The sequence below is a fragment of the Suncus etruscus genome, chromosome 13, assembly GCF_024139225.1.
Source record: "Suncus etruscus isolate mSunEtr1 chromosome 13, mSunEtr1.pri.cur, whole genome shotgun sequence".
In the NCBI taxonomy this organism is placed as follows: domain Eukaryota; kingdom Metazoa; phylum Chordata; class Mammalia; order Eulipotyphla; family Soricidae; genus Suncus; species Suncus etruscus.
In genome coordinates, this window is record NC_064860.1 from 65,352,501 (window position 1) to 65,424,589 (window position 72,089).

The 72,089-nt window shown below is 35.1% G+C and overlaps 1 non-coding gene and 1 pseudogene across 1 annotated transcript; one reads left to right on the plus strand and one right to left on the minus strand.

Annotated features, from left to right (window-relative positions):
- The first annotated feature begins 17,956 nt into the window (after positions 1-17,956).
- On the plus strand, positions 17,957-18,063 carry LOC126026820 (U6 spliceosomal RNA). Its single transcript, XR_007502035.1, has one exon. It is a non-coding gene; the product is annotated as a U6 spliceosomal RNA (small nuclear RNA).
- Positions 18,064-23,921: 5,858 nt separating this feature from the next.
- On the minus strand, positions 23,922-24,102 carry LOC126026517 (uncharacterized; annotated as a pseudogene).
- Positions 24,103-72,089: the final 47,987 nt, after the last annotated feature.

Genomic DNA, 72,089 nt, shown 5'->3' on the forward strand with positions numbered 1-72,089 from the left:
TTATTAAAAACTTACCCTGGATATTGGGAAGAAGACAAGGATGCCTATTTATTATTTGTATCTATACTGTATGAGAAACTCTTGCTTCTGTAATAATGCAAAGGAAAAGATAAAATACTTTAGAATTACAAAGAATATTTGCAAACATTGTCACTGAGAGCACAGAACTTCCAAAAGGTTTTTTGTACTTAAATAAGAAAAAAAAGAAAAAGGAAAGGAAACTCAAAACATAATAAAATAGTAAAACTTATGAACTTACTAATAAAATCACTATGCATATTTCCCTGTCAGTAAAAAGAAATAGCAAAACAAATTACAAAACGTATAATATCAATGGTTCCCAAAACTATGGAATACTTAAATATAAATTAATTTTTAAATGTGGTAAATTTATGACTAAAAAGATAGTAAAATGTGTACAATGTCTTGCATAGGCCAATGGTCTTCCATCTGGTCAACAAACACTGCTATGAAGACTTTCTGAGTATTGCTGGGTGTGGCCCCAAACCTAAATAAGCAAATAAATAAAATGTGCTATATTCTATGTGTAAAAAGACATTACATATTTCTGAGAGGGATTAAATATTATTTACCAGTGACATTAAAATGAGCTTATTATTTTATTTTAATGTTTATGAATTCTTAATTATAATATTTTAATGTTCATTGTTTAGAAAAATAAGTGTTAATAGATCTTCATTTGAACCCAAACTGAATACACAGTGAAAGCAAATTGCTAACAATTTGTTTATAGGTTATTTACTTATTGATTGTAACTTAACATTTTCAATTTTAAATATAAAAAACTATGTCATATCATCCTAGTATGCTTTTTTGTTAATCACATAAAATAATAGTTAATATAAATTTCAGCTTTAGGCAATATTTCTCTTGGCCTTATATAAATGAACACATATGCTATTAAAACAAAGTATTTGAAAATATTAAATTTCTATTTATTAAAACTTTATAAAAATAATTAAAACCATATGTTTCACATAAGTTTTTAGTTTAGCCATTTAAAAATATAAATTAGAAATATATTATCATTGATTAGACTCATTACTGAACATTATTGTAAAGATATTTTTTTAATTATAGAGATAATGTGATTGACAGTAAACCTTACATTTAAACATGAGTTATCAGAAATCTGACATTGAAATGTATATACGTTTATATGATGCTTTTATTCTTTTTTTTTTTTTTTTTTGGTTTTTGGGCCACACCCGGTGACGCTCAGGGGTTACTCCTGGCTATGCGCTCAGAAGTCGCTCCTGGCTTGGGGGACCATATGGGACGCCGGGGGATCGAACCGCGGTCCATCTCCTAGGCTAGCGCAGGTAAGGCAGGCACCTTACCTCGAGCGCCACCGCCCGGCCCCAGATGCTTTTATTCTAAGATTGGCTCTTCTCTAATACTGCACCAATTTATATTTATACCACCTAGACTTAACTAATACAATCTGAATTAAAAGTAAAATGTCAGGACATACAACAGTTCTAATTTTCATTAACATTAAATTGGTTTTATTTTTAAATTTTATTCTAGATATATTAAAATATACAATTTATTATGATATATTTGATTAACTCAATATAATATATAATATTAGGTTAATGAACTTTGTTTCTTTTCTTCTTTTTTTTTTACACCAAATCTGACAGTGTTTAGGGCTTACTACTGGCTCTGGGATAGTTACTCTTAGTGAGACCTGAGGGAGAGTATGTGATGTTCAGATTCGAACCCTAGCCAGCCATTCACAAACAAATGCCCTACTTGCTGTTGTACTTCTCTCATGATATTCAACAATTTATAGCATTGTGCTGCTTTTATTTATCTCTTCATGTAATATGCAGGCAAAAAACAAATTATTAAGTGAAAGTTGTAAACATAATGCCATTTCTCTCTTAAATGCATTGATACGTTTGTTTTTTGTTTTTCAATTTTGGGCCTCATTTGGTGGTGCTCTATAGAAGAAATTATTCCTGACAGGCTCAGGGGAAGCATATGTTATGCCAGGAATCAAGCCTAGGTCAACTGTGCTTTGCAATATTTACAATGACATGTAATACATGATGCATGTTATTACATGTTGCAATAGTTGCATGTTATTCTATATTGGAACAATATAAATAATTTACTCTCCAATAAATTTACCCAATTATTTTAGCACCAATAATCAGAATTATGTGATTTGTCAATGGTCAGAAATTAAGCCAGAGATATAAAATATGTAGTCAGACATTTGGGCATCTCAATATGTTTATCTAAAAGTCAGAGATAAAGGACAGTGGTAACTACTTACCAGTGTTAAGTCTGCAGTCACCCTAAATTGCATTTCTGGCACCACTAACATTCACCAAGCAACACTGGAGAACAGAACTGGTTGCACACTCCAACACTGGGTGTCATTTTAAACCAAAAGCAAATTAATTAATTTATCTAGGGGAAGAAGTATTTAAATTATTCATTATTCCAAAGGTCAATGTATTTTTGGGCTGTTCATGCTACTAAGATCTTTATATTGTTTTAAAAACAAGCAGATATGTCACTAAACTTAATAAATACATATTATGAACAAAATTTATATGCCTAAATATAAAAATAATTTTAATGATAAATCATATTGTTAGGTTACTCATGCAAAGATATATTGCCTCCAAATTTTACTATGTGAGTTAACTTGTCTCTGTGCTTACTTTATATACTCATAAATAACCTTCTGGTATTTACAAATGTAGATATAGGTTAAGTAAACAAGTTATTTTTATTATATTATAATTAACAAACATTTATAGACATAATTATTTATCACCTAATATGAATATCAGGAATTTCAAATTACAGTCATGAAAACTAGTCATGTCAGCAAGAAGAAAATATGTCTGCTTCAAGAAATTTGCAGATTGGCAATAATCTTTTCTACTCAGCTCTGTTTTGATCTGTGTAAAAGTATCAATCTATTTTATAGATTGAGAACAATAAAATAATAAATACAAAAAAAGCTTTATTATTATTATCATCTCTCCAAACCTTACCTTCTCCTAAGGTTATTGAGTAGTAGATATTGAGAAATAAAATATAGGTCTTTCAATATGTGAAACCCAACATTTATCAAGTGGGTCTAATGCATCAATCACAATGTTGGGCATGTTTATTGACTGTAAAAATCTATTTTAGTTTCACAACTAAGCTTGGTGGTGTATGCTATTTCTCTGTATATTTTGTGCAGAGGTAAAAGACAAAGAGTCAAAAATGTGGTGAATTTATTTCAATATCTCTTTATTTCTTTTTTTATTTAAACATTTTTTATTGTGACCAATGTGAATCACAAGTCTTTTACAGTTATATTTAAGATATATAGTGACAGTGAATTAGGGCCATTCCCATCACCAGTGTTGTCCTCCCTCCTTCCCTGTTCTCAGCATGCATCCCATACTTCCTGCTTTCTTCTTAAGCAAATTACCATTTGATCAAGCAATCTTCATCCTTAAGTCCATCTCATACCTGTTTGACTGAATAGCACTGATTCTAATATCAATTTCTGACTTCTTGAGTCATGAGGAGAAATTGACTAGCATCTGAAAAATATATACTTACTAATAGCAGAGAGTACAAGAATGAATGTTTTAGTTTTATCTTTGTATTCTATTATCTGAATATTAAAATTATCTTCAGTCACCAGTTGATGTCCAAAAATAAAACTGTAAGCATGATGGACTTTGAAGATAAAAGTATCTGAATGTTACTAATTACGTTAGAAATTAATATTAATTAATAATAATGTTATATACTTATTTCATTACATATGTTAAGATCAATCTTATGAGCAATATGAATGGCAATGGATTACTTTGAAACTATAACCAAAAAACCTACAATTAGATTGAAATCATTTTGTTCTCCTAAAGTTTACTATATTAGCACAAGATATGAAACAAGCTCCCTTCTTCCTCTGTTTATGAAACTTACTATATATCTTGAGATATTTAGAGATGCTCTCTGAATTCTGTGTGATCTTCTTGCCAAGAAAGTCACTCTTTTCTATTTAGTTGTTCTGTGGTTTTTGCAGGATATAAATAAACATCTAGGTATCTTGGAGGAATGCTTGTAAGAAACATCTAAATGATACTCAAATGTAATTTTCCAAGAAAGCAATAAAATTTTAAAAGCCCAACTTAAGATGTACAAAACTATATTGTTACATTAGTCTTCCAATAAAAATTTTTCAAGATGATTGTATCTCCTTCCTCTAGATCAATATCTTTTTTAACATTTTTAAATCTACAAACCAGCAATTTTCCTTCACACCAGTATGCCAAGCAGGAGCAGTATGGCTCTCAGCCATTATATGTTAGTTGACATCAGCTAGTGGATTACCAAACTTTCTTTCCTCCACTACCTTCTTGGTGTCTTGAACATAAATTATCAGCTCTAATATCAAGGAAAGGTTTTCTTTTAAAATATAAAAATTTGTCTTAAGATTTTTGAATTGATGGGGCCAGAGTGATAGCACATAGTAGTAGGGTGTTTGCCTTTCACATAGCTGACCCAGAAGAAATTCAAGCATCCCTTATGGTCCCCCAAGCCAGGAGTGATTACTGAGTGCAGAACCAGGAGTAACCCCTGAGTGCCACCTGGTGTTGTCCCAAAACAAAACAAAACAAAAAATAACAAAAACCCCAAAACCAAAACAAACAAAAAAACAAAAAAGACTGTTGAATTGAAAATACAAAGCTATACTTAAAAATATAATTTAAGGTAAGAGTTAACTCTAAGTCCAATTTCAGAGGGGAGAACTCACAACACTTGTACTCAAAAATGGTCTTAAAAATGTTCAGAGGACCATACTGTTGTTAATATCAAACACAGGAGCTTCCCATGTGAAGCATGTTTAGTATGTTCTCAGACTACTGAGCTATCTCTGACCCAGTGTCAGCCATTTTTAAAAAGTAAAATAGAATATAAATCAAGAATCCTTTCTAAATTATATTTTGGTGGATAGAGAATTTGAGGTCATAACTAGATGTGTCTGATAATCAATCAGCATTCAACCCCATGCAAGACTAGAATCAATAAACACCTTTACTGTCTCCCAGGCCCACTGCCTACATTTTCATCTAGGTTCAAGGAGTCCTTTACTCAATCAAATAAGCATGATGAGACCCAAAGTTAAATTATGTTTTACTATAATCTAATAGTTCTTTCTAGTGGTATTTAAAAAATATATATCACAATTACAATAATGTAAAAATATATAATGTAATATATCTAAATGCCTGAGGCATACTATAAACTAAATGGTTGAGGGGTATTAGAAGAGCAATCTATAATATATCTCCTTAGCACACAGTTAATTTGAATTAAAGTCATTGAAAACCACAGATATAACAAAGGTCTTTGTTTCTCCTATCTGGCTAAAAATATAACATTTTCCTCCTTTCATAAAATAAATTTATATTAAACCTCTCTTCTTTTTTTGGTTTTTGGGCCACACAAGATGATGCTCAGGGGTTACTCCTGGCTTTACACTCAGAAACCAATCCTGGCTTGGGGGATCATATGGGATCTCTGGGGTTGAATTGAGGTCCATCCTAGGTCAGCTGAGTCCAAGGCAAATGACCTACCACTGTGCAACCGCTCCGGCATCTCTCTTATTTATAAAAATGTTGTTGTTAAACAAATTGACTAATGGCCAAACTAACTCTGCTTATTTGAATGTGTGCAGGGTGTTTGGACAACATCAAGCAGTGCTCAGGTAATATTCTTAGTTCTGTGCTTAGGGGTCACTCCTGAGAGTGCTCAGGAGTAAGCTTTACCAGGCATAGAACCAGGACCAATCACATTCAAATGAAGTACCTTAATCTTGGTGCTCTCCCTGGATGTGTTAAACAAATACTTATCAGCACAGCAAGACAATTCATATTTATATTTCCTTTCATTATTTTATAAAACATGACTCCCTCAACTAGAATACAAAAATGTTTTTTCCTTTGCTGTAAGATAATATATAAGCTTCAATCATTTGGGAACCTCCTGGAGATTCATTTCTTCCTGAAGCTCTTATGCAAAAAGATAAAATTAAAACATTGTCTTGCTAATCTGTCTTATTATTATTATTATTTGTTGTTATTGTTGTTGTTTTGGGGGTGAGCTGTCTTGGAACCCAAAACAACTTCCTTTTTGCGGGGATTGGTTTTTGGGTCACACCCGGCAGCTCTCAGGGGTTCTTCCTGGCTCTATGCTAAGGATTCGCTCCTGGCAGGCTCGGGGAATCATATGGGATGCCGGGATTCAAACCACCGTCCTTCTGCATGAAAGGCAAATGCGCTACCTCCATGCTATCTCTCCGGCCCACATAACCTTTTTCAAATGTTTCTCATCCTAAAATTATATGGTTCTAAAGGTGGAAAATTATATCATCAATTGGATAAAGCCAAAGGCAAATTAAATTCTTACATTGAAAGTAGTTAGGTTTGTAATTGATTCAAGGTTGGTCATTGGACTTCTCACGGAATGCAAAATTGAGATGTCATCTCCTTTATTATTACTCCTTTGTAATTACAGTTCAAAGAGGTCCTAAAATAGGTTATTCCTGGGTACTAAAATAAAAGAAACTTTTCTCTTTTTCTTTTTCTTTTATCTTTTTTTCCATGTCTATTTATTTATTTATTTAAACACCTTGATTACATACATGATTGTGTTTGGGTTTCAGTCATGTAAAGAACACCACCCATCACCAGTGCAACATTCCCATCAAATGTCCCAAATCTACCTCCTCCCCACCCAAACCCCGACTGTACTCTAGACAGGTTTTCTATTTCCCTCGTACATTCTCATTATTAGGATAGTTCAAAACGTAGTTATTTCTCTAACTAAACTCATCACTGTTTGTGGTGAGGTCCATGAGGTGAACTGGAACTTCCAGCTCTTTTCTCTTTTGTGTCTGAAAGTTATTATTGCAAGAATGTCTTTCATTTTCTTAAAACCCATAGATGAGTGAGACCATTCTGCGTCTTTTTCTCTCTCTCTGATTTATTTCACTCAGCATAATAGATTCCATGTAACATTCATGTATAGGAAAATTTCATGACTTCATCTCTCCTGACAGCTGCATAATATTCCATTGTGTATATGTACCACTGTTTCTTTAGCCATTCATCTGTTAAAGGGTATCTTGGCTGTTTCCAGAGTCTTGCTATAGTAAATAGTGCTGCAATGAATATAGGTGTAAGGAAAGGATTTTTGTATAGTATTTTTGTGTTCCTAGGGTATATTCCTAGGACTGGTATAGCTGGGTCGTATGGGAGTTTGATTTCCAGTTTTTGGAGGAATCTCCATATCGCTTTCCATAAAGGTTGAACTAGACGGCATTCCCACCAGCAGTGGATAAGAGTTTCTTTCTCTCCACATCCCCACCAACACTGCTTGTTCTCATTCTTTGTGATGTGTGTCAGTCTCTGGGGTGTGAGGTGGTACCTCATAGTTGTTTTGATTTGCATCGCCCTGATGATTAGTAATGTGGCACATTTTTTCATGTGTCTTTTGGCCATTAGTATTTCTTCTTTGTCAAAGTGTCTGTCCATTTCTTCTCCCCATTTTTTGATGGAATTAGATATTTTTTTCTTGTAAAGTTCTGTCTGTGCCTTGTATATTTTGGAGATTAGCCCCTAATCTGATGGGTATTGGATGAATAGTTTCTCCCACTCAGTGGGTGGCTCTTGTATCCTGGGTGCTATTTCTTTTGAAGTGCAGAAGCTTCTCAGTTTAATATATTCCCATCTGTTAATATCTGCTTCCACTTGCTTGGAGAGTGCAGTTTTCTCTTTGAAGATGCCTTTAGTCTCAATGTCCTGGAGTGTTTTACCTACATGTTGTTCTATGTATCTTATGGTTTTAGGTCTGATATCGAGGTCTTTCATCCATTTGGATTTAACCTTTGTACATGATATTACCTGGGGTGGTCTAAGTTCAATTTTTTACAAGTGGTTAGCCAGTTGTGCCAACACCAATGTTGAAGAAGCTTTCTTTGCTCCTTTTAGGATTTCTTGCTCCTTTATCAAAAATTAGGTGATTGAATGTCTGGAGAACTTCCCTGAGTATTCAAGCGTATTCCACTGATCTACCTGTCTTTATTCCAATACCATGCTGTTTTGATAACTATTGCTTTGTAGTAAAGTTTAAAGTTGGGGAAAGTAATTCCTCCCATATTCTTTTTCCCAATGATTGCTTAAGCTACTCTAGGGTGTTTATTGTTCCAAATGAATTTCAAAAATGCCTGATCTGCTTCTTTGACGAATGTCATGGGTATCTTTAGAGGGATGTCATTAAATCTGTACAATGCTTTGGGGATTATTGCCATTTTAATGATGTTCATCCTGCCAATCCTTGACCAGGATATGTGCTTCCATTTCTTTGTGTCCTCTCTTATTTCTTGGAGCAGAGTTTTATAGTTTTCTTTGTATAGGTCCTTCACATTTTTAGTCAAGTTGATTCCCAGATATTTGAGTTTGTGTGGCACTATTGTGAGTTGGGTTGTTTTCTTAATGTACATTTCTTCCTTATTACTATTGATATATAGAAAGGCAATTGATTTTTTGTGTTAATTTTGTAGCCTGCCACCTTGCTATATGAGTCTATTGTTTCTAGAAGCTTTTTCATAGAGACTTTAGGGTTTTCTAGGTAAAGTATCATGTCATCTGCAAATAGCGAGAGCTTGACTTCTTCCTTTCGTATCTGGATTCCCTTGATATCTTTTTCTTGCCTAATCGCTATAGCAAGTACTTCCAGTGCTATGTTGAATAGGAGTGGTGAGAGAGGACAGCCTTGTCTTGTGCCAGAATTTAGAGGAAAGGCTTTCAGTTTTTCTCCGTTGAGGACAATATTTGCCACTGGCTTGTGGTAGATGGCCTTAACTTTATTAAGAAAGGTTCCTTCCATTCCCATCTTGCTGAGAGTTTTGATCAAGAATGGGTGTTGGACTTTATCAAATGCTTTCTCTGCATCTATTGATATGATCATGTGATTTCTATTTTTCTTGTTGTTGATGTTGTGTATTATGTTGATAGATTTACGGATGTTAAACAAGCCTTGCATTCCTGGGATGAAACCTACTTGATTGTAGTGGATGATCTTCTTAATGAGGCATTGAATCCTCTTTGCCAGGATTTTGTTGAGGATCTTTGCATCTGCATTCATCAGCGATATTGTTCTGTAATTTTCTTTTTTAGTAGCATCTCTGTCTGGTTTAGGTATCAAGGTGATGTTGGCTTCATAAAATATATTTGGAAATGTTCCTGTTTTTTCGATTTCATGAGTCTTGCTAGGATTGGTAGAAGTTTCTCTTGAAAGGTTTGAAAGAATTTATTAGTAAATCCATCTGGGCCTGGACTTTTGTTTCTGGGCAGAGATTTGATTACTGTCTTAATTTCCTTACTAGTGATGGGTGTGTTTAGATATGCTACATTCTCTTCATTCAACCGTGGAAGATTATGAGTCCAAAATTTTATCTATTTCTTCCAGGTTTCATTTTTAGTGGCAAAGGTTTACTCAAAGTAGTTTCTGATTACCCTTTGGATCTCTACCATATCAGTAGTGATCTCTCCTTTTTCATTCCTAATACAAGTTATCAAGTTTCTCTCTCTCTTTGTTAGTTTTGCCAGTGGTCTATCAATCTTTTTTTTATTTTTTCAAAGAACAAACTTCTGCTTTCGTTGATCTTTTGGATTGTTTTTCGGGTTTCCACTTCATCAATTTCTGCTCTCACCTTCATTATTTCCTTCTGTCTCCCTATTTTGGGGTCCTTTTGTTGAGTACTTTCTAGTTCTATGAGTTGCGTCATTAAGCTATTCAGGTATGTCCCTTCTTCTTTCCTGATGTGTGCTTGCAAAGCTATAAATTTTCCTCTCAGTACTGCTTTTGCTGTGTCCCATAGGTTCTGATAGTTTTTGTCTCCATTGTCATTTGTTTTCAGGAAGGTTTTGATTTTCTCTTTGATTTCATCTCGGACCCACTGGTTATTCAGTATGAGGTTGTTTAACTTCCAGGTATTAAAGTTTTTCTTCTGTGTCCCTTTGTAGTTCACATATAATTTCAGGGCTTTGTGGTCAGCGAAGGTAGCCTGCAAAATTTCTTTTCTCTTATATTATGGAGGTATATTTTATGTGCTAGCATGCAGTCTATCCTGGAGAATGTCCCATGTACATTAGAGAAGAATGTGTATCCAGGATTCTGGAAGTGGGGTGTCCTGTATATATCTACTAGGCCTGTTTCTTCCATTTCTCTGTTCAGGTCTAGTATATTCTTGTTGGGTTTTAGTCTGGTTGATGTGTCAAGTATTGACAATGCCATATTGTGGTCTCCCACAATTATTGTGTTGTTATTAATATTATTTTTCAGATTTGTCAACAATTTTATTAAATATTTTGCTGGCCCCTCATTCATGCATATATGTTTAAGAGAGTGATTTCTTCCTGCTGTACATATCCCTTAATTAATACAAATTGTCCTTACAACTTTCCTAAGTATAAAGTTTGCATCATCTAATATTAATATGGTCACTCCAGCATTTTTATGGGTGTTGTTTGCTTGGATGATTTTCCTCCAGCCTTTTATTTTTAGTCTATGTTTATTCTGACTATTCAGTTGAGTTTCTTGTAGGCAGCAGAAGGTTGATTGAGTTTTTTTTGATCCATTTAGTTACTCTGTGTCTCTTAACTGGTGCATTTAGTCCATTGATATTGAGAGAAAGAATTATCTTGGGAGTTAGTGCCATCTCTATATTGGAGTTTGGTGTGTCTATTGGTTAGTCTTGTCTTAAAGTAGGCTGTTCAGTTTTCTTTTAAGAATGGTTTTGAGTCTGTAAAGTTTCTGAGATGTTGTTTGTCTATGAAACCATGTATTGTTCCTTCAAACCTGAAAGTGAGTTTTTCTGGGTTCAGTATTCTAGGTGAAGCATTTATTTCATTGAGTTTTGTCACTATGTCCCACCACTGCCTTCTGGCCTTGAGTGTTTCTGGTGACAGGTCTGCAGTAAATCTCAAGGATGTTCCCTTGAATGCAATTTCTCATTTTGATCTTGCTGCTTTCAGAATTCTCTCTCTATCTGTGGGATTCGTCATTATGACTAGGATGTGTCTTGGGGTGTCTTTTCTGGGGTCTCTTTTAGTTGGTACTCTTCGGGCATGCAGGATTTGATAGCATGTAGTCTTTAGCTCTGGTAGTTTCTCTTTAATGATGTTCTTGACCGTTGATTCTTCCTGAGATTTTCTTTCTGGGTCTGTGGGACTTCAATGATTCTTAAGTTGTTTATGTTGAGCTTATCATAGACTTCTCTTTTCATCTGTTCCCATTCTTTGAGTAATTTTTTCATTGTTTGATCATTTGCTTTAAGGCTTTCTTTTTTTTCCAATTTCTTCTGCTGTATGGAATTGTTATTCATCTCATCTTCCAGTGTACTAATTCTATCCTCAGCTGCTGTTAACCCATGGGAAAGCTCAACCATGTTTTTCTTTAATTCATCTACTGTGTTTTTCAGACCTGTTATTTGACCTGAAATTTCAGTTTGGAGTTTTCTGATTTCTATCTTTATATTCTCTTGATTCTTATTAGTATTCTCTTCTATACTTTGTTTGAGTTCTTTGAACATCTTCCATATTGTGACTCTAAACTCCTTATCTGAGAGACTGACTAGTTGGTTGGTCAGGTTCAACTCATCGTGTTGCCATCGTCATTCTCTATGTCTGGCGCTGGCCTGCGTTGTTTCCCCATTGTCACACTTGTATTGTGGGTTTTTCTACGTGTTGTGGTTGTATTCATTGGCTAAATGATGTGCACAGCCAGGAAGCAAAGCGGAGCGGCTGTGCTCCTCTGGTTCCACCCTTTCTGGGCATGTAAGCTCACCTCCAGGGAAGGCGAGCCATCCGCAGATGAGCCACACACAGTGTGAAATCAGGCCGAAAATGGAGCACAGCACAGAGGACAGGCAGAGAGGGGTGCTGGCATCTGAGTTCCTTTTTATGTGTTTGATTAGCACACCCCTCAATTGATCCCAGATGCAAAGAGTTCATAAAGTGAAATAAGGTGATAATTAGATAAAATATTCTCACTTATATTATCAATCAGTAATTTGGAATATTTTGCCTATACTTTCTGGATAAATGATAAAATATTTCTATTGATAGGTACAAATAAACATCATCATTTAAAAAAGCATTTGGAATATTTATTTTGAGAAGTGGGATGAAGAATTTGGGCCCATACCTGATAGTGCTCAGGACTAATTCCTCTCTGCTTAATAATTAGACAGATGAAGCACTACACTGATATTTATTTGATCTCTTGTTTTGGTTCATGACATTTACGAGCAGTAGACTTCTCAAGAATAAGTCATCAAGTTTAAGTGCAGTAACTTAATAGCTATGTACTAAAAATGAATGCAACTTCCCCTCTACTATTCAAAATTGAGACAATGCTTGAATTTTTTATATGCTCCATGATGGCATAATGTGACCAGAGATTATATTTAGAAGTATACTTATTTTCATAAGCCATAGTAATAGAAAAAGTGATAGGATGTTTGCCTTGCAATGTGAACAACACAATATAGATCTCCAGCACGACCAGGTGTCATCACTGCGGTCAGAACCAGGAGTTAAATCTTCAGCATCTTAATCATTGTATCTTTATGGGTTTTGTCTATGTAACTCCCATGAACTCCAAGTCTATAGATTATCTGAAAGATTGCTGTACTCAAAAGCAAATAATGCATCAATTTGGAAGTTTTCAGTGCATTATTCCTTGGAAGTTTGCATGGTACTATATGTAAGACTCTTGTGAAGGGGTAAGCAGCCGACCCAGGACCTAAGGTCATTGGTTCAAATCCCGGCGTCCCATATGGTCCCCCGTGCTTGCCAGGAGCTACTTCTGAGCAGATAGCCAGGAGTAACCTCTGAGCGCCGCCGGGTGTGGCCCAAAAACCAAAAACAAATAAATAAATAAAAAGACTCTTGTGAAGTTCATTGGATAAAGCTACAAAGAAACCACCATTTAACTATTCTTGATTATATTTGGTTCTTAACTATTTTTGCTTTACTTATTCTGGCTTCTATTGTACATTCCAAAGTGTTAATACTTTGAACTTTTTCTTATTTTTTGAAAACTCAAAGCACATATACTACTTTGGTGACATCAATATTTTTTCTAATTATTTCGACTTTAGAAGTAAATTAAAATGGTTTGCTAGTAACCTTCATTTGCCTTCATTTTGTAGAATTTCAAATTTTATAGCACAATAACATGAGCAATAACTTGCTTTCCGAAAAGCAAAATCCTTATGGTTAGTAATTTAATAATACTTGTACAAAAAACATAATTAAAACATGTTGTTGACACACATAAAAACACAGTAAGTACTGGCCAAATGATAAGTAAGTGCACACTACTGATTATAAAACTCACAAGAAGCATCCTTTCTCCTTGGTGAACCACCTACATCTTGTATTATTAGTGGTAATAACAGTTGCAATAAACTTTCAGCGAAACTCCAGTTGTGCAGCTGAAAAACACTGCTTAGTGAAGGCACTGTCTTCACACAACTTTTATAAAACTCAGCGCCACCTCGCCAGCCCCAAAACCCTAAGTAAAATATGTATTTTAATTACATGAAGCTACAAAATTATTTCAATGTTTGCCAAATATTCTGTTTAATATTCCCATTTCCACAAAATACTATTATATTTAGATTTTATTATTAAATTTATCTTACATAATGTAATTTTGTGGGAACTCCCCAGCAGCCATTAGATCTCTCCTGGCAATACCTGAGGACTTGTAAGGCCTGGCTATATTAAAGCATAGAGTATGGCACTATTTGGGTTCCCTGCTGCTCGGGAGTTTATTGATATTTTTATCTGGCAGGGTTCAAGGGAACCATTAAGTGACAGTGACTAGATTCTGGTTCCTGAACAAGTAATTTGTGCTTTCCAACTCTTTGTACTATTTCCCCAATTATATGATTTACATTTTTAAGATTACTATAGTGTAGGAGCAAAAAATTATTGAAATTATTCTATTAAATTTTATGACAACTCCACAATATATTGAGATTAAGTCTCATCGTAGTCATTTAAATACAGTTCCGAGAAGGTAAATTAATATACTAATGAACAAGTAGATGGTACAAAATATGGGTCTACATTAATATACTTGTCAGTAAATGTTCTTCTTTTTTAGAATTAAGGTGTATTCAACAGGAAAGTTACGTTGAACACAGTTATACATTTATTTCCAAAATCTCAATTCAGTTTGAATTAATTGCCAGAGTAAAGATATATAGTTCAATATAAATATTCTGGCATAGATAGATATATGATAATTCTTTTGGGAATGGGAAGTAGTCTTTATTATAGGACTTTAATGAACTGGTAAAAATGATTTTAAATTTTAGGCACCACTATTAAAGAATATTTTTATATTCAAAATAATTCAAAGCATCTGTGAAAACTATATTAATATTCTCTTATATAAGGGTAATGGTATAATAGTACAGAGGGGAGGGTGCTTTCCTTGCATGTTCCATCCTTGTTCCATGTTCAACCCTTGTTCCACCTCCCATGTGGTCACAAGAGTCTACCAGGAGTAAATATTGAGTGCAGAGCCAGTAGCAACCCCTGAGCATTATGGGTGTGGTCCCAAAACCAAACTTAATAACAATTAGTAATGATAACTTGTTAGTTAAAATTCTTTTTTCTCTATGCTTATATAAGGGTGAATGCCAATTTTTGTTAGTATTATTATAATTTGATTTTGTAACAGCATTAACTTTCTGGACTGGGCTTATAGAACTTCTCTGAGAAATTACTAACCATTGTATATTAACAACAGTTTCAGCAAGTACTGTGAGGTATCATATTGACTAGATGTGCGTTTAAGCTCATTCTACTTCAAACCTCCAACCACCTGCTTTTTCCTAGAGGGTTTGAAAGGAACATTAGTCTAACTAACTGAGCCCTGAAAGGTACACTGGGAAAGGTAGAGTAAATAAATCTTAACAAATCAGTGAAAACAAAACAAAACAAAACTTTTCTTTGGATAAAGTGGTGATAGATGTTTGCATAAGAATAAATGATCTTTTCACATTTAATCCCAGGGGTGAGGTATGAATGGAGTTTCGGAACTATCAGAGTCATTCGAACATATTTAAGGCTCTTAAAGAAATCAGGAAAGTCAGCCCAAAATATGCCTCCTTGATATAAGAATTAATTTGATCTAAAGGTCTTTGAGTTCCTGGAATCCTTTTCTTACTCCCAAAAGAACTCAGTTGTCATAAATCTCCTTCGGATCAACTCCAATTTTCTTTTACTGAGAAGACTCATCCACACCCAGATACAAATATCATCTTTCCATATATTCTTTTAAGAGTCCAATTAATTTTCTAAAAGCCTTTCCTTTTAAGTCATGTTCTTCACAACCTTTCCTTTGAATTACTTAGACTATAGATTTCAAATTCTAACCAAGCTGTAGTCACTTATCCTTTATTTCACCATGTACACAGGATAAGCAATTTAATTCCCTCTTCTTTAACATATATGGTTTTATTAGTTTAATTTACAGACTCTATGCTCAAAAACTATGTGAGATAAGGAAAAGAGAAAAATATATCTTTCTTATACTTTCTGTATAGTATTCCCCACCTTATCCTTAGACTTAATTTTCAAGTTTTAGTTATTCATGGCTAACTGCTATCTAAAAATAATAAGTACATTAAGATATGTAAAGGAACAGTGAAAATATCAAACTTTTGTAACATAGGTTTGGTTTTCTTTTTGGTGTTTTTTTTTTGTGGGGGGGGCACACCCAGTGACGCTCAGGGGTTACTCCTGGCTATGAGCTCAGAAATCACTCCTGCTTGGGGGACCAACCATATGGGACACCGAGGGATTGAACCACAGTCCGTCCTAGGCTAGCACGGGCAAGGCAAGATGCCTTACCCCTTGCGCCACAGCTCTAGCCCCTGTAACATAGGTTTTTATAAGTTTGAATTTTGTCATTATCCATTTTTTCTCCTCTTAATTTATAAATAAAAGTTTAATCTAGATATATGTATAGGAAAATTATAGTGTATATAAAGGAATTGGTGCTAGACAGTCTTAGAAATGCTAGAATAGATCCCCACAGATAAGGGGAAGAGTAATACACTTATCATGTTAGCAAAGTGTATTACCCTTCCCCTTATCTGTGGGGATATATTCTAGCATTCTTAAGACTGTCTAGCATCAAATCCTTTATATACACTATAATTTTATGGCTGAAACCAAATTACGAACATGTTTGTAAGCATTGTGCCTAAATAAAGAGATTATTTTAAAAATATTATTCTTCAATTATTTATGAGTTCTACACAGTTCAGTATTATAACCCTGAAGCCTACATATACCATTAAATGTGGTTCATTTACCACGAAGGACAGCACCCATGAGAGGCAAGTAGAAATGAGTAAAACGACTAGCACACAGTCATTAAAATTTTTTTAAACTTTATTGATTGATTGATTGACTGGTTTTGGGGCCACACCTCGTAGTGGTCAGGGATTTCTTCTGGCTCTGCACTCAGAAATCAACCCTGGCAGGCTGGGGAATCATATAGGATGCCAGGAATCAAACCAGTTCCCTCCCAGGTCACCCTATTGTTGTGCTAAATCTCCAGCCCTAAAACTTTTGTTATTATTAATATTGTAAGTACTATTTCTATGAAAGCAAACAATAAAATGTTATAGGTGCTAGGTAGTTAGTTCAGTGGTTAGACACCCATGCCTTGCTTAGACCAAATCCCCTATTCCATTCTAGCACTAAATCAACTGCCAGCACTCCCAGCTACGATTCTGGAGGTCCTGAGCATGCTATGACTCTGATAGTCTCCAGCATGTGATCCAAGCATCACAGCATCACCAGGTTGAAACATCCAACCTAGCTTGTAGTGCAGCCAGAACTGAAACCAGAGTTCCCTAAAAACTGCTTGGGAAGTCCCAAAATTACTAAATCTATTTTGGGGGGGGGGGGTCACATCCAGCAAAGCTCAGAGGTTACTCCTGGCTCTACTCTCAGAAATTGTTCCTGGCAGGCTCCGGGGACCATATGGGATGCTGGGATTCTAATCACCATCCTTATGCATCGAGGCAAATGTACTACCTCCATGCTATCTCTCCGGCCCCTACTAAATATATTTTTAATTACATTTTTTCAAAGTCTCTATAATCAGAGACTGCACAGGTAGAATCCTGTCTTTTTTTCTGTGTTACCTGGGGTAACTTATTTTACATCTAAGCCACTTTTATTTATGAAACAAAGCTTACATATTTGTTTGCATGTTTCGCATAAAGTTTTGGAAAATTTAAATTATGGACAACAAAGAGATTCTCAGTTGCTAGTCAGTTTTGCTAAATGTTACTTTTCACAGGCTAAATATAGTTTAGTGTGCTTCTGTATTGTAGATTCAGTCAGTTAAACTACAGTGACAAATGTAAAAAGGACAAATAGCCAAGATCATATGTAACTAGTTCCCTCCTGGGATCAAATAAGTTAATCATATTTTTTAATTGTAAAAAAAATTGGGAAAGTAAAATATATGAAATTTGGGGGATATTAATCCCACATGAGTTATATATTATAGGCTTCATTGGGGGTATAGTATTCTTTAGGGACCAACAAGCCAGTTGGATTAAAATGAAAGTTCTTTTTTTAGTAAAAGAAAATAAATCATCTGAATGTGGTTTTTACAGGAGTGAGGAAAATTGATTTGAGTTGTACTAAGGAAAGGAAACGAAATTTACAACCATAAAAAAGAGTGAAAAATCAAAAACTGCATAAGAAAATCAAGAATTTTAAATAGTTCATAATTCAAGTTCCCTCACATCACTCCACACAGAACAAACTGTGACTAAGATAATACTTTCTTCATGCTCATTTCAGCAACACATACATTAAAATTGAAATGATAGAGAAAAGATTAGCATGGCCCCTGTGTAAAGATGACATGCAAATTTGTGAAGCATTTCATATTTTTAAGAAAAAATAAAACAAAAAGTTTTAATAAAAATAATGCTTTTTCTTCTTACTTTTTCTTTTTCTTATTCTCTATATTTGTTTCATTGTTCCTCTTGTCTCTGTTCTATCTTTATCTCTGTTTCTGTCTCTGTCTCTCTCTCTCACACACACAAACACAAAAACAAACACACAAACTCACATACCCACTCCTATGTTTCTAATTGTGTCTTCCACCTTTGGATTCACTCATTGTTTAATTTTAGAAACATACACATGACTGATTATGCTTCTACTGGATGCCTTTTGTTTATGTTCAAATAATATATTTCTATTTATTAATATAGTGCTGTGAAATGCTGGATATTTTATTTTCACACATGCATAGTTTCTTTTAATCAGATCTCAGTAGACTCAGAGGTAAAAATATTTGAAGGAAAAAACCTGTATATTTATGTGTTGCCCTTTCAAAAAGTGTCCACAACCTAAATTATGCTGCTGTCAATTGCTCTTTATTTTCCCCAATAGGAACTAACTGCTGTCTAATAGAATTATGCAGTATTAATACAAGGCAAAATATAAGTGATTTAGTGTACTTTCATTGTAATTGTAACAATGTAACATAACATAATAAAGTTTTTTTAAATATTTTCTTAGTATGGAACTGACTTATAGACAGAACATGATAGAGAACTGAGAAATAAAAGCACATATATTTTATTAAATTAACTTCAACATGAACTAAAGAATAGACAATAGGACATAAAAGTAATTTCAATAAACAATGCTAGAAAATGTTAACATTCAAAAAGAATGAAATAGGTTTTTATACTATGAGAAAAAAAACTGACTCAAAATGTATTGAAGTTTTAAATATTACATCTAACGCTGTAAAACTCCAAAGAAAACAGAAAAAAATTTCTAGACATTAACTTTGGCTATGATTTATTAGCTATGACACCAAATACAGAAATAACAAGAGCAAATATAAACAAACAGAACTATGTCAAACTAAAGCAAATGCATAGCTATGTGAAAAATTGAATAAACATGAAAAGGCAGCCAACCAAATATTTGTAATACAGATAATAAGTGATTAATATATATATAATATACAAAAAACTCATACTTTTTAAATGCAAAAAAAACGTTTTTAAAAAATGGATGAGAAACTTAAATAACATTTTCTCAGAACAAATCTATTTGGAGGTTAAAGTGATTTTATAGCAAAAATAGTGCTTGCCTTGCACAGGGTCAACCCAGTATTTAATTCCCTGTACCCTATATGGTCCCCCTCTCCCTCCAGGAATGATCCCTAAGTAAAGAATCAGAAGTAAACTTGACCAGTGCCAAGTGTGGACCAAAAACCAAAGTAGGGAAATATTCAATTGTCAAATACATTATGTAAAGATGTTTATATAGAGGCGGAAAATTATGCCACCCTAAAATCTATCTTTGGGATGTTGTTAATTTCCCAGGAAGAACCCTGAAGATAAAGGTTACATTTGAAAGAGATATTTCTGTGTAAACATCTCCCTGAGGGCCATCGCCTATTGAGCTTCTAATGACTGAAGAACTGAATGAAGCACTCACAACTAAATCTGCATAGCCTTGTTTCACTGAAGCTCTCTGATTAAGCTCTAACTGGTAAGTCTTTCTTTCCAAAGATTTCTGTGTTAGGTAAACTATTTAAAGAAGACCACATGGTGACTCAATCAGTCTTTCGTGTCTCTCCCAGGTGTACTAAAGGTAAACATGCTATTTATAAGTTCTTTCTTACATTTTATTCTTATCAATCTGTCTGCTACAAGTTTGAAATTTTTTGTTGTTGCTGTTTCCTCTGAGAGAGTGTGGGAGGGTGCAGGCTTATTTACTTAGTAACCTAGTATTCAACATCACAAATCTTCAAGTAAATGTAAGTCAAAACTATTATCTCTCACACATGATAAGATGGTTATTGTTGTATAAATGATAATAAGTATTGGTGAGGAGATGGAGAAAGTGAAATCCTGTATAAAAGTGCTAAAGGATTCAGCAACTTTGGATACTATTACAAAGAGTCCTCAAAAAACATTAAAATAGAGCAACCCTATCATACTTAATCAGAATTTTAATTAGATATATATATTTCTGTGTTGATTAAACCACTAAGTAAATTCACCAAAATACATAAATCATAAATGTCCCTTGTCATATGAATAAGGTAAATGTGATCTATTCATACAACAGAATTTTATAAAGCCTTAAAATTAAGGAAAATCTGACATATGTGACAACACAGAAAAATCTGGAGGGTATTTACTTAAATGAAATAAACCAGTCACAGAACTATTGCACCATTGCTCGTGTATGAGGTATTTTAAACAGTCAGACTCATAGAAACAGATGGTAGAATGGCAGTTTTCAGGAGCTTGGGGAGTGAAAAATAAAAGAAAAGGAAGTTCAATGGGAATAATAATTGTGAACTAGAGGGGTGTCATTACATAGTTCAGGCCTGAACTTAGGAAAACAATATGAAGACCAGGCCTGTCCATTGTCCATGATATTAAAAAAATTACTACTTGAGATATAGGATGGACAACCTAATTTTGCAATTCAGTGCTCATTCATACTAGATTCCATATACACTGCTCATTATGACAATGTCTTGATAAAATACTTCAATTTACCCAAGTTCTTATCTACTAGGAAAAAGAACTCATAAATTTTATAAATAGTGCATCTCATACACTTAAACAATTGTCATGAGGACTCAACTTAGACCCCATGAGATTAGACATCAACCATCCAACCAGATCCCTGGATATCAACCTTAGAACTGACACAGTTCCCTTCACCAGCACCAGGAATCAAACTCCCGCTGGGCAAGTCCCTAATATCTCTCTGGTTCCAACTTGAACTAGGCTGGGCTCAGATGATACCCTGATAATGAGGAAACAGTAACAACTTGATCTAAGGTCAGGTTTCCCAGTCTTAGAACTGACACAGTTCCCTGCACCTGCATCAGGAATCAAACTTCCCCTGAAGGAGTCCCTAATATCACTCTCATTTAACTTGTGCCAAACTAGAAATATATGACATAGTAGCAGTTGTAATCAAAAAGGAAATCAATAAATTGAAATATTTTGTGAAGATATTGTCTTATTGAGAACTATATTTGAAGTCTAATATGATTGAAATTAGATAGAAATTGTGAAAGTATGGTGTCTAACCTATATCTCCAAGAACTACCATGGACAAAGAAGTTGAGAAGTTATTTTATACATTAAAAAAATTAAGGCACTGGGGCTGAAGCAGTGTCTCAAGCAGTAGGGCATTTGTCTTGCATATGCTAACCTAGGACAGACCACAGTTTGATCCCCTGGTGTCCCATGTGGTCGCCCAAGCCAGGAGCGATTTCTGAAGGCATAGCCAGTGTTGAAAGGGACCAAGAAAGGCTAGGGCCCTATGAAGGCCCAAGGTCCAGGAATGCCCAGGATCTGGGGATGCCCAGGGTCTAGGAAAGCCCACCACCTAATTAGAGACCATGAACCTTCAGAGCTATAAACAGCAATGTAGGTTTATTTCTCCAGAACTCTGGGGTGTCACTGCAAGGCTGGTATTCGGTTTGCAGTGAGACCCCAAGCATCCAAATTCACAAATATTTAAGGAAATTCATATGATATTGAGAACACAGGTCAAAGCATTTCATAGGTTTATACAATTTAAATCATCCAATGATTTTTTACAGAAAAAGGTGCAGTTTTCTGTCTGTTCAGCTCCTTCATGACATCATTTACCCCCAACTCCTAGACCGATGGCATGTAGAGATATGGGCTGGGCCTTCCTAATCTAGATTTTATCCTTATTCTTTACCTATTGTGCCATCTATGTGTTATTCGATTTTTTTAGTGGCTGTGTGCAATTATTTCTCCCTAATCTTCAAGGGCCATCTGCTATTTCTCAGTGCTTCCTTCTTGAGGGGACCTAGGTGTCCCCATGTTGGAATGTAGGATGGTCAATTTGGTTCTACCTCCCTCCTGTTCCTCCAAGGTGTCTCTATGATGGAATGCAAGATGTCCTTGCATTTTAATATCCTTATGGTTTACAGCCTGGTTCCAGGAATCAATTCAGGTTAGCCTAGATCCAGGAATCAGCTGTCTCTTCGGGCTAGTCTTTCTAACTTTGAAATTGCAGCCTGCAACTAATTTCTAAAAGCAAACTAAAAACAGAAGCCAATAGTGAAGTCAATTCTACTGCAATCATCCCATTACTAAGAAATCACCATTCCTATTAAAAACTATGGTGAAACGTTATAAAATTACCTAAGAACACACTATGTCAAAAATGTCCATTCCTTTTTTTTCCTTATTCTATACCTATTTTTTAAAAAAAAAAAAAAAAAAAGTCCATTCCAATACCAGGAGTAACCCTTGAGCATTGATGGGTGTGGCCCAAAAAGCAAAAAAAAAAAAAAAAATTAAAGCACTGAGACATAATGATAGTGATCACTGCAGTGGGATTCTCTGACTTCCAAATGTATTCTGCACCTGTTCTGTGTATAAAAATATTAGAACATTATTGTAAGCCTCACTGTTATAAGTAATGAGAAGTTGATTGAAGAGCTTTTCAATCTAAGCAGCTGATTCCAATGTTGCAGGGATTTTGCAGTCTAAAAGAGTAAGTCTTTGCTTCTCCTCTTTCAATTCATTTGTTTCTTCCTCACTATAACCTGAAATCTACAGTATTCAGACTTTCTATCATTTAGATTATTGTGTTTCTTTGTGGAGTTATTCTAAATACCACATATGAGTGATATCATTCTGTATTATACTTCTTCCAGGTTACTTCATTTAACATAATAGTTTTAGTTTATCCAAGTTGCTGCAAATTACATGATTTTTTTTTTACTGCTATGTAGTATTCCATTGTGTATATGTACCAGATCTTCATGATCCATTCATCTGTTGTTGGACAACTAGGTTGATTCCAAGTCTTAGATATTGTACTGAGTGCTGCAATGAATAGTCTTTGATGAATGTCTTTCTATTCTGGGGATAGATATCTGAGAGAAGGATTGCTTGAAGTAAAGTGGCAGCATAGAACTCAGCATTTACTTAATGATTAGGACTGTTGTCTGAAAATGTGAGTAGTTGAGCTGGATGATGACTAGAAAGATTATCATCAGTGCCAAGGATTATTGACCTCTCCCAACGATTAGTTGACTATCCAGATTCTAACCTTGAAAGAAAACCTCAAGTTGGAGAGATAACACAGCAATAGGGTGTTTTCCTTGCACTCTGCCAACACAGGAAGGATGGTAGTTTGAATCCCAGCATCCCATAAGGTCCCCTGAGCCTGCCAGGATTGATTTTTGAGCGCAGAGTCAGGAGTAACCCCTGAGCACCTCCGGGTGTGATCCTCCCTAAAAAAAGAAAGAGGACCCCTTGCAAATAAGCATAAGCGATAAAACTAATTGATATGCAAAAGCAGTTTCAAATGATGTATATGAACTTACTTTAATCCTTGTTTCTCAGAAGCAAAAAAATGTAGAGTCTGAGAAGTTAACACAGCACAGAAGGTAAAGTACTTATGCAGTTCCAGAAAACCACCAGATTTAACCTATATCTTCTTCCTACTGAAAAAAATCTCCCCAGTGATGAGCAAAATCCTTGGACTTTTGTTTCATTTATTATTGTTTGTTTTTGATCCTTACTCAGTGATACTTCAGGTTTATTCTTGTCTCCATATTTATGGGTTATTCCTGGCAGGAACCACATGAGTTGTCCAGATTCCAAGTCAGGCAGCTGACCTTGAAATCAACTCAGCCACATGAAATGCATGAGCCCTATCTGCTCTACTATCTTTCCAGTTCCTCTGTTATCATTTTTTGGTCCCCTTAGGGTGTTCACCATTCCTGAAACAATATTAGTTGATGAGTGGAACAGATGCAGCAAGCCCCTATTCATTTACCAGTGCTCAACACAATTTAACATATTATTACTAGATAGATAACCATTTGATATTAAACCTAAAAGAACTAATACTGCACTTGATCTTACCCAAAAGGCCAAGAAACAATCCTACATCATATTTTATATAAATTATTGACAACTTCTTCTTGGTGAATCAGATCCTATAACTGCATCTTTGTAACAGATCTAAGTTTTTTGATAGTTCCAAAATAGTGACAGAAAAAATGTTCTAAAAGAGTAATTAAATGACTTTCTATAGCTAAAAGGCATCTATATATTAAAATTATGATAAAAAGAACAGTGTTTAAGAATACAGTGATAGTACAGCAAGTAGGGTATTGTCTTGCATATGTTTGACCCAGGTTAATCCCCACTGACCATTACCAGGAGTGATCCAGAAGACAGACTGGAATAAGTTATGGGCACAACTAGGTGTGACCCCAAAACCAAACCAAACCCAAAAACTCTATTTCTGTATATTCCCTGTATCTCAACCTCACTTATTCCAAATTCAATAATAATTATTATTACTGCAAACCTAAGAAGAGGTAAAATTGGGTAAATTTTAAAAATCTGAGTCATCTACCATAGTGTCTAGATAAAGCCCAAGTTAAAGTCATTGGACATTTAATAATGTAATAAAGAGTTGGGAAATCTTGTAGAATAATTAGGCATGTACAGAATTATTTAATTCACTCTGGATTCTACTGAGGCTGGCCATATAAAAATAATTAGCCAGTTTTTGAGCAGGGGAGCTAAAAGTTGAACAAAAATAAAAGCTGATCAAGGTTTGTTCTGAGCCCAGCACTCAAAAGATCACCCCTTTTTTTTTCTTAAAATTTTTGGGCCACACCTGGGCACACTCAGAGGTTACTCTTAGCTCTGCAATCAGAAATTGATCCTGGCTGGCAAGGGGACCATATGGGATGCCAGGGATCAAATTTATGTTGACTTCCTTTAAGGCAAATGCCCTATTGCTGTGCTATTTCTTCTGCCCCACAAGAGATCACTTCTGAGCAGTGCTAAGAGAATCAGTTGAAGTGGTACCAGGGATTAAATCAAGGTCAGTCTCACATAAGGCCTGAGCCTTAACACCAGTTCTCTCTCACCAGAATTAATTAATTCTGAACAGAGCAAACCTGGGATGTTCATCCAGTGTTAATATACCTACTGAAAATAAGGGAAGAATTGCACATAGAAAAGAAGGAAATATCTCATCTTTACTCATAGAGTTAAGCAAAAATTCTTAGGTAGCCAATATATGCTGTAAAAGCTGTATTAAATTATCATGTTTTTTATAACATAGTGCCACAAAAATTAGAGAGCTTGAGCAATAAAAATTTATTCTTAATATAAGTTACTTTAAAGATCATGAATAACTTACATGAGCATAATACATGTGTTTACACATAAGAAGAAGCAAAGTTATTATAAAAGTATAAAAAGAAAAAAAAAGAATAAAAAGAGGGATCTGAGCAATAGCACAGCAATGTGGCATTTGCCTTGCACATGGCCTACCTGGGATGGTCCCTGGTTTAATCATTTGTATCCCATATGGTTCCCCTAGCCTGCCAGGAGTTATTTCTGAGTTTAAAGTCAGGAGTAACACCTGAACACCACCTGGTGTGTCCCTAAAACAAAAAAGCAAGAGACAACAGCAAAAAAGCATAAAAAGAAAAAAAGAAGAAATTAAAAAAGGATACAGCATCAAAAATTTGTGAAAATTATTGTATCGTAATGAGGTCAATAAGTCATTGGGAGGAGGTTTAGTAAGCTCTTATTGCTAGTTGAATAATCTGTGATATCTTTCTTCTTAATATTAGGCAGGGTCAGATACACATTAGTGTCTAAATTGGTGTGTTTCTATGGGGATGTCAGTATTAAAAAATTGAAGTTGTTACATGGCCTCTAAACTGGCCATGTTACTTTAGTGGTGCATGCTTTAAGCTGCCAGGTTTTCCTAAAGTATGAGATGGCAAAAAAGGCTTGATAATGTCAGCTCTAGTACTGTCATACCTAGAATTTTTGTCAGATTGGTGTCTCTTCAGAGAGCATAGATGAATGGGGAAGGAGAGCTAGTGAAGAGGTGATTCTCGGCGACCGACTGCACAGCAGGTGTGGCTTCAGCAGGGTGGGGACTTGGATTGCCCTTTCCTCTGAAAATTGTTTAGCTTTCAGCTGTGGGGAAAGAATATACATAATTTTTTATGGTTTGTTTACATCTCTTTGGACAACCGAGTCTGTGAAGTTGGCAAAAAAATTCACTTTTTGAAATTGTGAAGTCTAGGTATTTAAAACAAAGAGGTCATCACTGGATAAAAAAGGATCTCCACCATTACTTTTACTCAACTTCTTGTGTTCTGCTCTCGAAGTTTGACTTATTCTTTAACTTACACAAGCATATTTCTCTCTTTTCCTATATTAAAGTTCCCCAGAGTGAACAATATTTCTCTTGCCTATGTAGCTTGGAAAAAATCAGGAGAGTAAGCTAATTATCAGTACAGTGAGGGTGTGCTCTTAATGAAGAAGGAATTTCAGAGTGTCACTGAGTGAAATTTTTTTCTTCTACAAATAGAGTACTAGGAAAAGTACATTTGGGAACCTTATCTATTCATATGACATTTTTTTTCTCCTTCTCTTCCATCTTGTTTAAATGACCAAATTTTAGATTCAGTTTATTATGAAATTTTCTATAATTAAAGAATTAAGAGCATTGGCATTTCATTAAATAAATACCAGGTATGAGAAAAATCAATCGTTAAAGATAATAAGGCCTATGCCATCCAGAGTCCAGAGGGTTCAAAGGATCTCTGGCTTCCTGAAAGAATAAGGTTTTGGGAGCTAGAAGAAAAAGCCAGAAATAGAAGGGCCAGTTTGGCAAAGGGAGGTTGGAGATCAGGACTGAGACCACCTAGGTCCCTAAGTAGTAGTAATAGTGGTAGGGTCTGTGGTTTCCATGACAATGGTGTCCCCTACCAGTCCTCTGGCCCACTGTAACCTCAGTGACTGCTGATGTCACTGACTCTATATAAGTAGGGCCTGCATGCTCTAGGATCATTTGCCATAGGCAAATACCAGAGTGGTATAGGGTATTTGAAGTTTTCTGGATAGGCCTGTTCATGATTTTTACTCAAACTTCCTTGTACAAGATAAGAACACAGGAAGAGTTTCTGGGGATTTAGTAGCAGGCCAATATCTACGATGGAAACACCAGAGAAGCACAAAGATTGGGTTTGAAAGTAGGGTAGGTAATTACTTTTTTCAAAGATTCAAGGGGCAGGATTGAGGACTTAAGGGAGAGCCAATTTCAACTCAAGTGCAGAGACTATTTGGGTGTTGTGGCTGAGTCTGAGAGAAAACCCCCACATGCAATGCTGCTAAAGAACTGGATGTTTCTTTGGAATTTCAGCTCTGCAGAACACAATCCACAGATGCATGTAGGGGTCCATTTTGTTGAGATGCTCAGAACAGAGGATATGAATTTCGGAGAACCTCTCAGCACAGGGGGCCAGGGTTCTCCCTGAGGAAGTACATGGATCAGAATCTTGTTTTAGGAGTTTCCTTGACAGGGCTCTGCTGGCACCGAGAGTCTGGGCCTCACTCTGAGGAGAATCAAAGGTTTTAGGATCGTTGTAATTAAGCCAGGAAGAGACCTGACCCTGAATTCATTGAAGTGTCCCTGTGCTACTCGGATGAGGCTTCTCTGAGTAGCCCAGAGGCCTCCCCTCACTCTTTCTTTTCTTCTCAGCAATGCAAGGCAGAAAGTAGAAGATGCCAAACACCCAGGGGTAACAGCCGCTTTCTGAGTCCTCCAAGGGGACCCTCCTCTCCAGCCATCATGAACCCTGGTTCATGAACATCGTGACAGGCCATGAACTCTGAGGATGTCAGTATAGACACTTCCCCTAGAGAACGTGGCCTGGAGAGGAGCGGCTAGTGGGAGAAAAGGTAGATCCTGAGAGACTTTGGAGAGTCCCGTGGGCCAAACCTAGGGCATGAGGGGTGGTCTGGGCAGTTGCCGCTGCCCTCCAGTAGGGCGTGTGGGAGGCAGGAAATTTGTACCTAAACTTGGCCACATTCCCTGAGAGTGAATGAGGGGTGGTCCCCTGAGGAAATTGTGTCCTTGGGACTCCCTGGATGAGTTTGGGGACCCTGAAGATGGTTGAACAGGCCCTTGCCAGAAGCAGGTGACTCTGTGGGTGACCGTTGGTTGAGGGGACACTGGGGGTTCAGAGCTGACCAGGGTCACCCCTGGACCCTTGGGGAGAAAGAAGCTCTGCTGCCGCCCCCTGATGTGGGAAAACATTTTTTTGAAAGATGCAGGAGAGGAGCCCTCGTGGAGGACCATACAAACTAGGTGACTATTCTCTTGCAACAATTCAGGGCTTGGGGCTGCCTGCCCTGCACAGGTGGGGGAGCCATGGCAATGGGGTGCAGAGGCCTTGGGGCAGTTGGGGGTACTGGGACGTTATGGGACAGTTGGGGGTACTGGGACGTTATGGGACAGTTGGGGGTACTGGAATGTTATGGGGCAGTTTGGGGTACTGGAATGTTATGGGGCAGTTTGGGGTGCTGGGACGTTATGGGGCATTTTGGGGTGCTGGGACATTATGGAGAAGTTGGGATACTGTGCCCTCATGAACCCGAGGCTGGGAGGGAGATGGAGCAGGATTTCTGGGGCCCCTCCCCCAGACAGGCCCCGGGGTCCTTTCTTTTCCCCTCCTTCTCTGTGTCCTCTGCAGAATCATGGGCTGACCAGAGCCCACCACCGGATCACCGACAGAACCTCAGTTACGGCCTCTTTTCTTGGGAGGCCACTTCCCCCCATGTCCTCATGCCCAGGATGCTCTTCTCAAGGCTCAGGCCCTGGCCAGCCCCTCTCATAGGACAGGATCACCTCTTCTCAAGCCGCCTTTGATCCTGGACAAGCCCTCTGTGAAAAATGTTGTCCCACAGGATCCAAGCATGTCAAAGAGGCGCCCAACCCCCTTGACCCAACCCCACCCAGGCCTTGGGACAGCCAGGGACAGGACTTAGTCTCCCAACCGTCCCATCCCGGGACCCAGTGAGAAACTGTGCCCATGAAAGGAATCTCTCAGGCTGACTCCCTTTCTTCCAAGGCAACAACAGATTCATCAGGTTTATGCGGCGACTTTCCTGCCAGAAATGGGAAGAATCCAAAATCAGCAGTAAGCTCACTGCTGCCTATCCAATGACCAGAGTTAGATACAACCCAGAACCAACTATGCCTATTGCTTCCAGTTATAGGAAGGAGATATTTTGAAAGTTTTCAGTGTAGACTTCAAATCCCTTACCTGTATTCCAGGGTGCTGCCCTCGACCTGCACCTCTGTTCTAGGAAAAAAACTTCCCCGGATTAATCTGCATTAAAAATATCATTCCCTAAACTTCAGCATATGGATTAGCAGGGGTGAGTGACCAGTAACCCCTCGATTCCCAGAACTTGAATGCAGATATATTTCTTGAATAATACCAACTTTGGTTCAAGACAACAAAAACATTGTTTTTATGTACCTTTCTATATACAAATAAAGATAAAATGTGATATTCTGACGTATTACACTGGTACATTATAACGCTTTTTTTTTGAAAATTCATTTGTATCAATATTTTATATTGTACTTTTCCCTCTGCCTTTTAATATTTTTAGTTCAATTCATTAATGTATTATCCATAAGCAAAATAAATAATCTGCACATGGAGAATAGAAGAATAACAGTTTTCTGAATACTTCAATATTAAACAATACATTTACTTTCATCAATGTTAAAGATTATGATCAATGTATTTCAGAGAAACATTGCACTAAATCCTGATTTTTAACAAATAAGGCTCAAAGAAAAATACTAAATTTTACCTCTAGAGGGCCGGAGAGATAGCATGGAGGTAAGGCATTTGCCTTTCATGCAGGGGGTCATCGGTTCGAATCCCGGCGCCCCATATGGTCCCCCGTGCCTGCCAGGAGCAATTTCTGAGCCTGGAGCCAGGAATAACTCCTGAGCACTGCCGGGTGTGACCCAAAAACCACAAAAAAAAAAAAATTTTACCTCTAGAATCTTTAAACACACACACGTCTTTGTTAAGTAGAGAAACTAAATAGGAAATTTAGAAACAATGTAAAAAGCCAGTGAAACAAAATATGTTTCTGAAAGGGCAATAAAATTGGCAAACATGACGAGAGAAAAAGGAAATAGAGAAATGAGAACAATTATTCTCAGAAATAAATGAAACTGGTAGGGGCTGGAGCAGTGGAGCAGCGAAGAGGGTGTTTGCTTAGCACGCGTTGACTTAGGACAGACCTGGGTTCAATCCCCTGGTATCCCATATGGTCCCTCAAGCCAGGAGCGATTTCTGAGCACTAGGAGTAACCCCTGAGTGTCACAGAGTGTAGCTCAAAAACAAAAAATAAAATTGGTATTCTATAGATCTTCCCTCAAACATGATCATAGGACTATGAGGAGCTATAGTGACACTAAATTCAAATAGATTAATGAAGAAAGCCTCTTTCTAACAAAAATTTCACTGAAAAATATTAATTGAAGCATTTGAAAATAATAAATAGCTTTTATCTAATTATCATTTTCTTCCACTGAAACATTTTGTACAGAACCTTGGTTATTTTTTTCTGTATCTTAAATGTACAGCGCATTCATTGAATACTCTTCTTCACCATATTTACCCTGCTTTTCATTGCCATCAATATAATTTCTCATATATCATATAGGTAGCATCTCTCAGCACCGTATACAACATTGTGAATGGTTTGAACCTATATTTTCAGGATCAGCATATAGAAAATTCTAACATTAAGGAGAGGTTAGAATTAAAATCAAAATGTGGTTCAGATTGTTCCCACAGTAAGATAGCTTCACAGTTGATTGTGCTTTGCAGACACTCAGCTCATTAGGCTTTCATCAACAGCATTACATGGGCCCCTTAGAACCTCGTGGTCTGATCCAAAGCACTGTGTTTCGAGTCCATGCACCTCCAGATGTGGTCTGAAAGCATAAAAAATTAAGGTAAATTTTATTACTTTTTTTTTTGGTTTTTCGGGCCACACCCGTTTGATGCTCAGGGGTTACTCCTGGCTACGAGCTCAGAAATTGCCCCTGGCTTGGGGGGAACCATATGGGACGCCGGAGGATCGAACCGTGGTCCTTTCCTTGGCTAGCGCTTGCAAGGCAGACACCTTACCTCTAGTGCCACCTCGCCGGCCCCTTTTTTTATTAATTTAAGATTGATATTTGTAATAAGAAAAATTGCAACAGTAAGCTGATGATGTTTATTAGAATATTTTTGTTTTTGTTTTTTTGGGGGCCACACCTAGTGGTGCTTAGGGGTTACTCCTTGCTCCGCCCACAGAAATTGCTCAGAAATGGCTCAGGGGACCATATGTGATGCTGGTAATCAAACCTGTGTCAGTCCTGGGTCAGCCGCATGCAAGGCAAATGTACTACCACTGTGATACTGCTCCAGCTCCTGTTAGGTATGGACCATAAATGTTTACTCTAGATATTAAGAAAAGGAAAGCCAGAAAGTTCAAATAGAGGGTTTAGTGAATTATATTGAACAATAAAATAATTATTTTAATGAATTATTGTATAATAACTTAATAAATGATGTAGAAGAATGAGAAGTTTTACCAGCATGTAAGATTATTGAATTAATGAATCCACTAATGATAATTGATTATGGCTGGTTTTAACCTGTGACCTCAAGAGAAATGATCAAAGGTGAAAAACTCAAGGAAATTTTGCCATTCAAAGATAAAATTGAATGGCATCATTTCAAACATTTTTTTAGTGCAAATGAGAGGAAATTGTACTACAGAAGCAGTGAAGCAGTGAAGTAAAGGGATTGGGCAGGTGTGGGTCTGGATAAGAATTTATAAATGTTATAATATAGGGGCTCCTCACACCCTAACACTTGTCATGGGGACTCAACTTAGCACATGAGATTGGACATCAACTGTCCAATCCTGGATCTCAACCTTAGAACTGACACAATTCCCTGCACCAGTACCAGAAACAAAACTACCCCTGGGGAAGTCCCAAACACCACTCTGGCACCAACTTGTGCCAGGCTAGGTGCATAAGACATCCTGAAGACGAGAAAACAGCTACAACCTGATCTAATGACAGGTTCCCCAATCTCACCACCTAACAATGAGATGAAATCAGAAGATACACTTGCCCTTGACCTGTGCAAAAACCAAGATCATTAATTACAGAAGGCTGACTGCAACAACCATGATGAGAAGAACTTCTGGAATCATAAAGGCTCTATCCTAGACTTTGTCTTAGGACCTGTGTGAAAACCAAGATCTCTAATTACAGAAGACTGACCTTGACAACCACAACTGAGAAGAACATTTCCTGGTACCATAAAAAAAATTCTCAGGATTCAATAATGAGGATGGCGGTAGCCTATAGTTGATCCCAATACAATCCCAGTGTGCTTCAAGGATGGAGAAGCTCTGTATCTCTTAGGACAATAAAATTTTCCTTTCTAATTTTCCCAATTACTGTGCCTATTCAAAGCAACTAATAACAAAAAACCTTGCAACACCAGCCCCCTCCGATTTTTTTTTTGTGATCTTTGACAATTTTTTTAACTTTTATATATATTTTTTATTTTGACCAACATTAATTAGTCTTCCACAGTTATTTTTAAGGTGAAAGTGACAATGAGTTATGGCCATTCCCACAACCAGTATTGTCCTCCCTTCATCCCTGTTCCCAGCATGCATCCCATACCTCTACCCTTTGCAACCTGGACTGCTAGTGTAGCAGGTCTCTTTAGTATATAACGTGATGTAGATTGGGTATCTTGATGCTGTTTTTGATGACTTTGGTTTCAGTGTTTGGGTTTGATCATTTTTTATTTCCACTCAGAGGTTACACTACTGTTTGTTCCTGGTACTAACCACTTTTTCATCCCATTCCCCTCTGTTTTTGAGGCAAAACAAGATGATTTAAACCCTGTAGTTCTGTTGGAGAAAAGGAAAAAAAAGGATGCTGCTAGGGTCTGTCTGGGAGCTATCAATATGAATTTAAAAGGAGAAAAGGGAAAAAGAAAGAAAAAGAAAAGTAAGAGAAAAAGAAAGAAACCAGTTTTTTCCACTTTTAAAGTATATTGTCATGGGAATGACTATAGGCCAGAAAGACTCATTGAAGAACCCCAAGGTCCTTTTCTTTTTTTTTTTTTTTGGTTTTTGGGCCACACCCGGTGACGCTCAGGGGTTACTCCTGGCTATGTGCTCAGCAGTCGCTCCTGGCTTGGGGGACCATATGGGATGCCTGGGGATCGAACCGCGGTCCGTCCTAGGCTAGCGAAGGTAAGGCAGGCACCTTACCTTTAGCACCACTGCCCAGCCCCCCAAGGTCCCTTTCTGATGCAGGAAATGTTCTCCTCAGTTGTGGGTTGAAATAGTGTAAATTCTGTGCTTACCCCATGCTCAGAGTTTAAAGTCTCTGACTTATGGTCCCTAAGAGCTCTAAGTCCCTTTGACTTATTGGTCCTCAGCTCTGAATCAATACATTTAGCCTTTGATGTAGTCCCATTTATTCAGATTTGATTATAGTCCTTGCTATTGGCATTCTAACATTGAAGAATACTTTGAAGTCTAAGTCTTAGAATGTTCTTCCTATGCTTTCCTCAGTGAACTTTATGGATTGAGGTCTAATCCAAGGTCTTTGATCCTTTGAATTGACTTCTGTGTAAAGTGTGTGACATGGATTAATCTTTAATTTCTTACATGTGGTTATCCAATTGTATCAACACCATTTGTTCAAGACACTGTCTTTATTCCATTTCATGTTCTTGGCTTCTTTCTCAAAGATTAATTGACCATATACCTGGGGGTTTGACACTGGATATCTATTTTGACCCATTGGCCCATCTGTCTTTGTTCCAATACCATGCTGTTTTGATCACTATGGGTTTCCAGTACAGCTTCAAGTTAGATAATGCCTAACTTGTTTCTTGTTTTTCAATATGGTTTTGACTATCTTAGGTCTTTTAGGTTCCACAAACCTTTATAATTGATTGTTCTAAGTCCTTGAAGAGTGTTGTATGAATTAGGAAAGGGATTGCTTTGATTCTATATAGTAATTTAGGTAAGATTATCATTTTGATAATAAACTAAAAAGTTTTTGTATAGCAAAAGAAATGCAGACTAAAACTAAAAGATTGTTTAACTGAGTAGGAGAAAATATTTGTGCTCAACACATTAGATAAAGTTTTGATATCTGGGATATACAAAGTACTCACAAAGGTTAATCCCACAAAAACCTAAAATCCCCATCAAATAATGGGGAGAGGAAATTAATAGACACTTCTCTGAGAAAGACAGAGATAACCAACAGACACACAAAATGTATCGTCACTTTTCATTAGGAAAATTCAAATCAAGTAAATAATGAAATATTATCTTATACCGGTGAGGATGGTACACATCAAAAATAATGGAAACTATTTGTGTTGGCAGGGATGTGGTGAGAAAGGAACCCTCATCCATCGCTGGTGGAAATGCTACCTGGTCCAATTCTTATGAAAAAGAGTTTGGAGGTTCTTTGTAAATTGCAAATTGATCTGCCATATGATTCAGCAATCCCTTTTGGGTCTATTCTCAGGACAGATAAAGACTGATCGAAAAGAATATATTCACACCAGCATTCAACACGGCATTTAGTACATTAGCTAAGAGGCAGAATAAATCTAGTTGTCCAATAATAGACAAGTGGGCCATAAGGGTTCATATATACAAAGGAATACTACATAGCTAAAAGGAATAATGCAATCACTTATTTTGCTCTAACACAGATGAAACTGGAAGATATAATGTTAGTAGTGTAAGCCAGAAGATATATCACTTACATGAGATATTTAGAATTATGACATGAATAAATGCAATGGCTTAAATGGGAGTTGTCATGTAATACCCTTGACACCAGAATATTCATTGGAGAAAGAAAGAAATTGAGTGGAGGAGAAGAAACACAAATATAAAACAATACATCCAGGGGTCAAGTGGTCCCAGTTGCATTGGTATTGTTAAAAAGATAGAACTAAATATCCAAGCCAAAGTCAACATAAACAAAATCGTGAGACTCAATCTTTAATAACCAAAATTAAAAATAGGCCCATTATGCTGGCAGGCTGGTAGGTAGAATATGGTGGCATGGGAATGAGTCTGGGAATATTGATGGAGGAAAGGTTAACACTAGTGGTGAGACTGGCCCTGAAACATTGTATGCCTGAAACTCAATTCAAACACAACTTTGTAAATCACAATGGTTTCCATAAAATAAACTTTTATTTTATTTTATTAAATATTTTATTTTATTTATTAAAAACAAAATAAATCTATCCTACTACTCTTCTCTCTTGTGTCCTCTATTCTGAGCGGCAGCCAGCTACCTAACACGGAGATTCTACCAAGATGGCATTAAGTCCATTTGACTTGCAGGCCCTCAGTGCTGAATCTTTTTTTTTTTTTTTTTTTTTTGGTTTTTGGGCCACACCCGTTTGACGCTCAGGGATTACTCCTGGCTATGCGCTCAGAAATCGCCCCTGGCTTGGGGGACCATATGGGACACTGGGGGATCGAACCGCGGTCCGTCCTACGCTAGCGCTTGCAAGGCAGACACCTTACCTCTAGCGCCACCTTCCCAGCCCTCAGTGCTGAATCTTAATAAACCTCTCTCTTCCCTCTTCACTCTGTGTCCTCTGTACTGTGTGGTGACTGGCCACCTAACAATAAAGCATGGTGAGTATATCTGAAAGATTTGTTTTGTAGAATAATGTCTATAGTTACTAATATCTATTTAAAGTTTTTAAAAGAGTAAATCATGGGGACTGGAGAGATAGCATGGAGGTAAGGCATTTGCCTTTCATGCAGAAGGTCATGGGTTCAAATCCTGGCATCTTATCCCAGAACCTGCCAGTAGTGATTTCTGAGCATAAAGCCAGGAGTAACTTCTGAGCACCACCAGGTGTGACCCAAAAACAAACAAACAAAAACAAACAAAAAGTAAATAATGTCATAGATCTTATCAAATATTCTCACTAAAAAAAGTAAAAAAAAAAAAGAAATATGAGAGAAACAGATAAGAGAAAATTAGAAGTAATGAATACTTATTATTTGCTTTTGATAATGGTTTCAAAGGCAAATGCAGAACTCCAAAGCCATCAAGTTATATACTTTAGTGTCAGGATTTTCTTGTATATCAATGATATCTCAATAACAACAAAGGATTTTTAAATACTATTTTTAAAGACTTTTTAAATTTTTTTTTTCAAATCTAAGAAATGCTTTGCTTTATAGAAGAATTCTTTGTGCTTCAATTCTTCTAGTGATCTATGGCTTCACTGCTGCCCCCTCAAATTGTGTGACATTGGCTTGAGAACTATTTAGGCTACAGGAAATCAAGATTCTGAAAAGTCAGGAAATGCTTTTACCTCTCCCTACCACAAATTATTTAGTTACAAAATATGTACTGGGGAGATAAAAAAATACAGAAATAAAGGATGTTTTTAATTTAAAAAGTATCTGTAGGGCAATGCAAACATCTAATTACTGAATATCAGCTCTTACTGTCTCGTGAATTTCATTCCCTCCTTTAAAGTCTCAGAAGCAGGTTAAGCAATTTCTTTACTTTAGGGCATGATCTATATTACCTGTCTTTGTATATCTTATCTTTGGGGTTCAGTATATAAAACCAGGTAAACAAGCCATAATATAATATGCACACAGAAGGAGCATTCCAGGTCCACCTAGGTTCTTCTACTGAGTGGGTTATTAAACTGAGATTGTTTATGTAAAGAAAGAATTTACATGGCAACTAAATTCTTAAAACAATTTTCAGGGAGATCACAAATACTTATGCTGTGATAAGAGACCTGTAATAAAAAGAGGGTTAAGAATTGGGGCTTTTGAAGTAATGATAAAAGGGTGACTTGATTTTTTTTTACCTTTAAAATAAACAAGGTGTGTATTTTGAGAAATATCCCCCAAACTACATCCTTCTAGAGTATAAGTCAGGCAGTAGTAATATTTCTTATAATTAGGAAAACAATAGGATTGAAATGGCTCAAGAGTTTCTTATAGGCCTCTATAGGTTCTCCATGGTTTTTAAAATTCACTTTCTTGGCATCATAGAAATAACTCGAAGGAAAGAGCAAATATGTCTAATTCATCTAGGTAACACATGATCCCTCAATCACCAAGCCAAGCAACAGCCCTTAAGTACTGCTAGGTTTGGTCCCCAAACTCTCAAAAATTATTAATAACAATTATTTGTCTTATTAATGTTAATAATAAAATATTCTTTTTTTTTTGTTTTTTGGGCCACACACGTTTGAAGCTCAGGGGTTACTCCTGGCTAAGTGCTCAGAAATTGCCCCTGGCAATGGGATGTTGGGGGATCGAACGGCGGTCCTTCCTTGGCTAGCACTTGCAAGGCAGACACCTTACCTCTAGCGCCATCTCGCCAGCCCCATAAAATATTCTTATTCTCCCCTTCCTTACACCTATATTCATTGCAGCACTATTTACCATAGCAAGACTCTGGAAACAACCAAGATGCCCTTCAACAGACGAATGGCTAAAGAAATTGTGGTACATATACACAATGGAATATTATGCAGCTGTCAGGAGAGATGAAGTCATGAAATTTTCCTATACATGGATGTACACAGAATCTATTATGCTGAGTGAAATAAGTCAGAGAGAGAGAGAAAAACGCAGAATGGTCTCATCTATGGGTTTTAAGAAAAATGAAAGACATTCTTGCAATAATAAATTTCAAACACAAAAGAGAAAAGAGCTGAAAGTTCCAGCTCACCTCAGAAAGCTCACCACAAAGAGTGATGAGTTTAGTTAGAGAAATAACTACATTTTGAACTGTCCTAATATTGAGAATGTATGAGGGAAATGGAGAGCCTGTTTAGAGTACAGGCGGGGGTTGGGTGGGGAGGAGGGAGATATGGGACATTGGTGATGGAAATGTTGCAGTGGTGATGGGTGTTGTTCCTTACATGACTGAAACCCAAACACAATAATGTATGTAATCAAGGTGTTCAAATAAAAAATATTCTTATTCTATATTAATAATTATATTAAGAATATATAGAAAGCATAAAATGAATGTAGATGTATGCATATATATAAGTATACCATACAAATGTACACTTATCTATATACATACACATATATATAAAATTGTATCAATGCATTTAAAATTAAATAAATCATCAAATTCTTCCTTTATTTGTTTGCTTTTTGTTTGGGGCCAAATCCAAATGTGCTCATTGGTTATACCTGGCTCTGCACTCAAGAATTATTTCTGACAGTGTTGGGGGACTATATGTGATGCCTGAGATCAAACCCAGGTTGGTCACGTGCAAGACAAATGCTCTATCTGTTGTGTTATTGCTCTGACCCAAATCATTCCCTTCTTAACTAAAAATAAAATGTGAAAAATTATAGCCTAACTATATTACTTAAGATTCTGTGCACTGAGAATTGAATAGGAGCATGGTTTTAGAAATGATTTTACAATGAAAAACTGAGTATTTAAATATCTGTTTAAGATGACCTCTATTTGAATTATATAATTCTCTAAATTTGGTAGAAATATAACTGCAACCATTTTATTTTAGTAAATAACAAATCTAGGTCTGGAGACTGGGGCCTCTGACTCAAATTGGTGAAACATTAATTATCTAAATGTATAATCAGACTCATAAAGAAAAAAATGGAAATGGAAATGACAGGAGATCTAAAATTTATACTTCACCATGAACTAAACAAAGGGAAAAGAATTTTTTTTATCTTATTTTGTTTTGCTTCTGGTCACTTTCAGCTGTACTCAAGGCTTATTCCTCTCTTACTCTGTATTCAGGGATTACTCCTGGCAGATTTTGGGGGACCAGAAGGGGCGCTGGAGACTGAAGCTTAGTGAGCTGAGTCTAAGGCAAGTGCACTACCATTTTATTATTGCTTTGGTCTTGGATTTTGGTTCCTGTGTGAACAAATAAAGTTTGAAAGAGGGAAGCAGAAGTGAAAAAATGTTGTCCAATTACATAGATTAAAAAAAAACTCAAGTGAGGGGCCTGAGAGAGTAAAGACAGTACCTGGAGCAGTTTGGGGTAAACACTATATAAACCAGGTTGGATTCCTGAATCCATGAATAAGGTCCCTGCATGCACCTGGTCCCTGCATTTCCCCTCTTGGTATACGTACATTTCTACTTTCATGCTGGGTTGGGTACTGGGGCTCTCTCTATCTTTGGAGAAGTTTGTATTCTCTCTTGAGCATGTTACTCCCTCCATTTCTTATCCTCATCCTCCTCTTCCTCAAAAATTTCAAAAACAAACAAACAAACAAACAAAAACCCTGTTTTAACTTCCCTGCTCATTTCTCTCCTATGAGAGAAGGCCATGAACCTTTGAAAGATTTGGGTAATATCTCCTTTCCTGCAAAGAATAATTTCTCACTTCAAACTGAGTCCACTACTTCCCCACAAGAAATCAGGTAGCAAGGATCAACTCCCATGCTGGATGGACCAAGTGGATTTTAGATGCAATTCAGTGGCCACCTAGTGAACTGGCAGGACTTGAGTACCATGCTGTGTAGGGGTTCATCACAGACTTTATCATTCCTAGATGTCCCCCCATGGTCAGGTGGTGGAGCAAAGAGAGAGAAAGCTGCTGATTCCCTTCTCCAGATGCACCTCCATACTTCACATAATTCAACTGGGGACCTCTACTGGTATCCTTGCTATGAAATCTGTCTCTCTGTGTCCACAAGACTGTCGAGTCGTGTTATAATAAAAATCAAAAGCTACATTGGATCAAATTTTCTACAAAATTTCTTAATAAGTTCTAAGTGTTCTATTACATGTTAAATGAAAATAATGTGGGAGAAAATGAGTCATTTCTTCATAAAACTTTTGTAAGTAGAATGATGTTAAGTATTTAGAATCAGAGAAGCTCATTTTTGCTTTTAGTTTTATTATGTATTGAAACTTATAGATAAATCACAGCTTTAATCAAATATCTCAGAACTGGAAAAAATAGTGCTATGCTTGGAAATCACATCTTGAAAACTGCACTAGGGAATATTTCCAGAATCATGATATAAGTGCAAGTCATATAAAGAAAGGTATTGTTATTACAAAGATTGTTACCACATAATAGAGTTTATTTTATTATTTGTTTAAATAAATATTCTAAAAAATCTGTACGTATTAGTTGAATTAATTCTCTGAGTAGTGGGGCAAAAACAAATAAAGGACTTTTATTAGTCTTGAAAGTTTAATATTTTGAATTGTGCAAGAGAGCAAATCTCTGTTTGACTTTTTGGCTAACGTGTATTTTATGAGAGAACTGGGCTTGGAAGACTGAGGGGAGGTTAACTTTGAAAAACTCTGTATCAGTTATCTCCCATACTGTACTAACCTTACCCACCTTATCTTTATTCTCTGGAGAAGGCAGGATTTAAATGTTTATCTTTGTTTCTAGTGCCTCTCTTTGTAACCTCTCAAATGAATCTTCCTTTTACTCTTCCCCAGTCTTTATTTCTGATAAGGTTTTTCAACCAATCTCTTAAGTCACATGGGCAAGTTATTAAATCCTATTTAGTACCTTCCATGTATACAGAAGTTATTTATGTGTTTATTGTTTGTCTGTTTGTTTTTAACTTTTCCTCTTATCAGTCTGCCTGATGTTTATTTGATTTTTTTCTCCAGCTTCTGAAGAATGCAGACCAGCTTGAAATGATTTCCTTCACACTCTGACAAATGCCAACTGGCAGGACATCAGTTTAAAGAGTATCAATTTATGAGAAAATTGGAGCTGATATAATTTGATATTTCAGAATAAATCATATAGCATATCAAATGAATTAAGAGCAAATAATTTCTTAGATTTTTTTCAAAACCAGTCAAAATGCTCAAAATCTAAATGATAAGTATTTATATCCTAAGGAAAATATCTAAATTTATAATTTTGTTCTTCTGGTTAATTACAAAATTTATCTTAATTTCCAGTCCAAAAAAACCCACAATAAAAATACTAAAAAATGGTCTTATATGAAAATATTCTACATTCAGTACATTTATATGTACTTTCTTAAAAGTAAAGCATCTTCCTCTGGGTTTATTGGTGGAAGGAGGTTGACACTGGTGGTGGGAATGGCCCTGACTACTGTATATCTTAAATTCAATTATGAAGAACTCTGTAAATCACAATGGTTTCAATAAAATATATTTTAAAAATAATAAAATAAATTAAAATAAAAAATGTAAAACATTCTTCTTAGTCTTTATGTGTTTATGTAGCTATTTTAATTGAATAGCATTTGTGGAGTGGTTGAAAGCACAGAATCTGAAGTCAGTCCATGCAGACTCAAATCACTTGTTAGATATGCAGCTTTTGTCATTGTAATCTTTTTGTAGCTCAGATTTATTACCTATAGAATGAGGAACAAATAGTTCCAGTACCAAAAATATTAATACCAATAAACATTGTTTCATTTATGCAAAATATTAACATGTAATATATATTATTATTTGTATTATTTTAACTAGGTTTTATCTTTGTATATTCTCCCATGCTGTTCAATAACCCCACTGACCTAAATAGCGCAGATCAAACTTTGTCTTTTCTATCTTACATTTTTTATTTTATTAATCAAAAGCTAAAGCGTCTTTCTCCTTAATTATAGGATAGATCCCTAGCAAACATTCTACCAATGATTTGAATATATGAAATCATTTAAGGTTCACATTTTTGCAGGCACATTATTGCCTCTATTCTACAAAATACAAGAGATGCTCAAAAAACTTAAAAATTTGGCTCATGAAAGGGAGTGTAAATGTATGTTGCTAAAATTTCAATCCTAATCTTATCATACAAAAAAGTTCTTGTAATTAAGCATAACAGTACTGATAATGAAATCAAAATCAAAATCTGGCTGAAGAGAGTATAAGATTAGTTATAAAATAAGAGGAAACTTACATGGGCAAAGACATATGGGGGCAAAAATAAATTCTCTGATTTCCTCTGATTTCTTAGCTGAGACTCCTATAATGGAAAAGTACAAGGTTATTAATGTAAGTAGCCAGTGAGAGGAACAAGAAAAATAATAATAAATAATGTTTTAAAGTGACAGAATTTAGGCATAAATACCATAAATATTTAGGCATAAATTCATAATAAAAAAGGAAAATACAGATGTGTTAGGGAAGATTTAATGTAGTTTAGAAAAAAAATTGTGTGATAAAAAGAGAAGGTAGGATGTCAGATAGGTGATAAGAAGAAGAGTTAAGAACACAAATCAGAAGAGGAAGTTCATGACAAAGATTCTTTTTTTTTTTTTTTTTTTGGTCACACCCTGCAGCACTCAGGGGTTACTCCTGGCTATATGCTCAGAAATCGCCTCAGGCAGGCTCGGGGGACCATGTGGGATGCCGGGATTTGAATCACCGTCCTGCATGAAAGGCAAACGCCTTACCTACATGCTATCTCTCTGGCTCCGACAAAGATTCTTGATTTCTTGTCTCCTCACTGTAAGTTAATACTTCATTTTGAAAATTACAAAGAGAATTTTTTAAAACAAGTGCTTTTGTATTATCTACTTTATAAACATGTTATTATTTTTTAAGTTACTACATTTTACAATACTTTATTTACACTTTTTTTTTTTTCAAAATACATCCATCCAGAATGCCTGTTCCCCTCCACCAACATATCTTGGTAACTCACCAGAAAAATCTTAGATTTTCAGTACCAGAGGCAACCTTATATATGCTCATTATAGTGCTTGGGGACCTGCAGGTGACACTTTGGAGCACTTGCAGTGCCAGAAATTGACTCTCTATTGAGTACATACAAAATATATGGCTTAATCTTTGTGCTATTTCCCTGACCCCCACATTTCTATATTCTTTATTTTGTTTTGTTTATTTGCTAAAAGAGTTCTTATGACTTATATAAAGTCACTATTTGGCTTCACTGCAGCTAAACTGACTTTACAGATCACATTCACTTGCATATACAACTTCTTTTCAATATATATTAATTTTTCTTCCAAAATTGACTTTTCAACAACAGAGAACAGATGTTTCTTTACTTTTTTCCCCACATAGTGCCTCCATGAAATAATAGAGAAAGATCTTAGGGGGGAAAAAAGAGAAATCATTTCTATTTTTGACTTGTGTCTTTCTGAATTGTTGAATAAAGTATCAATGAGAATAATGTTAAGTTGTTATAGGACCAATATCATTCAGGGTAAAAAGAAGTGAAAAAATTATGAAGAATATTTATGAGAATATTTAATTTATTCTTTTTACTGGAATGCTTTTAGCTGGCAATGCCAAGCTTTTTTCTTGATACCACACACACACACACACACACACACACACACACACACACACACACACACACACACACACCAGGAAATGCCTCAATAAGAGGATAATAGTTCTTTCTATTGTCTTCCCCTTATTTATAAAACAATCAAATACAAAAACTTTAGTTTAAAAAGTGGCCTAAGTAGAGTATATAAAGAAGAGAGGTAATTTTTAGCTGTGACTTGGCTTTGTTTAGTAAGGAGATGGTTGTCAGGATGCAGATGGTCCTGCAGCTCAAAAACAAATTACAGTTTTGGATTATAATTTTATACACCTGTAGTCTTCTATGCGTGGTTTAGAGATTGAAGAATAAAAAAGAAAGAATGGATTTACCTGTAATTCTCCCTTTATTCCTCAAGTGAGAAAATGTCAAGATTCTGTTGAACCCAGGGAAATGGTTCTGTTTAATCTTTATGTATATTTTACTCTCTCTCAGTGATTTGTGAGTGGGTGTATATGTGTGTGCATATGTGTGTGTGTGCATTTTACAAGATGATCAAAAAATTTTCAAAAAGACTTTACAGGGGAAAAAATGACTAGATGGGGCTTGGACTGAACAGGATTAGTAAAGCAGGTAAACATACTTGTCTTGCATACAGCTGATCTGGGTTTGATTCCTGATAAGTCATATTCCTTGAGCTCATTTACAAGTGGTCAATGAGAAAAGAGCTAGGAGTAAGTCCAGAGCACAGTGGGGTGTGGCCCCCAAAAAGGAAGCCTTTACAGAATTGGAGAAATAGGATGCTATTAAAACACTTGCCTGACAAGTAGCTCATTGCAATTTGATCCCTGAAATTATTAGTGATCACCTGAGCAGAGAGATATGTACAGCTCCTGAGTAAGGCTGCATTTGACCTCAAAACAGAAACAAAATTTAAGACTACAAAAAATGAACTTGCATCAAATGGAATGAAATAATGATGTCATAATTTTTAGTGCTAAATCTTACCCTGGGTATTTTTAATAAAAGTACCATCTTGGGGCTGGTGAGGTGGCGCTAGAGGTAAGGTGTCAGCCTTGCAAGCGCTAGCCAAGGAAGGACCGATCCCCCGGCATCCCATATGGTCCCCCCAAGCCAGGTGTAATTTTTGAGTGCTTAGCCAGGAGTAACCCCTAAGCATCAAATGGGTGTGGCCAGAAAACACCAACAACAAAAAAGTACCACCTCTACCTCATATTATCTCATATATTATTGAACTAATAATAGAATTTGACTTATATATTGCTAATGGTTGTGCTTTACAGAAATTTTCAAGTGAGGAAAAGAATTTAAAACTAGAGCATAAGGTTATCTCATTTACTTTTGAAAAGATAATAGGAGAGAAATAGATATTTATAATAGGAAATTTTTGAGTTAGTATACTACTATCTTTGAGGTGAATTTACACAGGCAAGACTAGGGTTCAGAGAGGTGAAATTTTGGAATGATAATTTTTGAATTATGTAATTTTTTTCCTTATGTTAAAAATCCGTTTTATATGGTGTGCATTTACTTTACTTCTTATACTACCATTCCATTCAACCACTCCCAATTCTTGAGGAAAATGCCATGTGGCAGCATATTCTATTGAAATAGAAGGTTGCAGAGTTAAGTAAATAGAGAGAAATGAGCATGGATTTCTAACCTGTATATTCACTAGAAAATTTAAAAAAATCTTCAAGAGATTATAAACAACAGAGAAGTTTGTTATAAGCTTAGAAATATCAGGAAGAATCTCAGAAATAAAATGACCTCTACTTACCAAATATACTAGAAAAATATTTACTTTGAACACAGGAAAATGGTAATGGCAAGGATAAATTTCTAAAAATAAGTAATTGGTAATTCAATATAACTATCATAAGTTTTATTCATTAAAATATTCTCAAATAATACCTTTGGTTTAAAAATGACAGACTGAAAATGCAACTTTTCAAATAGATTGATTTTCAGTAGGTTAATCTTAGGAGTTTATTAGCTAGGTCAATAAAGAACAAGTGGCTAGATATGTGGCATATTCAGGAATTGGATTCATGCTCTTGTGCTTACTCAAAATATAGAGTGTCAGCATTGCCACCATTTTAGTATTGTGACTTGTCATATGACAAGAAAATCATATGCTTTCAACTTGCTGGTGAATGAACATTTGAGCCATGTAAATATATTTTTCATTTGAGCCTCATGTTTCTTTATATTTCAAATATTGTGTTGAAAAGGTTTTGTTGCTCTTGATATAGGCACCATAGATCTGATTCAGGAAAAGAAAAGATAAATCATACATCTGTGTCAATTTGTATTTTAAGGACACAACAGAGCTCTAAAAGCCTTCTATATTTAAAAGAAATTGAGTATCCATTGTGTGAGTGCTGCACTGTCCTTGCTCGTAGTGTAGTTTTGGGGAAAAAGATGAAAAAAATAAGGCCTGTACAAGGTACCCTATCTTAAGTATGTTAATTAAATTTTTAAAGATTCAAATAATTTTTCTCTCTTTTTCAATGTACAGGTATCATGGTAGTTATTTATAAGACATATTTTTGAGACAAGTTATTTATTTTAAGAACTGTTCATCTAATGTAAGAAAGATATGGAAAACTTGAATACTAATATGACCTGGAAATAAAATATAATGAAAATTAGTCGTGACTCAAACTTAAAAAGTAGAAAATTGGCTTTATTGTGCTTCCTTATCATTTTTATATACATCATACTAGGAAATCATTCTTCTATGTCTCAATACTAAAAGGAAACTAAAGGAATAATAGGTAAGGCAGCCAGTATATTGAACATCATCTATGTACTGAACACTATATTAGTATTTTCACTTCTCCTTTGACCTTAAAATGCCACACACATCTTGTAACTGAAATACAGCCTCTCTATGGAGGTTCTTAATTGCTTTGGGGACACAAAACTCTAGCAGGAAATAGGCTAATGTGCACAGCACATTTCTTTCTCAAAGAATCTAAAAACTACCCTTGAGAATGAGAATAGTAAATAAAAAAAGAAATTAAAATTATATCTCCTAAATTTTTTTATGGACACTGAAAAGCCCTATATAGAGTTAAGAGGAGATTATGCTAGCTTGACTAGTCTGATTCAGGGAGCAGATAATTTATCACCTGGTCATTGAATGATGATTGAGACTGTTGGGTGGAGTTGTAGAATTTATTTTTTTTTAATTGTTTTAGTTTGGGGGGTGGGTCACTGTGTTCAAGGCTTACTCTTAACTCTGTGCTGAGTTTACTGCAGAAATGGCTTGAGGAACAACATCTAGTGCTGGGGATCAAAGTTGAGGAGACTGTATGCAAGCCAGTTACCTTTTTGTCTGTACTATATCTCTGGCTTCCTAGTGATTCATTTTAAGAATGGTAATTGCAAAAGTTGAGGGTAGACTAAGAGGCCAAGAATACTTAACAGATTCCTAAAAGTTTTGAAGAAAATATCTACACTTATTCTCTCTTGTTTGTGCATATAATTCTTTTATATTAATTTTATATAAATGACAATATATTAAAATATTGTTGTATTAAATAAAATATGAAGTCAAATAATCTGCAATATTAAGAGTCTTTAAAAATAAAAAATAATAAATTTTCAAAATAATTTAATCACAAGTAACATAACAATATTATGGGCATCAATTAAGATGATAAGACTCAGGACTCCTAATTCTTTGTGACTGAGCACACAGTTTGAGTTTTGTTTATATTGATTACAGTATGAGTATAGAACAATTTGAGCCAGAAAGTTGACACGTGCAACTTTGGGGAAAATAAAATACTTCTAGTACAGATGCTTAGTAAAAGCTATTTTAACATTTGGGGGGAGTATTTGTTTACTTTGCAAATAATATGGGGTTATGCCACAGGGGAATGAAAGTTAAGACTGAAAAAGACTTTAAAGATTGAATTAACTTTTTGTTCCAGAGTGATTAACTTTCTTCCCTATTATTTACTTGCCTGTCTATAAGTCAATAAATATATTGATCTTAGCAATTTTCTTCTGTAAAAATACCTAATAATTTTTTCAAGGAAATTAGATAAATTCCATTCTATGATGTAATTAAACTTGCTACAGTTTGCCAGAGTCTAGATCATTGAATTTAAACATCAGCTCTTCTCATTCTTTATGAGGAATTCTCATTTATGCAAATTACATATTATTCATTTTTTTCATATCTCATATGGAATGGCACATAAGGATTTTCAGCAAATTTTTTCTCTTTTTTTTTTTTGGTTTTGGATCACACCTGGCAGCACTCGAGGGTTACCCGTGGCTCTACGCTCAGAAATCGGTCCTGGCAGGCTTAGGGGACCATATGAAATGCAGGGATTCGAACCAGTGACGACCTGCATGAAAGACAAATGTCTTACCTCCATGCTATCTCTCCGACCCCAAATTTTCCCAAATTTTAATCACATTACTAAATCAAATTTTATGTTGAAATAGGATTCAATACTTCATTAAGAAGATCATCCACTATGATCAAGTAGGTTTCTTCCCAGGAATGCAAGGATGGTTAACATCCGTAAGTCTATCAACATAATACACAACATCAACAACAAGAAAAATAAAAACCACATGATCATATAAATAGATGCAGAGAAAGCATTTGATAAGGTCCAACACCCATTCTTGATCAAAACTCTCAGCAAGATGGGAATGGAAGGAACCTTTCTCAATATAGTGAAGGCCATCTACCACAAGCCAGTGGCAAATATTATCCTCAATGGAGAAAAACTAAAAGCCTTCCCTCTAAATTCTGGCACAAGACAAGGCTGTCCTCTCTCACCACTCCTATTCAACATAGCACTGGAAGTACTTGCTATAGCGATTAGGCAAGAAAAAGATATCAAGGGAATCCAGATAGGAAAGGAAGAAGTCAAGCTCTCACTGTTTGCAGATGACATGATGCTCTACTTAGAAAACCCTAAAGACTCTACCAAAAAGCTTCTAGAAACAATAGACTCATATAGCAAGGTGGCAGGCTACAAAATCAACACACAAAAATCAATGGCCTTTCTATACACCAATAGTAATAAGGAAGAAATGGACATTAAGAAAAAAACCCAACTCACAATAGTGCCACACAAACTCAAATATCTGGGAATCAACTTGACTAAAAATGTGAAGGACCTATACAAAGAAAACTATAAAACTCTGCTCCAAGAAATAAGAGAGGACACGCGGAAATGGAAACACATACCCTGCTCATGGATTGGCAGGATTAACATCATCAAAATGGCAATACTCCCCAAGGCATTATACAGATTCAACGCTATCCCTCTAAAGATATCCATGACATTCTTCAAAGAAGTGGATCAGGCACTTTTGAAATTTGTTTGGAACAATAAACACCCTAGAATAGCTAAAGCAATCATTTGGAAAAAGAATATAGGAGGAATTACTTTCCCCAACTTTAAACTTTACTACAAAGCAATAGTTATCAAAACAGCATGGTATTGGAATAAGGACAGACCTTCAGATCAGTGGAATAGGCTCGAATACTCAGAAAATGTTCCCCAGACATACAGTCACCTAATTTTTGATAAAGGAGCAGGAAATCCTAAATGGAGCAAGGAAAGCCTCTTCAACAAGTGGTGTTGGCACAACTGGCTAGCCACTTGCAAAAAATTAAACTTAGACCCCCAGCTAACATCATGTACGAAAGTAAAATCCAAATGGATTAAAGACCTCGATATCAGACCCCAAATCATAAGATATATAGAACAACACATAGGCAAAACTCTCCAGGACATTGAGACTACAGTCATCTTCAAGGAGGAAACTGTACTCTCCAAGCAAGTGAAAGCAGAGATTAACAGATGGGAATATATTAAGTTGAGAAGCTTCTGCACCTCAAAGGAAATATTGCCCAGGATACAAGAGCCACCCACTGAGTAGGAGAAACTATTCACCCAATACCCATCAGATAGGGGGCTAATCTCTAAAATATACAAGGCACTGACAGAAATTTACAAGAAAAAAACATCTAATCCCATCAAAAAATGGGGAGAAGAAATGAACAGACACTTTGACAAAGAAGAAATACAAATGGCCAAAAGACACATGAAGAAATGCTCCACATCACTAATCATCAGCGAGATGCAAATCAAAACAACAATGAGATACCACCTCACACCACAGAGAATTGCACACATCACAAAGAATGAGAACAAACAGTGTTGGCGGGGATGTGGAGAGAAAGGAACCCTTATCCACTGCTGGTGGGAATGCCGTCTAGTTCAACCTTTATGGAAAGCAATATGGAGATTCCTCCAAAAACTGGAAATCAAACTCCCATGCGATCCAGCTATACCACTCCTAGGAATATACCCTAAGAACACAAAAATACAATACAAAAATCCCTTCCTTACACTTATATTCATTGCAGCACTATTTACCATAGCGAGACTCTGGAAACAACCAAGATGCCCTTCAACAGACGAATGGCTAAAGAAACTGTGGTACATATACACAATGGAATATTATGCAGCTGTCAGGAGAGATGAAGTCATGAAATTTTCCTATACATGGATGTACACAGAATCTATTATGCTGAGTGAAATAAGTCAGAGAGAGAGAGAAAAATGCAGAATGGTCCCACTCATCTATGGGTTTTAAGAAAAATGAAAGACATTCTTGCAATAATAAATTTCAGACACAAAAGAGAAAAGAGCTGGAAGTTCCAGCTCACCTCAGGAAGCTCACCACAAAGAGTGATGAGTTTAGTTAGAGAAATAACTACATTTTGAACTGTCCTAATATTGAGAATGTATGTGGGAAATGCAGAGCCTGTTTAAAGTACAGGCAGGGGTCGGGTGGGGAGGAGGGAGATTTGGGACATGGGTGATGGGAATGTTGCACTGGTGATGGGTGGTGTTCCTTTTATGACTGAAACCCAAACACAATCATGTATGTAATCAAGGTGTTTAAATTAAAAAAAAAGAAACTGTTACTAAACTTTTGCTGAATCATAAACATAATCATAAACATCTTTTTTTTTAATTTCATAATTAAAGTGGCAGGTGTTATATAATATAAAATTAACTATACATGAACATATACTTAGGTATGCTTCCTCATGTGAAATGCCTGCAAAAGTATACTTAAATATAAAAATAATGTATTAAGATATTAATTGATGAGATATTTAAATATTTTTAAGAAAAAGCTAAACACTTGGAAAAGTAGCAACAGTGAAGTAAAGAATATCTCATTGTGTAAGGGCAAGGATAACTGAAAATAGGAATTGTTAAGGTCTCAATATGGAAAAATTACCTCTGATATACTTCTTTTTCATATTATTTTGACATTCATACATAATACCATAATGCTCATCCTAAAACAAATGGAATTAGATATCTGGGCAGAAATATGACAGTCTAAAGCAAAAATGTCTTTCTTTATTTTGCTATTCAGGAATCTCTCTGAATATTATCTGGTACTATATATAACCATTCTTTCAGGAATTTGACAACAGTTGCCCTTTTGCATATGTATTTAACCAAGATGTCTATTGACCGTATTCATCAATAAATAAGCAAAAAAGAAACACAAGATTTAAAATAAAGCATGCAATATAATTCTGAAGTATTCACCAATAATTTACTCAGGAAAAACACTCAGGGTATGTTCAGAATTTTAACTTCAATACCTTCAAAGATCATGAGGCACTTTTCAAAGTATTGAAAAAAATATTTTTTTGCTTAAGATTTAATATACAGGGGCCGGAGAGATAGCATGGAGGTAAAGTGCTTGCCTTGCATGCAGAAGGTCAGTGGTTCAAATCCCGGCATCACATATGGTCACCGGAGCCTGCCAGGAGCGATTTCTGAGCGTGGAGCTAGGAATGACCCCTAAGCGCTGCTGGGTGTGACCCAAAAACCAAAAAAAAAAAAAAAAAAAAAAAAAGATTTAATATGCAGCCAGACTATCAGTAGAGAATAAAACAGAACCAAGAAATTCTTAAATACTCACATGCTAGAAAGTTAACAATAAGGATGACTAATTTCAGAAGAGGTGCCAGCCAAACCCATAAAATTACCAAGTACAACAGTCTTCAGGATGAAAATTGGTGCCTTTACAGGAGGGTGTAGATGGAATCTCTGGCTGAAGAAACCCCAGCACTGATCTCCAAACTCCCCCTTCTCTACATATAAAAGTCCCAGCTTCATTGCTTTAGAGGTAGCTATAGGACACTTCCACATTCCACAATACTGACACCACAGAAGGAACACACAAAATTATATAGAAAAGTAGTATAGAAGTCGCTGAAGCTTAAGAAGCAGAAACTATAGCATAGGTGCTACTAGAACAGCAGTTAAGTAAATTTCTCAGAGAATGGCTTCAGTAAAACCACTATGAGAATAACAATTTTTCCATTTTATTTTACTGAAATATTTTTGTGATCTTTCAATTTGCCATTTTGTTTTAACAGCAATGTAAAATAGTTTGTGCTGCTAAGGAGGCAGGCCAGAAACTGGGAAGAGTGGTGGAGCGAAGGTCATACTGGTGGTGGGATTAATGTTGGAACACTGAATGCCCCAAACCACTGCATTATATACAACCTTGTAAAACCACAGTGTTTAAATAAAGTTAAAATAAAGAAGAAAATTTACCACTCAGCTTATACAGTTAAATATCTGACTAAGCAAGGTCATAAAACACAAGAAAGAAAAATATAGGCAGAAACCAAACAAACATGGAGTGTAATAAAGAAAATCCCTTACTCTCTGTCCTTACTATCTTCTGTAGTAATCTATCTCCTCTCCTGACTATAAATTCTGCTGATCTACAACTACCATAGTCCCAGAAGAAGATGCAGAATCAATGCCTTTCATTGACTCTCCATTAGCTTACCTTTATGTTCTGACCCTGGAGGCTATTCACCTTGGCTTCCTATATTTCCCTGTAAGGTCCAACTGACCAACCCTTGCCAGTGTTTGATGGAGGTTATTTAAAGTGGGGTACCTCAAAAGCAGTGTCTCCCATGGGTGGGGCTATGAGCAGGGAGACACTGGAATTATTCAGAGGGCTTGGTAGAAGGTGTAGTTGTCGTGCTTTGTATTTGTTCACTTAAGGGATGGAAATTTCCAGGGGCTGCTGAGTATTTGATTTTTTTTTTTCTTAAATGGGGCAAGAGGTAAAAATAATTCAGGACCTTAGCTAAAACTCGGTGAGATTATTGAGAAAAAGTCTCTTTAATTTTATTTTATTTTAAGGCATTGCATATTATTTATATTCCTTATTAGTATAAATGCATTTTAATATATGCATTAAATAAATGATCATTATGAAAAAAAGAGTTGGGACCAGAGCAAAAGTACAGCTAGAATGGCTCTTGCCTTGAACATGACCTATCTGTGTTCTATTCTTGAAATCCCATATGGTCCCTGAAGCCAGGAGTGATTTTTTGACTGCAGAATCAGGAGTAACTGCAAAAATAAGCAAACAAATAAGAGAAAACTTTCATTAGTTTTGAGATCATCTCCTTTGGAATGAACTTTCAAATATTGGATTAAAAGTACAAAGTTGGTGTTATTTACAAGCCTCATCAAGACCTGGTAAAATGTTATTATTTTGTTCATAAATAAATCATAAAGTCATAAATTTGTTCTTATCTGCCTTTTTTCCTCTCTCCCTCAATGTTCTTAAATGGAAGGACATAGTGTTTATCATAATTTTTATACCAATCTTTCTCAAAATAGCATAAACTTTTCGAATGCTGGAAAACTGCCAAAGCTTCCCTCCATAAACTGCAGTGGTTTGTACAGTCAAGGAAATCACAAATATATAAATAAAAAAAGACATTGGTAAGAAAGATATTTCAGTGCTACTGGGGGGGTGAAGGGATTAACCAATAATAAAAACCCATCTTTCATTTCCTTTTTCGTATTCCAAGAAGCTATATAAACAAAACACAAGATAATTTTTTTTATCAGGAATCTGGATCTATAGAGTAAGCACAGGAGAATATGTTGTTTGAATTATCCAGAGACAAATAAAAACAGTATTAAAATGTAAAATTCAAAATCAATCATTCAACATTCAGTTGATAAAATAAATAAGCAATGGGGAGTTAGAGCACAGAAACAGAATCAATGCTATTAAAATGCAAAAGAAATCTGCAATAAACCCTGGGGTCTAGTTAGACCCTTAAATAAATCTGTTGTTCATTTGGATCCTGGTCAGATAATTCTAGAAGAAGGAAGGGTCTGTGAGTCCTGAAAGGAGCAGAGAAAGAGTAAAGGTCAGAACCTTTCAAGCCTGGGGGAATTACCCTATTCCATTTGATGCTCTATTTATAATGTGGAAATGTCAACTCCATGTTTTTAGGCAAAGCTGAATGTGCTTCTTGCATTTGCATTCAACGAATACTGGCATGATGGCATTGGTAGATGGTAGCATCAATTTCATTTTAATTCTAAATTCAGAGGAGTCAAGATGAATGCATACTTTATGAAGGGAGGCTTTATTTTCAAGTTAAATATTCATGATATTTGTCAGTTCAGTGTGAATTGAGGACACTAATCTCATATCAGAAGTCTTGTACAGAAACTGAACTGATAAGAGAACATCTTTCTCCCTAGCACAAGAATATTCCACTCTCATTGTTTAGTTTCCCCATGTATACAAATGGCATTAATTTTATTTGAGACTGTCAAAACAATTATTGGACTTTCAAACTATGGATCAGATAGTCAAGATAGTTTATTCTAGTTTGTCATATAATAGATATGTATGGAGATATGTACTAGTAACTTTTTTGTTTTGTTTGTTTTGGTTTGGTTTTTGGGCCACACCCAGTGACACTCAGGGGTTACTCCTGGCTATGCGCTTAGAAATCGCTCCTGGTTTGGGGGGCGATATGGAACACAGAGGGATCAAACTGTAGTCCATCCTAGGTCAGCCACATGCAAGGCAAATGCCCTACCACTGTGCCACTGCTCAGGTCCTTGTACTAGTAACATTTTTTTTTAAAGTTCAAGGCTTTGTTTTTGTTTGTTTGTCTGTTTGTTTGTTTTTTGGTTTAGAGGCCACACCTAGTGGTGCTCAAGATTTACTCCTGGCTCTATTCTTAGAGATCACTACTGGTAGACACGGAGAAGCATATAAAGTGTCAGGAATTAAACTGGGTCAGACACTTGCAAAATAAGCACCTTACCCACTGTGCTCTCATCCAAGAAATACGTGTTAGGAACTGTTTAGAAGAATAAATTACTCTCAAAGAGTTTAAGATCAATAGTTGTTGCATGCAGAAGGATGGCGGTTCAAATGCCTGCATTCCATATGGTCTCCTAAGCCTGCCAGAAGCAATTTCTGAGCACAGAACCAGGAGTAACCCCTGAGTGTCACCGGGTGTGACCCAAAAACCAAAAAAAAAAAAAAAATCAATAGTTGCAAATTACATCTATTTTAAACTTAAACTATACTAGTCAACTAACTCTTATACTATAATTTATGAACTCAAGGATTAGATCTATATCAGGAAGTATGGCTAAGAGGGAGAATTGAGAGATAGTACAGCAGATGAAGAGCTTTCTTTATATTCAGCCAACCTAGATTTAATCCCCACCAGGAATGATCTGAGTCCAAAGTTAGAAGTAAACCCTGAACACTGCAAGATATAGTTCCAAAACAGAAAAGAAAAACATAGCAAAAACAAAATAAAGTATGATTAAGAAGTTATAATTTTTTTATTCAGGCAATTCTAGAGAATTCTAGCCTAGATTAAGCAGTCAAACTCAAAGAGCATCACTGTTCTTAGATAATTATATTTAGAGAAGTTTTCAGCATTAGTCATTTATAGGTCAATAACACTTATTTGTTTGTCCCTAAATTTTTGGTCTTGATCTCTGGCTCTCTGGATATTAGTGGAAATCTTTTCTTTCTTTTCTTTTTTTTTAATCTTTTCTTTTTTGAACTTCAAAATGTTTACTAACTTTCCTGGAATCAAGTTTACCTGAGAGATTTCAATAAATTTTGAAGCTAACAGACAGTTGTAATTTTAATCCCATTCAGTCAGAAAACTATTGTGTTTCTATTTTGCTTCTCCACTATACATACACACACACACACACACACACACATATATATATATATATATATATATATATCAATTCACACAATTGCACACACATTCAGACACACAAACCCATAGATGAACCCCAACACACACACACACACACACACACACACTTCACAGGCTAGAAAGTTTGCTAAATACTTAGTGAATTCACTTTTCTTTGATTTGTTCAACTATACATGCATTAAAGAGACCTGAAAATATTTTCAGAAAGCCCAGTTTTCATCTCCAGCATCAAGGATGTGGCCCCCAAACAAACAAAAACAAACAAACAAACCAAAAATTTTACTGGGTTCCTGTTCATTCTAGAAATACTTTGGTCCTCAAAAGTGAGTTCCTAGACTCTCTTTAGAGCAGAAGATTATCCTATGAGACTTCATCTAGGTTTGTGTCCAGTCAGTAGATAAATGGAATTTCAAATCCTTTATTTGTGTGTATGTTGGGACAGGGGTTAGGAGGTGTGTGTGTGGTGGTGGTTGTGGGGTTGCCAAGTGGTGATCAGAAGATGAGGAGTGGATCTCCCAGCAATATATGACTAATCAAGTCAGTGATTTAATGTCAGGGTCAGAGAATGTGATACAGTTTGGGCTCTTCAGGTCCATGAATTATGAAAGCAACTAGCCAGTGCTTGGAGTCCTCAAGGATTTCATGCAGTAAGGTACTTGGGAATCATGCAGCGTTGGAGGTGAAAATAGGGTCAGACTTTTGAAAGACATGCTTCCTGTATCCTATACTCTCTGGAACCAAAATGAATATTTTTATAAAAAATAACATCAGTGCCCACCAAAAGTGTTTGATTTTAAAATTTTTATTGTGTACTTGCATATTTGTTTGCAGATAAATAAAATCAATTTTTATGCTAAATTGAATTTCATTGCAAAGCTACCTGTCTCTGGGAATTCCTTTCACAATTTTCAGAAATTTTATTATTGTTTTATCTGTTTTATCATATCACATAATTTAAGTATCAGGGGGTTCATATCTTTCTTTTAAGAAATTCATCATAAATGAAAGTTGCCATTTTTTTTCTGTTTGACTCTTTGTACTGAAAAGTAGTGTCTAATTTTACTCTCCTTAATTTAAACTAACTTTAGTTGCTTGATCAACAAAATATAGTGAGGTAGTTTTTTCTGTAATTTTCACGGCTTGATCCTTCTGCCAAATCCTCTTGAGATACTCCCTGTTGAGAAGCCAGGAATTATAAAATTTCTGACCTCAAAAGAAAGGAAAATATAACTTTTATGAAACTGGCAATATTTTTGAGGAGGTCAAAACCAGTCAGATAGGTATCTGTCAACATGAAGAGTGGAAGGAAGATGCCCCTTCCTCCCTGACCCTAAAGTAATACATGCATATAGAATTTATATTGGGTCTCCAACTCTATATTCTCCAACCTGGAGAAAATCAAATGACACAATAATAATCAGAATCAAATATTAAGATTTAAAAATATTCTATTTATATTCAGGTTGTCTTAATTTCATGAAGCAGTTATCATAAATATGGTGGCAGAAAATAAAAGAAATTTGCATCTGACATCTTTTGAGGGTGTAAATTTAAAAGAAGTGTCAATGAGATGAAATCAAGGGTCAGTAGGATCATACTATTTTCAGGCTTTAAAGAAAAATATAGTCCTTACCTCTCCCCACTTTAGATGGTAGCCAACAATCTTTGAAATCTGATCATTTGACTCCAATTTTGTACACTGCTTCCGTCTTTATTCTGTCTTCTACAAGAAGTCTCCCTAAGTCCTCCTCAAAAAATCCATGTCATTTCTTTCAGACCCCACTCATATAATCCAGGATAATTCTCACATCACAAAGTATTACTTTAATCATACCTTTTGCTATATGTTAATATTAATTCAGGTCCAGATAATTAAGACCTGATATTTTGAGTAGTGATTTTATTTTTCAGTTTGGGAGCAATACTCTGATGTCTTAGTTGCTACTCATCTTTCTGTGATCCAGAGTTTCTAGCAGAAGTGTTTGGGGACCATGCAGAACCAGGAATTGAAACAGACATCCAACATGCAAAGCATATGCTCAGTCTGTTGAGTTATCATTCAGTTCCTAATATTTTTCTTTTCCTTCTTCTTCTTTTTTGGTCTTTGGGTCACAACTTGCGGTGCTCAGGGGATACTCCTGGCTCTGCTCTCAGAAATCTCCCCTGGCTCGGGGGATCATAGGGGATACTGGGAATTGAACCCAGATATGTCCTGGGTCTGCTGCATGCAAGGCAAATGCCCTATCATTGTTCTATCTCTCCGCCGCCCACTCAGTATTATTCAATCTACCACTAAATGTATTATATATTTCATTCTTTCTTACATAATTCATTAAAAATAAAATTAAAAAACAGTAACCCTTCCTTTTTTGTAATCTAAGATTGACAAATGTCTTTATCTCCCTATACCTCCCTGTACTTCTTTCAATTCTCTTTTCTTTCACAGATTTTCTCACACAAATTTTGGTATTCACAAATCATTACAAGCAATATCTTTATATGTTATCTTTATTTTGAGTATACCAGTCTTTTTTTTTTTTCTTATCATTGTTTGGCTCTCAAGAAAACATGATACCCATCGGGGGAACTGAATCTTGGTTGTCCTCTCAAATAGTCATTGATAGTTTTCCTACCCTAAAACCAAAAGGCTGGAAGTAATATAAATAGATTTCTTGGTTTTTTTTAAAATATACTTTTAAACCATTCTCCATCTATTTTAGCTATAATGTTTATTTAGATGTCATAACAGATCACCCAACTAAACTATTTTTGTTACCATCTGACATTTATTTTTCTTTATTTATCTAACATATGATAATTCTTGATTATTTTACACAAAGCATAAGTAACAAAAATAATATGTATACAAGAGAATATATATTGTTTTGGATTGATAGTAACCATACACAATTAATATCATAAACTGTGTTTCTTAATAACTGAAATATCTCCACATTTGCAAGTTAATAAATTCAAGTATCAACCAATCCTTTTTTTAAAATTTACTCTTTATACTCTAATTCTAGTTTGCTAATCTCAACTAAATCCTTCACACCATTAATTTCATTTTATTTAAGTTTTCATTGCTATTTTCATGATGAAGCTCATCTGAAGCAACTTAAAATTTGTTTTCTAACTTCTTTATGATATCCACTTGATTGATCATTTTCCATTCCTATTCTTATTTAGCCAGACTCATTTCTCATTTATCTTATACCTATATAAATGTAGCTACAGAAAAATTCGTAAGTGCCATGACTAATGTTTTTATAAACTTAGGATGATAATAAAGAATCTCTTACATATATTTAATAATGACAAGCAATCAAATACATGACACTAAGCAAGTCTCCTATTACTTAAACAACTGTTTCATATATCATATTTCCACTTCAATTTCAAAACTTCTCATTTTCCATACTTACTGTCACTCAAAAACTTTCTTTTCTATAACACTTAGATAACATAAGGCATTGCTACGCCTACAAATTTATATCACTACATCTGCCCAGCAGACAGTATCTGTATAAACACTTTATAGAGACCTAATGCATCTTATAAAGATATTTATATTTTTTTCTATGTTCTGGATCAGGTGTGTGTGAGTCAGTGCAAAATTAATTCCTTCACTTGTGCCTATATCCTAAACTCTCTTAAGTTATTCGAGAAGCTGGCTTTAGAAATAGTTTACATTCTCATTTAGTTATCATTTTTTTCTAATTCTACAAATTATGTAGAATAATCATCTACAAGTCACAGAGTATAATATCTAAAAGTAAATAGTTAAATATAGTAAAAATAGTTAAAAAAATTCTATTCACCTCAATTGTACCACCAGTAGTGGTGGTAATACTTTCAGAATAATTCCATCTACAAATTCTTTCCTTCTCTCATAAACTGATCTCTTTTGTTATATGATCAACTACATCATATTACCAACACTGATTTCATTATCATAAGTAAATTTCATATTCAAATTCAAAAGTGGCTTTTCAATTCTTTTTACTTATACAATGTGTGGAATACTCAAATGTGCACTGGAGACTCCAGACTTTAACTTTCCCCTCTGATTTAATCAACAATTTCTCATTTTATTCCCAAGGCCTTTTTATTTGGATGTTAATTGTAGAGCCACCTTACTGGCTAGCACATTATATAGCATTGATTTATCTTTCCTCTTCCAAATACCTGACTTTCATTCTTCTGGTTTCCTACTTTCTTAATTGCCTCTACTTCACAGACTCATTTAGTAGTCTTCTCTTTTCTAGACAACCTCTGTACAACCTTCTATACAATCTCCTCCTAATAGAGGAGCCTTGAATTTATTACTTGGATTCATTATCTTTCAAGTAGACAGCTACTGTTAAATATGCAATACAAGTATACAGAACACTTGAAAAGTTCAAATACTGTACACAAAGATTTATCACATAATGGAATCATTTATCTATGAGAATTTTTACTTTGCAAATGAGACAAAATTAAACATCATCTTAAGAGGCTGGAGCAGTAGCACCGCGGTAGGGCATTTTCCTTGCATGCACTGACCTAGGATGGACCTCGGTTCAATTCCCCCCCCCCCCCCGCATTCCATATGGTCCCCCAAGAGAAGAGCGATTGATTTCTGAGGACATAGCAAGGAGTAACCCCTGAGCATCACTGGGTGTGGCCCAAAAACAAAGCAAACAAACAAATCTTAAAATATTTCTTAAAGTAGAAATAGCTCAAAGGGGGCCTGGAGAGATAGCACAGCGGCGTTTGCCTTGCAAGCAGCCGATCCAGGACCAAAGGTGGTTGGTTCGAACCCCGGTATCCCATATGGTCCCCCATGCCTGCCAGGAGTTATTTCTGAGCAGACAGCCAGGAGTAACCCCTGAGCAACGCCAGGTGTGGCCCAAAAACCAAAAAAAAAGGAAAAAAAAGAAAGAAAGAAAGAAAAGAAAAGAAATAGCTCAAAGGTTTTCAAAAGTTTTAAAACCTATGTTTTATGTCTTTCCTGATTTCCTTTCATTTTTATAGCTACTCATAAAAGGAAATATATCCACTATAAGTGTGGCTCAAAAATAAACAGTATTCAAATGGAAATATAAAATGAATTTCTAACTGAATAAATGCCTCAGGTTGTACCGTATTTTCTGGCATATAAGATGATTTTTGAAACAAAAAAAGTCAACCGAAATCCGGGGTTGTCTTATACGCCCAGTATATCCTGAAAAATGTTTCAATATGCCGCTAAACGTCTGAATATTGCCACAAAACGAATTTTCCAACTCGATCCTGCACCAATCACTGCTCAGACCTCTAACTCAGCCAATCCAAGCAGGCTTTTGATGCATGCAAATTAGACAATGTTCTGGACCCGATTCTACACTGTTAAAAGCCTGCTCAGATTGGCCAGAGTCAGAGAGGAAGCCTATTATAGTATAACCTTTGAACCTTTGCTTGTTGTGATTGGCTCACTGTGGTACATACAGCTGCAGCACCGGAACGTTCTGTCTGATACAGCGAATATAGGCCTAAACCTATGTTTTAACTGCAAAATTAGGGGGTTGTCTTATACGCCCGGTGGTCTTATACGCCCGAAAATATGGTAATTACTGTTTGCAGGGGTCTCATAAGCTATACTCAGAAGGCCCAGAGAGCAGTTCTGATGATTTTCAGTTCATTGAGCTAAATATTGAATGCTAGGTCATGAGGATGTGAAAGTTCTTGGCCCTCTAACACCAGGGACTATAGGGGTTGCCCGGAAATACTTGGTGGCCTTTAGAATCTTATTCAGTGCTGCCTGAGCTATAGGTTACAGGGAATTAAACAGGCCATGGCACATACAAGCATGCGCTTTAAACCCTGTTCTCACACCCTTCCCTGAGAGTGTAATTACTGATACAAAATTCCACTGAAATTTTCTTATGTATTATAAAAGATAAGTTTAAAGAGTTGAACAATAATTATATATGTATACGTGAAATCCAAACTGATGCTTTGAATATTATGTATTATCTGCATAATCAGTCTCTCTACTTTGTGCCTTTCATATCGTGAAAAGAAAACTGGAAGCCCGCTGAATACTCAAATTCTAAAGCAAGTTGTTTTTTCTTTCCATTTCTCTTTCATTTATTGTGTTAGTGAATGGGTAAGGGAGCCTTTAAGAGCAGTATGTTGGAAAGCAACCTCAAATATAAATGTAAATTACAACAATCTCAAAAATTGTAACATATCATTAACTCCCTCATTCTTTAAAGAAAGAACAGCACGGCTAATAATCATTTGGTTACATATTGCAATAGAATAGTGTTAGCTTTTCTTATTAGACTATTATGCTCACTCATTTATGAATCAAGATGTTTAGAGCCTAAGTAGCCATTTCTAACCTTTCCGATGGTCTAATCATGTGAAGGCTGCTTCTCTTTATTAGACAACTCTGTTGTCAATCGGCTATTCCTTGTCTACATCTTTTATAATGCTGTTTCTGCAAGTGGATAAACTACTGCCTCATTTATTTACTGACTTGAGGCAGCTCCCCATTCATATGTAAAATGATTCCATTCCAAATTGAAGGTGGAAGTATATCATTCCTTATTTTGTTATAAACATATTAGTATATCATATGGACTTAGCAGCTTCTTCTATAAATATATATATGTTTATATATAATATATAATCTTTATATTTATAAAATCATATTTGAAAATATATTATATTAAACAATAGGTTTAATTTTAATATTCATTCATAATATTTATATATTTTATGTATTTCACATATTTATACTATTAATATTTAAATATTATCTTAAAATCCTTATATTTATAAAATTATAACATCACACATCTATAACATTTTACATATTTTATATTATATTTTATATAATATATATAAAATCATTAACCTTCAGTAATACTTGATGATTAGCTGGTCTATAGAAGTATTTCTTTTCCATATTCTCACTCTAATATATTTGAAAAGAACACATTATTATACTACATTTTATTATTTAAAGAAATTTTAAATGCAATTTCCATCCCATTAACTGGTTGGAAAAAAAATCCACATTCTAACGGTGCTGAACAGAGCCAGTTCTGAGTTTCTGTCTAATCTTTTGTTCTCTTGTGTTTGACATTCTCTGGCATTTCCACCATCTTTTTCTTCAGAGCTTCTACTGTTTGCCTAAAGAAATATTAGACTAGTCATGGCTTGTTTGAATGAGGGATAGCTGCTGTGTTTCAAATTATTTATTATGAAGAGAGTTAATTTAAATAGGATTGTAGTGAACAACTTAAGCAATGTGAATGTAAAATATCTGTGCTTATTATCAAGTATATTGATGGAGACATTATAAAGACAATTGAAAATTTAGGACTTTTTTTCTTAAGTTTAATGTCTCTACTCTGGAATCATTATACTAGGTTTATAACTTAGTACTTGCAATTTATATGTGAATGCATTTGGCCCAACAATTCAGTGTCTCACTTTCTTCCCATATCAAGTTAGCCTATATCACAAAGAAGCTATAAGAGAAAGACTAGTTAAAATATACATGCTAAAGTCTAATGCTAAAGACTGGCACATAATGGGGACATTTATAGCTGCTAAAAATCTAGGCCTTAGTAGTATTCTTCTTTAGAAGTGGAATATGGACAGCATTATTTTTTGTCATTATCCTTCCTTTCTGATTTTTCTATGATGGTATTGATTTTTCCCAGTCTGAGTCACATTGCTAACATGAGGATGTGGTCCACCCAGATTGAAATATTAATTACCTCTGTACAAATAAGATTTATTGGCTTCTGCTACAATTCTCTCCACATGTATTTCTGTCACTTTTTTTGTTGTAATAACCCTTATATTCAGTAGCCAAAATGCCCAATGGTTTAAAGCAAATTTATGATTTTACTGTCTTATATTGATATAAATATTTAATATATTTGATCATCCAAGTGTTTTTGTAACCCTTTTAAAAATTGACCTAAGAACTGATATTGAATGTTATAATAAATCACATCAAGACAATGCAACATTATGCTAACTTATACTAGTCCCATGAAATATGTGACCTTATAAACACGTTGCCTTTACTTTTTAAACAAAAGGTTAATTAGTTAAATAAGTCCATTCTGAAGTAAATCTCTTTTATATTTTTAGATCGCAGATCACCCACTATATATTAGTTTAGCAACAGCAAATACATTCAGAGTATTTTAGAGAAATAGCTCTTTGTATCGCTGCCAAAATTTCAGTTTGCAGTTCATGACATCACTAACACCTAAAGCTGTATGGAACATATGGAGTCAGAATGTGGCTAGTAAGAACCGTAGCAAAATAAACCAGTTACAAAGCTTGTCCTGCGTTCCATTTACATTTGAAAAAAATCAAATCCTTTACTTGCAGACTGCTGAAATTATTAACTGACCTTGTAAAACTAAAGCTTTCAAAAGAGAAAATGAATCGGAATATAAAAAAAGAGGAAATATAAAGGGGAAAGAGTGAGAGCACTTCTAGAGAAGCCTGAGACACAGTAAAAGGTAAGAATAAAATGTGCTTTTAGAAGCCATTTTGAGTTTTAGAAGTTGTCTGTAAACATAAGTAAGCTTTGAGAAAAAAGGGTAAAGCATATTGAATATGTTATTTATTTCATTATATTTAAGATATATTTGGAGTTATCAGACAAACCTTAAAAACCCCAAAATAAAAAATTAAATATATAAAAGATTTTAGCAAGTTATCAGTTAAGAATTGCAACAACTAAGTAGAATTATTAATATAAAAGTTATACATGTAGGCTACATAAAGTGTCAGTTCTTCATGACCTGCAAGATTTTCTCCACATAAATATTTTCAAACATCTAACCTGTTACCAATTTACAATAATTCCATATTTCCAGGATTTATTGCAAAACTGACCCATGATCAATCTGAACTTTCTCAGATTTTAGTTTTTAAACTTTGAAAGAAAGAACTTCTTTTAGAAGCCATAGCAATAGTATAGCAAGTAAATCTCTTGCCTTGCATGCAGGTAACCCAGGTTTGATCCTCAGCATTCTATGATTCCCTCAAGACTGTCAGGAGTGAGTTCTTAGTGGAAAGCCAGGAGTAAGCCCTGAACAAGTGTAACCCAAAAACTAAAAGAAAGAAGAAAAAATATGTCATTTCCCATGGTTGGAATTTTAAAGTTGTCAGTATCCCCAATTATCCACTCACAGAAATTAGTCCACCAGACATAAAAAGTTGAAGTTTAGGAACAGAGAAATAATTCCATTATTACGACTGTCAACTGATCTGAGTTTGATCTCCAGTACCACATGGTCCCCTGAGGCACTGTCATATGTGATATCCCTGTCCCTCAGTAAAGATGAACCTAATGTACTGTTTTTGTTTTCTGAAATTTATTATAGCCCTTGAAACTGACTATGCTTGAATTCAGATTCAACTTTAAATTTGCATATGTGAAAGTTCATTTTGGATTTGTGACACTGAATTGAATTTTTGCCACTTGAATCTGAAAGTGTTCTACTTAAAATTATGTCTATATTATTGGGTGTTTTTTTAAAAGTACAATCTGAAATATGTGTGAGTGTGTGAGAATGTGTGTATGTGTGTGTGTTTGTTTCTGTGGATCTGTCCTATATAAATCACTAAATAGATTATTGTTGCCCATGTTTTCAAGACTACAAAAATGCCAGTGTATATTTAAAGTAAATTCTTTTGACAATAAGTTAAAAATGTTGTAAAAATAAAATGTCTACATTAATACTTCCTCTCTCACTCAAATTACACAACATTTTGGTCAATAGGAGGTGGTTTTGTGGGCTAGTTATATTTCTAGTAAACTGGTACATTTAAAGGTAGTCATTTACATGTGACCTCTAAAGATTATACTGATTAATCATACTCATTTTGGGGGGATATTTTTGTCTTTCAAAGCAAGGAATGGAAGAGATATAGCACAGAGGTTAAAGTCTTGTCTCAGACAATGCTGACTTGGATTCAATCCCCAACACAGCATATGGCTCCCAGAACAATAAGAGTAATCCCTAAGAACAGAAGAAATGGTATGACCTGAATCTTATCAGATAGGGTCCTGTCCCCAGAACCAAAGAGAACAACAAGGCAAAGATTGTTTCATACAATCAATGTGATGAGGCTAATTCTTCAATTTGATCTGCAAAATGTGACCCTGTGTAAGAGTTTGTTCCTCGAAACAACTGTACAAAATGGAAATGATAAAGCCTGTTTACCATTTATAACATCTGCTGGATGTTAATGTCATCTGTCTGTCCAATCCTCTGGAAAGATTGTAAAGTTGTAAAGGTTGTAAAGATGCCTGTGTAAAGGCATCAAGTAAAAATTATGTATATTTTTATCATACATGACATATACCTGTAAATATTGTGCTCAAACCCAGTGATAATCAGGGATTACTTTTGGATGTGCACTAAGGGATTTCTCCTGCTGGGATTCACAGGGATATATGGGTACTGATGATTGAATCAGGGTTGGCTATATGCAAGCAAACAACCTACCCACTGTACTCTCCAGCCCTATTTTCATATATTTGAAGCATGCTTCTCCAATATGGCTATGCTGGATAATAATGAAAAGAGGAAAAGGACTGAACTTTTGTTTTGTTTTGTTTTGGGGGACCACATCCAGTGATGCTCAGGGGTTACTCCTTGCTATTTGCTCAGAAATCGTTCCTGGCTTGGGGGACCATATGGGACACCAGAGGATCTAACTGTGGTCCGTCCTAGGTTAGCAAGTGCAAGGCAAACATTCTACTACTTGTGCCACCGCTCCAGCCCCAGGACTGCACATTTTTATCTAATAAGTAGTTCCAGAGAGCAGAGAAAATTATAATACATCCATAGGTTTTTCAGAGGGCATATTAAATACTCGATCATCTGAAAAATGTTGTTGAGAAAAATTACGTTTATTCATAGCATGTATACTCCCTCTTTATAAAAAAAAAAAAAAGAACAACAAAAATGATTAACCCATCCACTTGGCTCCAGAGGTCATCATTAAGTAAGCTCAGCAGAAGAGGTATTGGAAGAGGAAGGTTAATTAGAAAGGTTATAAGGGCAAGTGATTCTATGCATATTTAAATTCTGCTTTCTCTATTAAAAATAAAAATTCTTTCTAAGTACAGTGAAAGAGATAGCCCTAAAAAAGTAAATAACACAAAAATATAGTTTTCAAAGCATCATGCACTCTGTCTTAATAGCCCTATCTACATAATTTATCTTTTGTCAAAGATAACTTTTGAGATAGAAGAATTTTGCTCTTTCTTATTGTAGCCAGGGATATGGAAAGAAATATCAGTTTTTAAAACCTTTGAAGGAAAAGTGATCAATTACAGTCAATACTGTTGTCCAAGTAAAATGGAGATAATACAAAATTACTGAAATAAGCTATGTGGGGGAAAATATGAACTTTAAAAAGTTTTATTATATTGCCAAGGGATGACAATGTCTTATTGTAATAGTAATAATTGAGACAAATCACTAACAAAAGGGCCCGGAGAGATAGCACAGCGGTGTTTGCCTTGCAAGCAGCCAATCCAGGACCAAAGGTGGTTGGTTCGAATCCCGGTGTCCCATATGGTCCCCCGTGCCTGCCAGGAGCTATTTCTGAGCAGACAGCCAAGAGTAACCCCTGAGCACCGCCGGGTGTGGCCCAAAAACCAAAAAAAAAAAAAAAATCACTAACAAAATTTTACTAAAAATAGAGACTATTGGCAATATTGAAGGAAAATAAGGAATACAGAGATTTGCATATAGTTCTATACTTCATAGATTATTTTATATTAAAATTATTTATAAAGAAAAATAAGTAATCCCATTAGAAAGGAGGCAATTGTTGTGCCTCCATCTTTGTTTAAGCAAGAGAAAATAAACTTTATTCAATAATTGTGTTTATCTGTCTAGAAAAATACAAAATTCAACCACAATGAAAGAAAAAGGGCCAAAGTATATCAATTTGAACAAGGCTTGTTTATATATGCTGTGGAAATTTTAATAAAATATTGTGGATAATTTGTATTTCTAATGAAAGAAAAGGAAAAATAATTTACCTAACTGAGAAATAAATTGGTGGTAGGAAGAGGTTAAGAATTTGGGGCTGGCGAGGTGGCGTTAGAGATAAGGTGTCTGCCTTGCAAGTGCTAGCCAAGGAAGGACTGCGGTTAGATCCCCCAGTGTCCCATATGGTCCCCCAAGCCAGGGGCAATTTCTGAGTGCTTAGCCAGGAGTAACCCCTGAGCATCAAATGGGTGTGGCCCGAAAAACCAAAACCAAACAAACACACAAAAAAATAATTTAAATAGAAATCAGAGGCCGAAGCTGTGGTACAAGTGGCAGGGCATCTGCCTCACACACGCTAACCTAGGATGGACTGCAGTTCAATCATCCAGCGTCCCAAATAGTCCCCAAAGCCAGGAGCAATTTCTGAGTGCATAGCAAGGAGTAACACATGAGCATCACTAGATGTGGCCCAAAAACAAAAAAAATAAAAATAAAAATAAATAAATAAAATAAAATAAAAAAGAAAATAAACAACTGAAAAAGAAATAAGAATATATAAAATAGCTGTCTTGAAAGTGTGATTTGATGAAGAAATGTTGGGCACCTCCCTGGGCCTATTTGAGACTCATGGCAATAATGAACTATGGTAGAACAATTTAACATGTATATGTGGAATCTTTTTGGGCTATATTTATGTTTTTAGTCCAATTGTAAATAGAAATATATACAGTAAATTGAAACTCTCATTGGTTTAGACATATATACTTAGGCAAAAGTGAGTAAAATAATTGAGTATATATTCAAAAGAGATAATACAATAATACATCATAATTTAAGGTTAGCAAGGAATAGACAAATGAGATTATGAGTGAAAAGGAAGAACTTAAAGAAAATAAAATCAATTGATTTAGGTCCTAGAAATATGAAAAAATTTAAGTCACTTTAGTAAGAAAGTGAATTAAAATGTATATTTTTATGATACAGAATTAACATTAAGAGTGGGAAATTATGTTTACTACAATTATGGTGGTATTTAGTGTATAATTACAGAATAATGTTAGTGGAGAACAAAATGAGTGCAGAAGAGGAAGTGGTCTTGATCACACAGAATATTATAAGAATCAGTTACAAAAATACTATTATTTTTGTGAATCACAAAGAACTAGTGAGACAATGGTTGTTAAGGTGGGAAGAAAGTTGTTAATGTATAGAGCCATTCTTTTCTTCTGTTAATATAATAACTGTAAAGATCAAGATACTGAGCTTTAGTCCCTGTCAATAATTATGTGAGGTGAAAGAAAGGATGATACATATGAGTTCAAAGAATGCAAACAAGATGATCTGCCTATACCTAGGAAATAGACCACTTGGCATCACAGATTAATAAAACTGCCTCTCTGATAACTAAAAAATAAAAAGCAACAACTTGCTAGAAACTCTAAATTATTTGTTTCTTTTTAATATATAATACATATATACATATTTATTATATACATATATATGCATAAATAATATATACATGCATATGTTTATAGATACATACATGTATCAGAGATCAACAGTCATGAAAACCACACACTGAGACACACAGATTTGGGTTTTATCTTTTATGAGTTTAACAATGCACCATATATATATATCAGGCATGGTTTAATATGGCTAAAAAGATATGCAATTACTGAAAAGAATAGAAGATTCATGAAAGTATAGATATGACTTATTTGATCAATAATTCATCCTCTATTATTTGAACAATGCTTATCACCTAGTAGCATACAAATATTTAACAAATTATTTACAAATCAATCAAAAACTATCAAAACAAAGAAATAGGAGACATGGATGTGGAATAAAGTAGTGAGCATAAATAATATGTGTGAGTTTTAGGTGAAACACAGAACTTCACACACAATAACAACTATTAACTTTTTTAAAATAATAATTAATAAAATTGGAGAAGTTATGCATATTTGAAAGCACATGTAAAACTTTTGGGGGCACTCTTGGCAATACATGGGTTATTTCTGCCTCTGCACTCAGAAATCACATCTGGTAGTGCTGAGAGAGCCATATTGAGATGATGTAGATGGAACTTGGTTGATCACATGCAAGGCAAATACTCTACCCACTGTACTATCTCTTCAGTCCCAGAATACATAGAACTTTTAAATATAAAAAAATTATAAAAAGTTAAAACATCTTTAAGAAAGCCCAATAGAATGATCAAGCAACACCTTTGAACAAGAAGAATTTAAAGTGGTTGATAAACCTTGAAAAATTATAAAGTTCTAGTACAGAAATATGGCTAGATGAGAAATATAAAAGTAACTCTAATCTGAGAGGTAAGATAGTAATCTAAAAGTTAAGATAGTAAAATTTCCAAATTCATTCTACTAGATATTTCAGAGAAGGAATGGAATGTGAGAGAAGCAATTTATAAATAAATTATGTTTTCCCCCAAATTGATGATAGATAAGCTCCAGATTTAAGAAGTATACTGAAATTTGAACATAATTTTAAAATTACTCCATAGTTTGATATAGCACTACTGAAAACATCTAAGAGTAAAAAAAATAATTACATTTAAAAAAACAAGCAGAGCTATTATGCTAAAATCATTACGTAGAAAAAAATAAGCATCTTATCAAAAAATATGTCAAAAGCAACAATAAAAGTCAGGAAATAGGAAAGTTTCTAACCAAAAGAATTGTAATTTTAAGATACAATTTTTTGCATTGATCATTAAAAAAATCAAAGTGGAACATTTAAAGATTAAAAATATAAAGCAAACAAATAAAAAGTAAAAGCCTTTTTGTAAAAAGGTACTATCTGTATACTAAAATTATACTATAAGAAAACTGAGAACAGGGGCCAGCAAGGTGGCGCTAGAGGTGGCTAGCCTTGCAAGCGCTAGCCAAGGAAGGACCGCGGTTCCATCCCCCGGCGTCCCATATGGTCCCCCCAAGCCAGGGGCAATTTCTGAGTGTGTAGCCAGGAATAACTCCTGAGCATCAAATGGGTGTGGTCTGAAAAACCAAAAAAAGAAAAAAGAAAACTGAGAACAACTTAAAATAACTGATTTGGTGGGAGGGGAATTTAAAGTAAGTATGGCAAAATATTTAATGAAAAATGCTGGCAAATGATACCGATGATTCTATATGATATTTTACTTTTTAATGCTTGAAAAAATAATCATCAATAAAATGCATTAAAAATAAAAGTAATGTCACAATCATTTTAGGGAATAATGTGCATTAATGATCTTAATATTTGATTGCTACCTCATAGGCAATTCTATCTTAACTGTTGTTATAGGTTATTAGAATTGGAGTTAGAGCTTGAAGGGGTTGACATGTGACATTTTACATACTTTCTTGAAAAAATAAAACATGCAAGCAATTTTTTTCTTAAATATGTTTAAGTTCACTTCAGCTTTAAGACCCCAAATAGTTGGGGAAATTCTGATTGCTATCAAAGGTTGACTCCTGGGTCCGGAGTTATAGCACAGCAGCAGGGCATTTCCCTTGCATGAAGCTGACCCAGGAAAGACCTAGGTTGAATCCCTGGCATCCCATATGGTCCCCCTCACCAGGAGCAATTTCTGAGCACATAGCCAGGAGTAACCCCTGAACATCACCAGGTGTGGCCAAAAAAATCCCAAAAGACAAGCAAACGAACAAAAAAAAACAAAACAAAAGTTGACTTTGAAACAATAGATGATGGCAATAAAGTATAAAATGGTTAATTATTTTATGTGACAGTTAAAATGACCTTCCCAGAAAAATTTTCTTACCTCTAATACTGTATTAGACTTTACTGTAAACATTTATTTTCTGTTATATCTAAACAATATAGAAAATTTTTCCAATTTTTTAAATTACTTATTTTTCAATGAATTTTTATTTCCTGGCCTAAGAGTAAATTAAATAATAAAATCAATATTATGTTTTAATAGAAATACACTGCTGATTCTAAAATTTACGTGGAAGATACATGCCCTATGATGAAAGCATCTTTCATAAAAATTAAAATTGGAAAATATTATAGTCTATAAAACTATAACAGAGTAGAATGTTATCAACAAACACTGAAAAAATATAAATTAGTTTTAATTACTTTAACAGTAAAGCTTACTTTGCATGTGGCTTACCTGGATTCTATCCTTGATCTGTGATAGCCTTCTCCAAGCCTCTTAGGAGGAATCCTGATCTTAGAACAGGAATAAGCCCTGAGAAGAGCTATATGTGCCTCCTGAAAAAAAATAACAATGAAAAATTTCAATATAAAACATTGAATATATTGTTCCAAGGGTTGAGCACATGCTTTGCATGTTGAAGATTTGAATTAGAACCCAGGACTTTACTATCCCCTGAGTATTATAGGAGCAGACTCTAAGCACAGAGACAGAAATACTCCCTAAGTACCAGTGGGTAGTTAAAATGTTTAATGTAATAATTATATGACTTTTTTTGCTTGGCATACCCAGCATTGCTCAAGAATTACTCCTGGCTCTTCACTCAAGAATTACTCCTGGTGTACTCAGGGACTATATGAAATTGAAT